Source organism: Lolium rigidum, chromosome 5, assembly GCF_022539505.1.
Source record: "Lolium rigidum isolate FL_2022 chromosome 5, APGP_CSIRO_Lrig_0.1, whole genome shotgun sequence".
Lineage (NCBI taxonomy): Eukaryota > Viridiplantae > Streptophyta > Magnoliopsida > Poales > Poaceae > Lolium > Lolium rigidum.
This window is the reverse complement of record NC_061512.1, coordinates 181,992,167-182,064,255: the sequence shown is the minus strand read 5'-3', so window position 1 is coordinate 182,064,255 and position 72,089 is coordinate 181,992,167. Positions and strand designations below refer to the sequence as shown.

Genomic DNA, 72,089 nt, shown 5'->3' with positions numbered 1-72,089 from the left:
TTGTTTGAAAGTTTTCATGAAGTAGAAGAATCTCCCGCACAACCTATGCCCAGTGAACCACATACATCATCATGTATTTTTCCACTAAGTTAGTTGCCCGTTCAACTCTTGGCCTATGAACGGTATTTCAGTCATTAACTTTTAGAAAAGATTTTGCAAGTGCCAAACGATTCAACAAATCGAATGACTCCAAAAATCCATTTGCATGGAGTTCCTTCATGCGATCCTTTCTAACATGACCTAAATGGCGGTTCCACAAATAAGTGGAATTCAAATCATTTGCCTTATGGCATTTTAGCGTCAGTGTTATGTATGTGTGTTTCACCATTAAGATTTATAATAACTTATCCATCTTACATGGAGTAATGTCATAATTTAAACAACTCATTGTTTTTATTTGACCAGAGCAAAATAACAATTTATTAAGCTCTTTATTATAAATTCTAAGGGCTAGATAGAATGCCAATGACGAACATAATAACACTTTATTTTTGTTCTCGACGTGCATTCCTATCATATTCCTTGTCAGTCACTTAGGCCATTGTATTCTTGTATTGCGTTGTTTTGTATGACACTTCATACCAACCAATATAGTACCCAAGAATTTCATAGTGTGAGTTAACTAGGAATACAACCATAACATGTATATCATTTATATACACCTGAGCTAGACTTTCTAGTCTTCTCTTTTCTTTTGCCAAAATATCTTTTGCGGTTTCTCTTTTAGCTTTCCTCATTATTCAGAAAAACACTTCAACATCATTAACTTCTAGGTTTGTTGGTCAAATACCAATAACCTTGAGGTTCTTACTTTGAAGTTGATCATCATATGACAAGTGTTCCAGATTTCACTATTAGTAACTTTGTAATATGATGAACAATTTCACTCATAATTTTATCCATCAATTCATGATAACTTTCTGAGACCATGTCTGTACATGCTAGGCTCATAAAGTTTAAACCTTAGTATTTGCATATGCAAATCTGGCTTGCACCCGTTGGAAGCACACGTAGAATCTATAACACCCGATCATCACGTGATGCTTCGAAACGACGAGTCTTAGCAACGGTGCATACTAAGGACAATCACTTCATGGATATGCGAATATCGTTAGTGCCCCAATAGTTGGAGGATTGGGACGCCTTGCGTCTTCAACCTTCGTACATTCTCATAAAACTTATGAGTTTATGTAGTCTCACCAAATTTATATTCTATCATCTTGCAATAAGGTCTTAGATATCACATATATCTCGTACCTTGATTATTTCTGAAAACTAAATTTTCAGCTCCTTACTTTTCAAACAGATTTGAACTTCAAGTTTCACGGAGACAAGATAACTTTAGGTACTAATTGAAACCATAGCTCTCGAATCAACAAAATGAGTTTCACTAAAAGTTTGCAATAGGACTTAATCATATCTTGATTCATTAACAATACGGTACCAATCCGTAAAGTTTCTAGTCAGATTTTAACAGTATTTCTATCTCAATAACAAGACTAGCGCATAGTAGTAAACGGATGCCAATACTACAAAATTAATTCAAAATACTACCCAGACTATGTTTATGATAATTAGTTCATGTTTTAATCTAATTACTAATGAACTCCCACTTAATACAACATCCCTCATAGTTGTTAAGTGGTGCACGATCCAGATTCACTACACCAAAAACCGATCATCACGTGAGATGATGTAGCTTCAATGGTGAACATCAACATGTTGATCATATCATCCATATGACTCGTGTTCAACCTTTCGGTTTCCGTTGTCCCGAGGCCATGTCACGTACATGCTAGGCTCGTCAAGCAAACCCAAGTATTCCGCGTGTGCAACATGGCTTACACCCGTTGTATGTCGAGTTTATCACACCCGATCATCACGAGATGCTTCAAAACGTCGAACAATGCAACGGTGCATACGAGGGAAGAACACTTTATTATCTTGATATTAATGTGAGGGATCATCTTATAATGCTACCGTCGCGATCTAAGCAAAATAAGATGCATAAAGGATTAACATCACATGCAATTCATATGTGATATGATATGGCCCTTTAGTCTTTGCGCCTTCGATCTTCAAATCCAAAGCACGGATATGATCTCCATCATCAACGGGCATGATCTCCATCATCGTCGGCGTAGCGTCAAGGTTCATGGCACCGTCTTCATGGTTGTTCACCTCATGTAGCAACTATTACAACTACTTTGAAATACTACTCAACATGAAATTTAAAGACAACCATAAGGCTCCTGCCGGTTGCCACAATACAATAATGATCATCTCATACATATTCATCATCACATTATGGCCATATCACATCACCAAACCCTGCAAAAACAAGTTAGACGCTCTCTAATTTGGTTTGCATATTTTACGTGGTTTAGGGTTTTCGATATAGATCTAATCTACCTACGAACATGAACCACAACGTTGATACTAATGTTGTCAATAGAAGAGTAAATTGAATCTTTACTATAGTAGGAGAGACAGACACCCGCAAAGCCTCTTATGCAATACAAGTTGCATGTCGAACGAGGAACAAGTCTCATGAACGCGGTCATGTAAAGTTAGTCCGAGCCGCTTCATCCCACTATGCCATAAAGATGCAAAGTACTCAACTAAAGATAACAAGAGCATCAACGCCCACAAAACCATTGTGTTCTACTCGTGCAACCATCTATGCATAGACACGGCTCCGATACCACTTGTAGGATAACGTTGCATAGAAAACAAAAAATTTTCCTACCGCGAACACGCAATCCAAGCCAAGATGCAATCTAGAAGACGGTAGCAACGAGGGGGTATCGAGTCTCACCCTTGAAGAGATTCCAAAGCCTACAAGATGAGGCTCTTGTTGCTGCGGTAGACGTTCACTTGCCGCTTGCAAAAGCGCGTAGAAGATCTTGATCACGATCGGTTCCGGCGCCACGAACGGGCAGCACCTCCGTACTCGGTCACACGTTCGGTTGTTGATGAAGACGACGTCCACCTCCCGTTCCGGCGGGCAGCGGAAGTAGTAGCTCCTCTTGAATCCGACAGCACGACGGCGTGGTGTCGGTGGTGGTGGAGAATTCCGGCGGAGCTTCGCTAAGCGTGCGGGAAGTGGAGGAGCGGGGCGGCTAGGGTTTGGGGAGAGGGGGCGCCGGCCACTATTAGGGGTGCGGCCACCTTGGTGGTGTTTGAGGTGGCCGGCCCCCTCCCCTTGGCCCTCATTATATAGGTGGAACCCCAAGAGGTGGTGTCCAAGTCTTCGAATAAGACCCGAACCAAAAACCTTCCATAGGAGGGGGGAAACCTAGCCAAGCTAGGACTCCCACCAAGGTGGGAGTTCCACCTCCCATGTGGGGGGTTGGCCGGCCCCCTAAGGGGGAGTCCACTTGGGACTCCTCCCCCACTAGGGTTGGCCGGCCATGGAGGTGGAGTCCCATGTGGACTCCACCTTCCTTGGTGGTTTCTTCCGGACTTTTCTAGAACCTTCTAGAACCTTCCATAGAACCTTCCGCGACATTTTTATTCACATAAAATGACATCCTATATATGAATCTTATTCTCCGGACCATTCCGGAACTCCTCGTGATGTCCGGGATCACATCCGGGACTTCGAATAAATATTCCAACTCCATTCCATATTCAAGAACTACCATTTCAACATCCAACTTTAAGTGTGTCACCCTACGGTTCGTGAACTATGCGGACATGGTTGAGTACTCACTCCGACCAATAACCAATAGCGGGATCTGGAGATCCATAATGGCTCCCACATATTCAACGATGACTTCGGTGATCGAATGAACCATTCACATACGATACCAATTCCCTTTGTCACGCGATATTTTACTTGTCCGAGGTTTGATCATCGGTATCACTCTATACCTTGTTCAACTTCGTCTCCGACAAGTACTCTTTACTCGTACCGTGGTATGTGGTCTCTTATGAACTTATTCATATGCTTGCAAGACATTAGACGACATTCCACCGAGAGGGCCCGAGTATATCTATCCGTCATCGGGATGGACAAATCCCACTTTGTTGATCCATATGCCTCAACTCATACTTTCCGGATACTTAATCCCACCTTTATAACCACCCATTTACGCAGGTGGCGTTTGATGTAATCAAAGTACCTTTCCGGTATAAGTGATTTACATGATCTCATGGTCATAAGGACTAGGTAACTATGTATTGAAAGCTTATAGCAAATAACTTAATGACGAGATCTTATGCTACGCTTAATTGGGTGTGTCCATTACATCATTCATATAATGATATAACCTTGTTATTAATAACATCCAATGTTCATGATTATGAAACTAATCATCCATTAATCAACAAGCTAGTTTAAGAGGCATACTAGGGACTTCTTGTTGTCTACATATCACACATGTACAAATGTTTCGGTTAATACAATTATAGCATGATATATAAACATTTATCATAAACATAGAGATATAAATAATAACCACTTTATTATTGCCTCTAGGGCATATCTCCTTCAGTTGAATACTTCAGATTTTGCCACTCTCATCTGAGAAGCTTCTTCCCTGGCAGATTTCTTTATAGAGGTCCATCAATAGTTTAGGTCGCTCTTTCATCCTTTTGCGCGATCCCCATTCTGGCACTCTAATGGCTGCACAAAAATCATCAAAGGGAAAGTTGACAACCTTATTGTAGATTTTATAGTGAACCATGGGGTTAGACAAATTCCAACTACATCAAAAATCCTGCACCACAGACATAGTTAGTTTTGCATATTGGCACAAGCCAAAGGTTGAAGAGGTTGAAGAAGGTACTTATGTCGATGATATAGCCAAAAACAACCTTTGGCGTCAGCTGATACGTTGCAAACGTATCTCTAATTTTTGATGCTCCACGCTTGTTTTACACCAGTTGCTATATATTTTGTTTACGCTTCGTGGCACTTTTATGCATTTTCTGGAACTGGCATATTGACAAGATGCCATAGTGCCAGTTCCCTGTTTTCTGTTGTTTTTGTATTTCAGAAAAGTTGTACATGAAAGATTCTCGGAATAGGACGAAACAAAAGCCAAAGTTCCTATTTTCCCGGGATCAAAAACGAAGTCCAGAGGAGAGACAAAAGGGGGCAACAGTGTGGCCAGACCTACCCTAGGCGCGGTCTGGGGCCACTAGGCCTCCACCGACCTCGCCCTTCCGCCTATATAAAGCTCCGGACGCAAAAACCCTAAATATACAAGCCTCCATCCACGAAAAGTTCCGTAGCTCTGCCGCCGTCGCAGACAAGATTCGGGGGACAGAAGTCTCTGTTCTGGCACCCTGCCGGGACGGGGAATTGCCCCCGGAGCCATCTCCATCGACTCCACCGCCATCTCCATCGCCGTTGCGGACTCCTACAATGAGGAGTGAGTAGTTCTCCCTCGGGGCTGAGGGCTCTACCGGTAGCTATGTGGTTTATCTCTCTCTCCCATGGCATGATCTTTATGTGACCATGACCTTTGTAATATAGATGTCTGTATGCTATTCAAGTGGATTTTACTTATGTGATCTCCGGAGACTCCTTGTCCCACATGTGTAAAGGTGACGGTGTGTGCACCGTGTGGGTCTCTTAGGCTATATTTCACAGAATACTTGTTCACTGAATTATGATTTGAGTTGGATGTGTCTATGAAATTGTGGTGTGTTAGTACCTCTTATGAATGCTCAGAGTGACGGAGTGGGGTGATTATTAGTACTTGGGAATACATCTTTAAGGTTTGCTTTTGTAGCCCTGCGCGGTGAATAGTGTTCGTTATCCAACCGGAGAGTAGTTCAGAGTAGCATAGTGAAGTGCTTATATTTATATTTCTTTATGATATCATTGTTGAGAGTGACCACTAGTGAAAGTATGATCCCTAGGCCTTGTTTCCAAGCATCGAATCACCGTTTATTTACTGTTTTAACGCATGTTTATTTGCTGTCATATTTATTTCAGATTGTTATTACCACTCATATTCATCCATATCACTTGCATTTTACTATCTCTTCGCCGAACTAGTGCACCTATACATCTGACAAGTGTATTGCGTGTGTTGGGGACACAAGAGACTTCTTGTATCGTAATTGCAGGGTTGCTTGAGAGTGATATCTTTGACCTCTACATCCCTGAGTTCGATAAACCTTGGGAGATCCACTTAAGGGAAACTTGCTACTGTTCTACAAACCTCTGCAATTGGAGGCCCAACATTTTCTACAAGAATAGAAGCGTGTGTAGACATCATCAGCTCATGGCACATTTCACCCTACCTCCAGAGGAGAATCCCGATACAACCAGAAAGATGGAGGAGAAAGTCAAGGAGTTTTCTCTAAAGAAGATGGCTGAACAATTCAAGAACCACAAGAAAAGATTGTACCGTGACTTTGTCAAGCAAAAAAAGACTTTGAACTTCACTGGAGCGCATGAGAATACAAAAAGATCATTGGCCTGAATTCGTGAAGCTCAAGCTTTCAGATGAATTTAAGAAAAGGTCGGAAACAAATAAGGCAAATGATATGTTGAATAAATATCACCAAGTTACGGGTCCAGGTGGCTACATGGCTAACATGCCTAAGTGGGAGAAAGCTGAGGCGGAATTAATCAACAAAGGGATCGATATAGCGACATCTGATTGGACCGAACGGTCCAAGAAGTGGTTCTACGGGGTTGGGGGCAAGTTGGACCCAGAAATAGGGAAGTGTATTTATAATAAAGAACATCTCAAAAGACCTTGTGAAACCCTTATAGAAACACATAAGGACGTGTGTGTGAGGGAGGTTCCATCCCGAAAGAGAGAACGACGAGCTGACACGTGCCCTTGGGAATAAAGAACACGGTGGATGAACATGAGGCACGATTGGCTCCGTTCCGTGGAAGTATGGCTTTCTCGAGGAAAGTAAGAGATTTCCTGATAAAAGCCATGAGAGGAGAAAGGCAAGGAAAGCAGACCGCATATTGTCCTTAGAGGAATCTGTGAGGGTCCTTAAATCCCAAATTCACGAATTACTTAGCCAGCGATCTCAGGGGTGGCATGAAGATCCTGCATTCGAAGCTATCAACCCGCAACAATCTCAGCACCGAAAAGGCAACGTGGCTTCCACTCAGCTCTATAATAGTTATGATGATCAAGTGATGTTGGCTCCTCGCTACGCCGTGGATGATATCGTAGAGAGTCATCCTTGTGAGCTGCATGTAAAAGTTGTGAACATATCCATAAATGTGGCGGTCGACTATGTCTCACCTACAACAACTTACATTACCGTCTGATTCTAGATCGCTATGCTGTTGCGGGGGTGGATGAAGTGATGGCAGGATATGAGTCGTTGATGCTTGACCATCCTGCAGGTGAAGATGGGGAAATCACTCAACTGGGAGAAGCCATTAGAACCACCTTTCTATGGCGAAAGGAAAACATTGTGCTTCCAGGTTTGAAGCCAAGCAGGCCACCTCCAGCTCATTCTCCGCCGCCTCCGCCTCCGCAGTCTCCTCCGCGTGAGCAGTCTCCTCCGCGTGAGCATACTCCGCCGCCTCCTCCTCGTCAGGAGACTCCACCGACTCTTCCGCATAAGCAGACTCTACAAAAGAGGAAGTGTATCGCGGCATGTACTATAGCTCCGAACAGATCATCAGCTCCGAAGAGGTCTAATCCTCCTGAGTTGTTACCATACGAGGGGACTGATGAGCAAAACGACGAAATCAAAAAAGACCAGATGAAGGCGCATTTTGCACCTGAAAAGCCTCCGCCAAAGATGTTTATAGCACCGAATACAGTGACACACTTTTTCGAGACGAGAGCAAAGCAAGCTGAGTTGGTAACTGATTATGACCGCTCTCTTGGATAGTCCTCTTGAGCGAAAAAAGGGAGAACAATTGCCAGCTGGGACAATAGGAAAATCAATCGCTACCCCCTTGATCGTGCACTCCTATGATGATCCGAAGACGGCAACGATGATCCAATGGAAGGCTAGAGAGCTTGAAGCAGTGGTTCAGTACGAATGTTACTTCCCCATGGCTGAAATCACATACACATACACGCAACCTCTCGTCAGACCTGACCGGCTCCCGCATCTAGGGACTCAGATGTGAAAGTTGCATGAATAGTACATACAAGCCTGTTGGGAGTCGAAGATCGTACTGATAGTGGGAATTAGAGATGATCATTACTTCCGGGAAAACTAGGAGCTAAACATTGAGTTTGAAGAACTATTTCAGTTATTCAATCAAGACGCCCTCGACAAACTCTCATGAGTTGCTACTGTCTGTAAGTGATTTATTTTTGCAATTAAGTCTCTAGCTCAACTCGTTCAGTGCACTAACAATTATCCTCAATATATTCTTTTATACGCTATATATTATGCAGAATGAAGATGCTCGAATGCAGAAGAGGTGGACTCTATAAAATTGGGTTCATTGACCCAAACACCGTTCATGAAGTTACGGTAAACCAGTTCCCCAAAGACACAGAGGATAACATGCTAATGTTTTTACAGAAGCAACAAAACAAATCAGAAATATTCTTCCCTTACAACTTCGAGTGAGTGTTATTGTCTTATACATATTCGATTTCTCTTACTCGATGTTAAGTCTTAACTAATCTTCCGAGTTATGCGTGCGCAGATTTCACTACATTCTCCTAATCATTCAGCTTGAGAAAGGAGTAGTACTTGTCATGGACTCGAAACGTAAAGAGCATCGGCAATGGGCGAACATGGCTGCCCTGCTCCAGAGGTAATTTCAATCAATATCACCATGTATTGACAATTTCTGTTCTCATTTCCTGATATCAAGTAATTAATAACTCATTTACTCATTTCTTCTTTCCCAGGCAGGGCTTGGAAACGTTTCATCAACACTGCTCCGGGTGGATGGAAACCGGAGCTTACATTTCAAGATCGCCCTGTAAGTAGTAATATAGCTATGTTCGCGAATCTCATTGATATTTTGTTTCAGTACCATGCTTGATTATTAGTTTGATCAAACTATTTTTTCGTGAAGTGTTTGAAGCAAGAACCCATGAATAACTTATGTGGATACTACATCTACGAGTTCATTCGCGAGATAGCCTGTCACCGGGAGCCGGAGGCGTCTATATATGCCCTTAGAGTACGTGAACAATATTTCACAATCATATTTTATTACCATCAATTGTATCGAGTTCCATTCATATATATTGATCTCCAGATGGAACGCGTGCGGAACTCTCTCTTAACGGTGGATCACATCCGAGCAATTCAAGAGGAATTTGCGGGATTCTTAGTTAGGGAGGTGAATACCATCGGGAGTTTATATTTGACATTAGGGATTTGAGATAGATATGGTAAAGAGGATCGAGTTTATATTGTAAACATGCATTACGTCTATATATTCATGACGATGTTTGTGGTTTCTTGAATGATGTATGCATTGCAGAATTGAATGAATAACCTAAAACATTGAAACTTTGTCGCGGCGGAGAAACGCTGCTCCACCCTAAACCACTGCAGTGGCAGAGAAACGACCATTTTCTCTGCCGCGGCAGAGACCCTTTAATCCTGGTTCATCTTACGAACCGGGACCAAAGCTCCTTCACCACGAGCCCTCTGGCCGCACCACGTGGAGGATCCTTTAGTCCCGGTTTATATTTGAGCCGGGACTAAAGGTGGAGGCCTTTAATCCCGAATGTGCAGTCCCGGTTGCATAACCTGAACTAAAGGCCCAACGAACCGGGACTATATGCCTGTTTTCCACTAGCGTAAATTACAACTCACGTACTCCTTCCGTCTTTAGACGTCTCAACTTTTTTAGATAGGAATGTATCTTTACCTAAAATACATCTATATATATTCATATCTAGATAAAAGTAAGACATCTACTTTTATACGGATGAAATACTATATCGCCTGATATGCAACGGCCGAGAATTAATAGAACGCACTCGTAGTACGCTGAGCCATCAAAAATATCTCCCGTTTGACTCGGTCTAGTCCAGTTAGGCCATTTTGCAGCGCAAGCAGCCAAGCAGGCTTCAGCTAGGCTGAGAGCGACCATACCCAGTATACGACGACCGCAGCATGCCTGGATGTCCCAGGATCGGACAGCTCCGGACGCGTTGGATCCAGTGCGCGCGAAAAGGAAACTTACGAGAAAAATAGGATCCCATCATGCACGCATGCATGCATGTCCTCCCACGCGCTAAAACCCTCGCCATCCGCCGCCCAACTGCAATCGTATGACCACCTCTCGCGTACACCTGGCACCTGGATTTGGACTTTTATAAAAAAAAAATATAATTCTCAACAAAAACTCAAAAAAAATATAAACATATTCTTGTACCACTTAGCTCTCGAACAAGCCGAAGTCGTATCTTGTCCTTGCCCCTGCCTCACTGAAGCTGGGCAACGCTTGTCATAGTAAATTTTGTTAAAGCAGACAAACGTGAAGTCATTGTACTAAGCCTCTAAGGGACCAACGAAGAACCAAGCTAGGAAATTTTTCATTGGTGTCATTGCTCTAAAATTACTGGTTTCATTTCAATTGTTGAGAGCTTTTCTTCATTTCTAAAGAGGATTTTCGCAAGTTCGCTGGTTTCATTTGACACCAATGGTTCTATGCTAGCTTCCCCCCTCATTAAGAGAAGCATATATTAGAAAGAGCACCAACCAAATCCAGCGAGATCCATCGAAGATAAACCTCCGCACGTCCTCCGGCAACGCTAGATGCACCACCAAGACGGAGGCTAGATGAGAAAGACTTTATTCCATCTTCGAAGGTTTTCCACTGCGCCATGTCATCCTAAACAATCCGAGAAAAAAACATAAAAAACAAAATCCTTCGTGGGCAAGCACCAAAATCTACCGCTATTCCATAACCCTAAAGTTGCATGAGGCAAGGCAGAGCAACGACAACATCGAGGAAAGATGGAGAAGGGGACAAAGGGGTACGTGAGTCTCACCTAGCCCCGGACTTTGGCCACGACCTTTTGTTCCGATAAAGGAAATATATTAATATCACGAATATACCAATTACACCTAGCCTCAACGAATACCCTAATAACAGTATAGATACACACCAACAGAAAAAAAAAAGCTAAAAAGAAAAGTCTCGCTGCGGTGTTTCAGTCGTTGTAGCAGCAGCACAAACACCATTGAGAGAGACAACACATAAAATTCAGGTTCTCCAAAAACTGGACTCTAAAAAAACCATGCAATGCATAAACATTATCTTCGCCTGATAAAAGACCACTACCGTACGTCTATAGATCCTTTAAACATTCGCTTGCACACGAGTATTTTCTTCTAACCAATTAAACCGATTCCATCAGACTCTTGCTGGTCGGAACGGAAGCAAGTAGGTAGTTGCGCGTGGGAGTGAGGCGCCAACGCCAAACCGTATCCTGTTGCTGTCCCCTTGGCCACGTCTGACTGCGACGCCTCCTCTCGCTTGACTGCTTCAACGATCCAAGAACTTGACAAGATCAATCAATCATGCTGCCGTGTGGGCCCGATGCTAATGGCTCCTGCACTGCAGGAGATCCATGACCCTCCTGGACGTATACGTAAACGTTGCTGTCGGAGAAAGCTTGCCGCAATCGGGAAGCAACGCGTGTCGGCGCACATGACACGTAGGCGCGCGGGACTTTGACGCCAGGTTAACGTAAAATAATCTACTGGCGTCCACGTCCCCGAACAGCCAGCGGATTACAACCGATTAACAGCTCTCTTCAGGGAGGTGAAATTTATGGTACTTACCAACTTCTTATAGATTACAAAGCTTTGTACCGCAAGCATACTTTTTTTTTTGAGAGGTGAAGTGCCTCATCTGATTGGAGCATTTTTTTTTAACAAAGTAGATATATTGGACATTACATGCAGGGCCGACTCTGGCCCAGGCCAAGAAGTGTGACGGCCCGGGGCCCAACCAAAATGGGGCCCATTATTTCTAACACGGTGCATATAGTAAAAGGTAGAAGAAGAAAAATTATGCTCATCTATAGCATGCACGTAGCCTAAATTGGGCCCATTTGTAGAGTTCGCCCTGAGGCCCCCCAAATCCTAGAGCCGGCCCTGATTACATGTCATGGTACATCCTTACATGGCTCTTAACATTAGAGCAAGAAAGATAAGTGACTAGATGCCCAACACAATATGATGACGTAAAGTTGTAAACTATCGAAGATCGTGCCGCAGCGTATTGATGTTCATCATGTTCCACCCGATGAAGTTCAGCCAGGTACGACTTTGTTGGGAAACTTGCGAGTCTGGTATCCGTTTGGTCGGAGCTAGGATTATCTCCCAGCCTTTCTCGGCACTAGCTTCTCCAGGACAGTGATCTCTCCAAATTATGGTTGCTAACATCTTCTGGTCTACGTTGACCGCTAGTCCGCTACTGCCTGCTTCAAATGCATGAGAATTTTTCAAGATTTATCCAACGCGAGCTTTGTTACGCAGGAGGCCTAGAGGCGGCATCGAGTTTGCTCATGGCGCGCAGTCGAGGGATGCAGAAGAAAGATGATGCTGATTTTTTTAAAGACTCATGTTTTATTTTATTTATTTTTATAAGGATGTTCTTGCAAGGGCTGGTTTTAGATAATATCCTTATGTCTTTTCCGCAAATAATTAGAACGGAGGAAGTATTGTTGGCTTGTTGCTGGCGAGCTTGCTGCAACGGATTAATAAAGTCCACGGTTTGGTTGCTGCAAAAAGAAACAGCTTGGCAACTAGTCGCGCGCAACTTTCCCATCACGTATGCGACGGAGAGGAGTTGGAGCACGAATCTCCAAGCTGAGGTGGAGGCCAGCGGGAGAGCCAGCTAGCTAGCGTGCGTCGCTGCCTCGCGGTCGCGGGTAAAACTTCTATGTCGGCCGGGCCGGCTCCACCGTCCCTCGCATCCATTCCCGTGGCGAAGGAGGTGCATGCGTCGCACGCGACACAGTCGTTGACACGTGTCCATGCAGGCTTACGATCTCCATGACAGTACGATGAGAGTCGATTAGTCATGCGGCAAGAAATACGACTCAGTCCCTCGGAGGTGCTCATAGGGGTAGGGTGTGCGTGCGTGCGTTCATAGGGGTGTTTGTACGTGCGTGTTTGTGAGCGTCTGCGTTATACTGTGTTCTCAAAAAAAAAAAAAAAAGAAATGCGACCGTGCCATCTTTTCCTTGCGCTACGTCACCTGCGCAGACCAAATCAGATTTGCGCGGCCGACCAAAACCACTACGCGCGCCCACGCTATTTCGGGTTGCTTCACACCCTGCTCTGTACTTGTAACCAACATCGATCGATCAAAGAAAATATCTTCTTTGTTCGTCCGAACCTCAAGATTGCGCACCTTGTACGTAGTCCATGATGGCTCGCATACATCGTACATGGTCGCACTCGCTAAGAGCATCGATCTTCAAGGGAAGACCTCATTTTTTGTCCCTCTTTTCTTTTTTATTTTCTAGCAACAGCGTTTGGAGGTCCCCAACGGCCTATCCCAGCTTGCTAGTAAAACAACTTTGATGTTGTTGTTAATGTTGTTGTAGCCCGATTTTGTCTATTTCTTGCCTATTTCTCATCAAGAAGCACATAAATAAAATAAATACAAATTAATCTATCAACACTACATATTTGATAGACATACTTCACACTGTAATTTAAATTACAAATTTAAAAAGCGGCAACTTAAAGGCATGGTTCACTCGGTCACATGGGCCTATTGGTTTCCTTTGTGGTTTCACATGTGCTGAATCAAATCAACTTGGAGTTGTTCATGAGAAGCACGGTGACGAATATCGCGGTGCGCCTGGAGGTATGCTTCAAATTTTTTGTGCTGCATGCTTGACACAATCAAAGGCCCCTGAAAGTTGCACCCTCCAAGTTGATTGCGGGCGCGTCCCTCGCGCTCATTCTCTACAATCATGATGTGCATGATCAAACAAGCAGTCACCACTTCCCACATTGTGTTCAAACTCTATATTCTTACCAGGTGCCGATGAATAGTCTAGCGAGGTTGAAGGACAGCAAATGCGTGCTCCACATCCTTCCTACAAGCTTGTTACTCTACTGCGTGACAAACTTCTTTCTTATTCTAGGGTTCACATATTACGTTCACAAACGTGGACCATACAACATAGGTACTATATGCAAGGAAGTGCCCTTTTATGTAGGTGTGGTCGTTGCTCTCAAAGTTGCACTCCAATGTCTGACTGGAGAAAACCAGAGAGCGTTGCAACATATACATAGTAACATTTTAAAACCTACTGTACATAAGAAAAGTGACAGATCTAGAAATCTTGAGATGTCACTACTTCAAGAATGACTGAGAAATCGTTACATACCCTTGCCAAGCAAAAAAAACCACTCCTCCCATTTTCAGTGCGCGCTCAATGCTTCCAAGCATCACATGAAAGCCCTTTGAATTACCGGTAGCCATGAGCGAGTTGTTTTCTCAGTATTTGGTCCTCTCAAGTAGTGCTTGCCAGACATGGCCACCACCGCTTTGTAAAACTTGTGCATTACTTCAAGACAAGTGATTTACCCATGCAAACATGTTCATCAACAGGCTCGCCGACAAATCTCATATTCAAGCACCCGAACTGCAAGCAAAGTATATTTGAATGGAAGAAAACCAAAGCGTGCCGGTGGCATGCATCTCCCTTCGTAATGAAATATCATTGTAGGCTTTCACACAAATCTGTAACAGGAGAATGAAAATCAATACCGTCGCAAACAAAAACGCGCATAGCATCTAGGTGCATGATGGAGGAGTTTTAGTCGAAGCTGCCACGCTACTTCTTCCGTCCCTATCCAGCATCCACTATCGCGGCACCCGCTAAGACGACAAGTTATGCTCTAATCGGCCTCCACGTGTCGACACCGTCCACGCGTCGGCATCCTAGGCCATTGCTATGCTCCCTCTGTCGCAACACGTGTTCGGCCTCCTCTATATATATGCGCCTGTCCGTCTCTCACTACGAATTTACTTACAGCAGCTTCTAATCCTATGCGCCCAGCAGGCCAGCACGTACTACTACTTCCTGGATCTCGCGCGCCACTTCTACGATGCAGCCGCCGCCGCGGAACCAGCCCAAACGCCGCCGGCTGCTCGCTCTCCCGGCGGTGTGCCCGTGCGAGGGCATCGCGCCGGAGCCCCTGCTCGCCTCCCTCGTCTCCCTCGCGGCCGACGTGGCCAGCCGCAGGGCCAGCGACGCCCCGGTGCTACGCCGCGCAGTCCGCCATGCGGTGCGCCTCGCGGGCCTCCTGCTCGCGTTCCTCGAGGAGGTTCGGGACGCGGACACGTCCACGCTGCCCTTCTCCGCCGTGCTCGGCCTCACGGAGCTGCACGTGTCCATGCAGAAGATGAGGTTCCTCCTCACGGACTGCGCGAGGCGGGGCGCGCGGTTGTGGGTGCTCGTCAACGCCGGACAGATAGCGTCCGAGCTCAGGCTGTGTCTCGGGTCCGTCGCCGCGGCCATGGACGTCCTGCCGAGGAGCGTCGTGGACGTGTCCGTGGAGGCAGGGGAGCTCGGGCGCTTGGTCGCAGATCAGGCGGGGCGCGCGGTGCTGCGGCCAGACGCCGGTGATAGGCTAGCCCTGCGGAGCGTACGGTCGATCATGGATCAGTTCAAGAAAGGCGTCGCGCCAGACTCCGAGGATGTGATGCGGGTGCTCCGCCGGATCGGGGTCGAGACCTGGTCCCAGTGCTCCGAGGAGGTCGCGTTCTTGGACAGCGAGCTGGCCGCACGGTCCGACGCCGGCGACGACAGCAGCAGCGAAGTCGTGCTCATCAACGGCTTAATGGCGTTCCTGGTGTACTGCCGCGTGGTGCTGTTCGATCGCATTGACTCGAAGCAGGCGGATGCGGTGCGGCCGGCGACGTGCCCGGAGTGGATCAGACCGGAGGCGCTGCAGTGCCCGATCACGCTGGAGCTCATGACCGACCCGGTGACGGTGTCCACGGGCCAGACGTACGACCGCGCGTCCATCAGCCGGTGGATGAAGGCCGGGTGCCGCACGTGCCCGGTCACCGGCGAGAGGCTCCGCAACGCCGACCTCGTCCCGAACGCCGCGCTGTGCGGGATCATCGAGGCGATGCTGCTCAGCAACGGCGTCTCGCTTCCTGAGCCGAGCTCCACCAGGCATCACCACGGCGACGTTGGCAGCTCGGCGGCGCCATTCAGCGCCGCCGCCGCTGGCGCCGCGCGGCTCGCCGTCGCTCACATCGTCGCGAAGTTCTCGACGGGGTCCACGGAGGAGCGGCGGAAGGCGACTTGCGAGGCCCGCAAGCTCTCTAAGCACAGCCTGTTCTACCGCGCGCGCTTCGTCGAGGCCAACGCCGTGCCGTGGCTGCTGTGCCTCCTGTCCATCATGGACGCGTCCGTGCAGGACAATGCCGTGGCGTCCCTCCTCAGCCTCTCCAAGCACCCCGGCGGCCGGGCGGCGCTCGTCGAGGCCGGAGGCATCGGCCTCGTGGTCGACGTCGTCAACGTCGGCGCCAAGGCCGAGACGCAGCAGAACGCCGTGGCCATACTGTTCTACCTCTCGTCCAACGCCGAGTACGCCGAGGAGATCGGCCGCTTCCCGGAGGCCATACCGACGCTCGTGCGGCTCATCCGGGAGGGCGCGCAGCGCGGCCGGAAGAACGCCATGGTCAGCCTCTACGGGCTGCTCCAGTCCCCGAGCAACCACGCGAAGGCCGTCGCCGCGGGCGCCGTGGCTGCGCTCGCGGGCCTCCTGTGCAGCGACCGCGACGGCGACCTCGCCAGCGACACCGTCTCGGTGCTGGCCAGGATCGCCGAGCAGCCGGCGGGCGCGCTGGCCGTGCTCTCGAGCCCGGGGCTAGTGGCGCGCCTCGTCGAGTTCCTCGCCGCGTCCGCGTCTCGGTCCGGGAAGGACCACTGCGTAGGGCTGCTCGTCTTGCTGTGCCGGCACGGCGGCGAAAAGGTTGTCGCGCTGCTGGGAGGGATGCGGGGGCTGATGGGGTCGCTGCACTCGCTCGTCGCCGACGGCAGCCCGACCACGAGCAAGAAGGCGCGGTCGCTGATCAACGTCATCCACCGGCATTACGAAATGAGCAGGCCGTCGTCATTGCCGGCGCCGGTGCCGGACGCCGGCCGTGAACGGATCGTTCGCGTTGTGCTATAGCGCGCGACGAGACCTCTCCTAGGTAAGCGAACTACATAGTACAGCGTGATGGATACGTGACCATTTTTTTGCCTCTATCTTAGCTCGAGTTTTAGAAGAGCTGAGACTGAATTTTGCTCCACTTTCCCCCATTCCTTTTGTTATACGCCGCTATTGCTATCCACGTGCATACACAGATTGGAGTTGCTGTTTTGTAACGCAGTTGTTGTACATATCTGTGACACATCGGCTTGTCGATCTATTCACTGTGATGATTTGAATGGGTGAAACGTGATGGGTTGATGGATGAAGATATATACTTGTGGCAAAAAAAAGAAAAGAGAGGTTTTTTTGGACATTGGAGCATAGCCTCTGCATCAATATATTATACGCTAACAGTAAAAATTTCGATCATGGATAGACAAAATTGATGCATGAATCAACCAAAGAAAGACTAGGCACATAAATATATTATATTAATGTGCCGCCATATTATACCTGAAAATAGCAGTCTTGTGTAACCATCAGCAACCAGTTGCATTCAATAACCATCTTCTCCCGCTGATCCTCTCGAAGGAGAAAGGCCCATAGCTGAATACAATGTGTAGCCCGACAAATAACCTGCAAAAAGTTAATTCCCTTCTATTCGTCAAAAATAATATTCTTTCGTCATCACCAAATAGACCAACAAACAGCGGAAACTTCAATACGAATTCTATCTTTATGTTCCTTCCGCACCCCATTTAACCAGATATATTAGTAACATTAGAAGTGGGTTGGATGTTGTGTGCAAAATAGACCATGAACCACTTATTTTAGCAAAAGGCCATGCAAAAGAACAATTGCTGGATGGTTTCACTAGAGTAAACAAACACTTTTGACATCCATTTCACTTACGCTTAGCCAAATTATCCTTAGTTAGAAGCACCTTATTATTTAGAAAGGACATAAAAAAATTTATTTTCAAGGGGATTTTCATCTTCCATAGATATTTACGGAGAAACCTAGTATGTCCATTCATGTAGTTCATATACATAGATTTAACCGTAAAAAAACTGTGGTGACCCTGCATACCACTGCATGTTGTAGTATGCCAGTCGTTGATATAACATTCACGAAGAACCATTCCGCAAAATATTGAATTTTGTTCCCTTTTCCCCCATTCCTTCCTTTTGTTATACGCCGCTATTGCTATCCACGTGCATACACAGATTGGAGTTGCTGTTTTGTAATGCAGTTGTTGTACATATCTGTGACACATCGGCTTATCTATTCACTGTGATGATTTCAATGGGTGAAATGTGATGTATGGGTTGATGGATGAAGATATAGTTGTGGCAAAAAGAAAGAAAAGAAAAGATAGGTGATGGGGTACACCACTAGAAAAGACAATACGAGCCTGAAATGTTTCTGCATAGAGATTGGCCTCGTCGGTGATGGCATCAGATTTTCTTTGCTGCGTAGCTCAAAATTTTGGTCAGAAATTGGCAAATTCTGTCCAATTGAAATTCAAAGTTTTGTTGAAAATCCATTTCTAGCGGCACCATGGCCTTCCCGAAATGGATCGACAGTCATTGTCCATTCGTGCAAGAACTGTCCATCATTAGTACGTTGAGGAGCGGTGAGTCACCCACCGTGGCGGCGCCCTGTCCTATGTGATCTGGAGGAGCTTTGTGTGTCTTCGAAATAGTTCAGCTGGTGTGAACTACACGAGTAGGGCGGGTTCATAGATTTTGGGAGCCCTAGGGTGAAACAACACCAAGGTCTCCTTGTTCACAATGGCGAAGCTTCGCTAGGGCAGGGGGGCCATGGCCCCCTACTCTAGGAAATTCGATAAAGGTATCTATGTATGCTATTCTTTAAAATATTACTTAAAGTTTAGTCATGATTGGTGTTCTGACCCCTTAATAATCTTATCAAGCTTCGTCACTTGGTCACACACAAAATTCTTAAAAAGTATTAGTATTCCGCACAAGAAGTATTAAGGTAATGTAATAACAAATGAAATAATAATTACATTTGAAAGATCCATGGTCTTGGAAATTTCGGTGAAGACATTTAATACTATTTATTTCTATTGACCGATCGAACTATGTATCATGATTCTTATTTCTAACGATAGCTACTTGTGTACACATGTATATACTTATGTATCTTTGGAATTAATCACACAAAAAAATCATGAAAGTCTATGGTGTTATGCATATTTGGGAAGGCCAAAGAGAAATCATGCTATCGGGAAAATATTAAAGAACTTAGTTTTATTATTTTTTAATTATTACATTCAGCCTCTACATAGCTAAAATGCACACAGTCATTCAAGATAGCAACGACCGAAACTTGGAACAAAACGACCACTAAAATTACTTAAAAGACCACAGGAGTCTGAAATGTTTCTGCATAGAGATTGGCCTCGTCGGTAATAGCATCAGATTTGGAATTTTGTGAATTATGTCCAATTTAAATTCAAAGTTAGTTGAAAATGTTTCATTTCTAGCTGCATCGTGGCCTCTCGGACATGAATCAACCGTCATTGCCCCTTGTGATTCGTCCAAAGCTTCTCGTGATATATGGCGTATCTTGACATTTATACAAAACTGTAAAAAAATCTTGTAAAACTACCGTTAACATTTATATGAAACCATAATAAGTCTTGTAGAACTTTTGTATGAGCCAAGTTTAAATGTTATTTGATTGGAAAACAATTGAAACAACCGAAGTTGTGTCAGATCTCTGCAGAATGTTTCTATAACAAGATTTTGTCGCAGTTTAATTTAAATCAAAATATGAAGTTATTAGTTTAACGATATGTCATATTGATATAAAAGATGCATAATTGGATGGTTCATCCATAACCCGGGCCACGGTGCCATTAGAAGAACCGCGTTGAACTTTATAATCAAAATTTTGGTCATTCTGGTTGGGATCGCCTTATTATGTTTTTGAAACCATAATAAAATCTTGAAAAACTTTTTTATGAACTATAGTTGATTGGCAAACAATTGAAACAATTAGAATTGTGTGAGATCTATAAAGATGTTTCTAAAATAGCAACAATTTGTTACGAATTAATTTAAGTCAAATATGGATTATTTATTTTTGCCAAAAGTCCATCGATCTTTTCATAATAATCTTCAATAGCAGCATCAGAAAACCTAAAATTAATAAAAATTAAGAAAAGGTTTTTGGACCACCTAGCGAAAACAAATATCACTCGAACGAGCCAAATGCGCACCGCCATTCTTGTCCCTCCCTTGTTGGAACTGAGCAAAGCTTATCCTAGTAGAGCTTGTTGTAGTAGACAGACTGAAAATTCTCGTACTAATGCCTAAAAGGACCAACACAAGAGAGAAAACCGTTGTTCCGATAAAGAGAAGAGTAGATCAGAAGAAACACATACCAAATCCGACGAGATCTGCCATAGACAAACCTCCACGCGCTGTCCGACGAAGCTTAGAGGCATCACCGAAACGGAGGCTAGACATTCCATCTTCATAAAGTCGAGTAGAACACAAACATTAAACAGACTCTGAAGATAACAAAAAAAAAGCCTTCCCATCGATAAGAACCGAGATCCACCACGGCTCAATGGTTCTAAATCATCATGGGGCAAGGAAAAACGCATCTGCACTAACTGGAGCCAGGGAAACCCTAATACCTATGTGTCTTGCAGTACACGAAAGCACTTTGTTATATTCCATTTGACTTTCTTATTTTATGTTTTACTTGCAAAAAATATGGCTGTGGGGCTTTCGTGTATATTAAACAGGCAAAATATGACATGTTTTTTTTGAAGTAAACACATATATATTAAGCCAGCAAGTCGCCTTATTAAAAATCTTTCCGTCTCCTTAGGTACCCTGTAAGGAAAAGAGTGCATCTAAAACTTGCTGCTGACAATCATTGTATGGTTACATCTTTAGAAGCCTATCAAGGAGGAAGCTAGGGGATCATCGTCCCAGGTACAAGAGATCTTATTGGAATAACTATATTTAGCTAACTCATGGGTGTAGATTCAAATAAGAGTTAGCTAAGTATAGTTATTTGTAACTTTGTCTATAGAATCAAGGAGGAAGCTAGAGCAGAACTTGAAGGAGATATCACAAATATTTGTAACTTTGTCTATAGAATCCGCATAGATTGCCGTTTATTCACCTTTGTTCTCCGGTGAAAGCTTCAATTGTATCACTTGAGTCCGATTCCGCAATTATCCGGTTACATCCTATTCTCTCAACCAATGCTAGTCCTTCTTTCATAGCGTGTGCTTCCGACATTGCCATTGAGGAAACATGTGGGAGAATGATGACCCACAAGTATAGGGGATCGCAACAGTCTTCGAGGGAAGTAAAACCCAATTTATTGATTCGACACAAGGGGAGACAAAGAACACTTGGAAGCCTTAACAGCGGAGTTGTCAATTCAGCTGCACCTGGAAACAGACTTGCTCGCAAGAGTTTATCAAGTAGTAACAGTTTTATAGCAGTAGCAGTAGTGAAATAACAGCAACAGAGTAACAGAGACAGCAGTAGTGATTATAGTAAACAGCAGGATTAAAATACTGTAGGCACGGGGACGGATGAACGTGCGTTGCATGGATGAGAGAAACTCATGTAACAATCATAGCAGGGTATTTGCAGATAATAATAAAACGGTGTCCAAGTACAAAGCAATCAATAGACATGTGTTCCATATATAGTCGTGCGTGCTCGCAATGAGAAACTTGCACAACATCTTTTGTCCTACCAGCCGGTGGCAGCCGGGCCTCAAGGGAAACTACTGGATATTAAGGTACTCCTTTTAATAGAGTACCGGAGCAAAGCATTAACACTCCGTGAACACATGTGATCCTCACATCGCTACCATCCCCTCCGGTTGTCCCAATTCCTGTCACTTCGGGGCCATTGGTTCCGGACAGCGACATGTGTATACAACTTGCAGGTAAGATCAATAAACAATGAATATCATGATGAAACAATAACATGTTCAGATCTGAGATCATGGCACTCGGGCCCTAGTGACAAGCATTAAGCATAACAAGTTGCAACAATATCATCAAAGTACCAATTACGGACACTAGGCACTATGCCCTAACAATCTTATGCTATTACATGACCAATCTCATCCAATCCCTACCATCCCCTTCGGCCTACAGCGGGGGAATTACTCACACATGGATGGGGGAAACATGGCTGGTTGATGTAGAGGCGTTGGCGGTGATGGCGGCGATGATCTCCTCCAATTCCCCGTCCCGGCGTGAGTGCCAGAACGGAGACTTCTGGCTCCCGCGACGGAGTTTCGCGATGTGGCGGCGTTCTGGAGGGTTTCTGGCGACTTCGACTTCTCCCTGTGCGTTTTTAGGCCGAGGCCGATAAATAGTCCGAAGGAGGGCGTCGGAGGCCGGCCGAGGGGGCCACACCACATGGCCGCGCGGGCCCCCCCTGGGCCGCGCCGCCTTATGGTGTGGGGCCCTCGGGCCTCCACCTGGGTTGTCCTTCTGGCTCCGTCAGTATTCTTGGAAAATAGGGCCTTCTGCATAAATTCCGAGGATTTTCCCGAAAGTTGGATTTCTGCACAAAAACGAGACACCGGAGCGGCTTCTGCTGAAAACAGCGTTAGTCCGTGTTAGTTGCATCCAAAATACACAAATTAGAGGCAAAACAATAGCAAAAGTGTTCGGGAAAGTAGATACGTTTTGGACGTATCAACTCCCCCAAGCTTAGCTTATTGCTTGTCCTCAAGCAATTCGATTAACAACTGAGCGATAAAAGAACTTTCACGAACACATTCGCTCATATGATGTATATATTCTCATGCTATGGCTAATACTTAAGCAGTTCATAATGAGATACGTGCAAATAAGATCATCTAACAGCTATGTCAATCATGGAGAGGTACCAACAATTAATAATAAGCATCATGAATCATGTATATAAGCAGGATTGCAATGTTCATAAGAGAGTATGATAAAGTGGTATCTCGCTTGCCTCGTATTTGATTGGCAAAACATAAATGCCCGAGCACCTCCGGAGTTCAGAGAAAGACTAGAAGTAGTGATTGTCAAAGATAAAAGCATCGAAGTTATACCACAATCAATCATATTTTGAGACAAGCATATTATACTAAGAATGACAGTTGTGCTCTCAAGATAGTGCTCAAAGAAATAATGGAGACACAACATAAAAGTAAAAGATTGACCCTTCGCAGAGGGAAGCAGGGATTAACATGCGCTAGAGCTTTTCATTTTTATAAAGACAGGAGTAAATTATTTTGAGAGGTGTTTGTTGTTGTCAACGAATGGTAATGGGTACACTAACTACCTCGCCAACCGGACTCTCAAGAGCAGCTCCCATGAATTATTTGCATGTTTATGTGGCACTCCTTCCAACCTTTCTTACACAAACCATGGCTAACCGAATCCTCGGGTGCCTGCCAACAATTTCATACCATGAAGGAGTGCCCTTTTATTTTAGTTTTATTATGATGATGACACTCCCCCCAACCTTTGCTTACACAAGCCATGGCTAACCGAATCCTTCGGGTGTCTTCCAACAATCACATACCATGGAGGAGTGTCTATTTAAGTTAATTAATTTGGGACTGGGAATCCCATTGCCAGCTCTTTTTGCAAAGTTATTGGATAAGCGGATGTGCCACTAGTCCATATGAGAGTCCGTCAAAAGTAAATGACAAGGTTGAAAGCTAAACACCACATACTTCCTCATGAGCTATGAAACATAAACACAAATTGAGAAGCATTTTGAAGGTTTTTAAAGGTAGCATATGAGAATTTACTTGGAATGGTTTGAAATGCCATGCATAGGTATCTATGGTGGACACTTTTGGAACAACTTGGTTTTCAGGTGTTTGGAAGCACGAGCAGCGTTCCCGCTCAGTACAAGTGAAGGCTAGCAATAGACTAGGGAGCGACAAATCAAGAGAGCAAGAATCGTCACAATCATGCTTGCGGCAAAATAAATTAACTGAGGCATAAAAGTGATACAAGAACTCTGAAGCAATATAAATCATCAAGGCTTAATTGACTTTTTGTTCAGTCATATGCATGCGTGAGCATGTGCCAAGTCGATATAAATGAATTATTCAGAGGAGGATACCACAATGCCATACTTACTTATGAATAAAAAAATGCAAGCAAACATCCATGACATGCTACTCATATTAATAGATTGGAGCTAAACATGAGAGATCATAAACTACTAGACTTTCTCAAATAACATATACCTCACATGAACTAACTAAGCATGCTCACATGGATGAGTATATGTACAAAAATGAAAACAAATAGAGTTCATACCAGCCTCTCACCGCAATCAGATTGTCGTAGATCGTCATTATTGCCTTTCACTTGTGACCTTGGACAATATGAAATGAAAACCACGCTCCAGCCACCGAAGACCATTGAACTCATAATGAACTTTACAAACCAAAGAAGAACAGCAAATATTTTTGGTGTTTTCGAATTTGAGAACAAGAACAAAAGGAAACAAGCAAACAAAGCAAAATCTTTTTGGGTTTTCTTATAGCAAACTAGCAATAGCAAATAAAGCGAAACAAATGCAAGAAACCAAAGCAAACAAATTATGAAGAGAAACAACAGAAATATTTTTGGTCTTTTTGTGTTTTGGAAAGGAAACAAAGCAAAAACAAGAAAATGAAAACTAAAAGAAACACGAGAAAGCGAGATGGCGGAAATCTGCCAAAACCTGACAAGCATACAGAAATCGGTTTTTACAAAAATTTACGTTGCTCAGCTCGAAAAGTGTTCAACTAATGAAAGTTAGATAACAACCTGGGGAACCTGCAAAAAAATTGGCAGCTCAAAATAACGTTCACGGCTGTGCGCACGAATTTTTCTAGTAACAGCTCAGAATCTGTTTTCAGGCAGCACTTCCCCAAATATCATCTCCCTCTCATTAGAAAACCACTCAAAGAGACTAAACAAGTATGTGCAAGTATCCAGCAATCATAATATGCAAAGAATGAGTGATGCCGGTATACCTCCCCCAAGCTTAGGCTTTTGGCCTAAGTGGAGTTCAACCCCAACGAGGATCGTTGTTCCTCGCCGGTGGATAATTCATGGCGTAGTCATAGTAAAGTTCCTGTGCAGAAGAAAAGCGTGGAGGCTCCACATGTCCAACATGTTGATGCGAGGAACTTGCTGCATCGGATGATGAGTCGAGGTGCTCCTCGACCTCCGTGTCGTCTCTTGCATGATGGCCTCCTCCCTCTATGTGTGCATCCAGTGCACCTTCTGTGACCGACCAATCTCCCCTGGAATCAAGGTTAGACAGAACAGGCGCAGGCAATCTTACTAGTTTCTCAGTTTTCTTAGTTATTCTCCAGACTTTCTTATAAAATGTCATCTTGTAAAACAGGTTACCCAAGTTGGAGGAATCAGAAACGAATTCATGTTTAATCATAGAAGCTATGTCAAGTTTTTCTATGGAGAATGGAATATCAAAATGATGAGGTTCTACATTATGAAAAGCTAGTAAACGAGAGGCGATGAGACCTCCACAAATTCCACCTTTCTCACGGTTAGTAGCGAGTCTATAAGATATCAATGCCCCCAAATTATAAGTCCTACTACCTTGCAGTGCCGCAGCTAGAAAAGCTAAATCCGGGATAGAAAGTTTACCACCAATCTTTCTAGCAAGAACGCATTTAGTAATGAAATAGGCAAAGTAGCGGATAGCCGGGAGCTGAATGCTAGTGATTTTACCAATATCCTCTGAGGAACTCCTTCCATAGCAAATCATCTTGAAGAGGCTTAAGAGTTCTTGCGGCGATCCCCTTATCTTCTCTCATGATCCCCATTGCGGTACTCTAATTGCTGCACAAAAATCACTGAATGGCAAGTTGACAGCTTTATTGTAAATTTTATACTGAACCGTGGGGTTAGATCGCGACCAATTGAACTTAAAGTCCTGCACAAAAGACATAGTTAATTTTGCATATTGTCTTGGCTCTCCTTCAACAAAATCACTCAGCCCTGCACGAGAGATTAGAGTTTGAACATCTTGTAAAATCCCCGCACTTCTCATAAAGTCCACGCATGGGTAGTAAGAGGGGTATACTCCCTCTTCACGATTCACTCTCATAACTTGTTGGACCTCCAATTCTTGTTGGTTAAGTTGATATCTACTCCACTCCATTTTCTGAAATTTTCAACAAACAATATAAAATTTGATTTGGTGACATATAATTGAGGGAAACTACTATAGGAACTTGCTAGAGTGCTAATCATGCATCAAAACTAGTTTCTACCACTTAGAACAAGCATGCAAGCTCACTAAACATGTTACCTACAGCAGCAAAATATTCAAGATATACTCAACCAAACAAAATTCTACTTGGATAGGCGGAGGAGTCACATACCGGAGAGCAAATGTGCCAAATTTCAGACAGAAATCTGGGCTGAGCAAAGAGATTGAAAAATCCTGAGCTCTTGAGCAAAAATGCGAGTGAGAGGAAGCTGGTTCGAGTTTTTCTGGGAGAGAGAAGATGCTGGGAGAAAGAGATGAAGTAGTGGGGCAAGGAGGGGCCCACACCACAGGATGGCGCGCCCCTCCTTGGCCGCGCTGGCCTGTGGTGTGGCACCCTGGGGTGCCCCACAGGTCATCCTCTGGTGCTCCCAGGTGCCTCTTCGAAAAATAGGACCAACGGTATAATTTTTGTGAATTTTTGAAAACTTTGAAAAATGCACATTTACGGGTATTTAGTTTATTATTACGGCCGGGGAAATTTTTTGAAATCTCTAATTAACTAAGGAACTTTGCAAATTAAAAGTGCTACGGCAACTAGAGCAAGTGGAGGAAGAAAGAGATGTTGTTTACCTCCTCTATGCATATAAAAAGTATTCGTTAACAAGGTTGATCAAGTCTTGCCACCAAATAAATTTTACATAGCATAAGAAGAAATAAACCTCAAATCAATCATGTTACCTTGAATTGTATTGATATGGATCCAATCACGAGAGTTTGATATTCTTCTTTAGGCTCATATATAGGACAATCAATAGTTCCCACTTTGATAGTTCTCACATTAAAAATAGTATTGACTCCACATACTTTATCAATCTTCTTGGGGAAATAGACGGTATGCTCTTTATCATCAACATTGAAAGTAACCTTTCCTTTATTGCAATCAATAACAGCCTCTGCGGTGTTAAGAAAGGGTCTCCCAAGAATAATAGACATATTATCATCTTCGAGCATTTCCAACACAACAAAATCGGTTAATATCAAGCGGTTAGTAGTAACTTGAACAGGAACATCCTCGCATATACCAACAGGAATAGCGGTAGATTTATCGACCATTTGCAAAGATATATCAGTAGGTATCAACTTATCTAAGTAAAGTCTCTTATAAAGAGAAAAAGGCATAACACTAACACCGGCTCCCAAGTCACATAGAGCGAGTTTTAACATAATTATTCTTAATAGAACAAGGAATAGTAGGTATACCGGGTCGCCCAACTTCTTTGGCACTTTGCCATTGAAAGAGTAATTAGCAAGCATAGTGGAAATTTCCTCATTGGGGATTTTCCTTTTGTTAGTAACAATATCTTTCATATACTTTGAATAAGGAGGCAATTTAATAGCATCGATCAAAGGGATTTGCAAGAATAAAGGTTTCATCCAATCACAAAATTTATTATAGTGTTCTTCTTCCTTTGATTTTAGTTTCTTAGCAGGAAAAGGCATTTGCTTTTGAACCCAAGGTTCTCTTTCATTACCATGTTTCTCAGCAATAAAATCTTCTTTAGTGTACTTTTTATTTTTAGCATGCTTTTCAGGTTCATCTTCTACCTCTTCTTTATCAGGAGTATCATTCTTATCATTATCATTACCATTATCATGTTCATTTCCACTTTCAGTTTCAACATCGGAAATAGAAATACTATTAGGATCATTAGCAGGTTCAGAGGATTCTACAACATTCTTATGTTTCTTTTTCTTTTTCTTAGATGGAGCACTAGTTTTAGTTCGTTGAGAATCTTGTTCAACTCTTTTGGGATGTCCCTCGGGATATAAAGGATCCCGAGTAGAAACACCGCCTCTAGTTGTTACTTCATAAGCATGTTTTTCTTTAGAATTATTTCCCAACAAGTCATTTTGCACTTTAGTGAGTTGATCAATTTGAGTTTGAACCATATGAAAATGTTTAACAAGCATCTTAACATCATTGGAGGTTCTCTCTACAATATCATGCAATTCACTAATAGCTCGAGAATTTTCCATTAAATGATTCTCTACTCTCATATTAAAATTTTCTTGCTTAACAATGTAATTATCAAACTCATCTAAGCATTGTGCAGGAGGTTTCGAATACGGAATATCTTCCCTAGTAAAACGTTGAAGGGAGTTTACCTCAATCATGGATGAAGGGGGAATTATCTCACATATATCTTCTATGGGAGGAAGATTCTTCACATCTTCAGATTTAATACTTTTCTCCTTGAGAGACTTCTTGGCTTCCCTCATATCTTCATCATTTAATTTAATCATACCCCTCTTCTTTAATATTGGCGTTGGAGTTGGTTCAGGCGTAGTCCAATCATCATGATTCCGGCCTATTTTAGCCAATAATTCTTCAGCGTCGTCTGGAGTTCTTTTCCTGAAAACACAACCAGCACAACTATCCAGGTATGTCCTAGACTCAATGGTTAGTCCACTATAAAATATATCAAGTAAATCATGCTTTTCCAAATCATGGTCGAGCCGAGCTCTAATAAGAGAGCAAAATCTCGCCCAAGCCTCGAGCAATTTCTCTCCATCTCCTCGGTCAAAATTATAGATTCTCTGCAAAGCAATATGTTGAGCACTAGCAAGAAAGTATTTACGGAAGAAAACATCAAGCAATTCTTTTGGAATTTTAATAGAATTAGGTGGCAAACTATTATACCAAGTTTTAGCGTCATCCTTTAATGAGAATGGAAAGATTTTAGCAATAAAGTAAGTACGCATCTTGACATCATCAGAAAACAAGCTACTTAGAGTAGATAACTCAATCATGTGTTCAACGAGCACTTTCTTTTTCAGTACCACAAAAGGGTGTTTTCTCAACAATAGCTATATGAGATAGATCAAGAGAAAAATCATAATTTTTATCCTTAATGTTTATAGGAGATGTGGCAAATTTAGGATCGGGAGACGAGTTTATATCTAACGAACATGTTCTGCAAGCAACTTTTTAATTTTTCTTGCATCAGTAGTAGCATTGCATTTTTCAATAAAATCATCATTAAGCTCCACATAATCTTCATCGGGATCATCACTAGAATAATCAAGTTCGGGTGAATTAACGGATGTAGTAGCATTAGGAGTTTCAGTATTTTCAATTTGTCTAGACCTAGCAATCGTAGCATCTAGAAAAGATCCCAATGAACCACTATCATCAAGCACGAAGCACAAATATTATCAATATTATGAGAGTTTTCAGATTCAGCAGAAGTACCCGCATGTGAAGCATGTGGCGGTGAAACAAGTTTATCAATCACGGATGGTGAATCAAGAGCAACGAGAGGTACTCGAGTTGTACCTTTTCTTGTAGTGGATGGTAATATGGCGACCTTAGTATCGCGAGGTTTACCCATGATGGAGAATTTGCAGCGAACAATATCAATCCAAGTGAACTTCCAAATAAAGCTATGCTCCCCGGCAACGGCGCCGGAAAATAGTCTTGATGACCCACAAGTATAGGGGATCGCAACGAGTCTTCGAGGGAAGTAAAACCCAATTTATTGATTCGACACAAGGGGAGACAAAGAACACTTGGAAGCCTTAACAAGCGGAGTTGTCAATTCAGCTGCACCTGGAAACGAGACTTGCTCACAAGAGTTTATCGGTAGTAACGAGTTTTATAGCGATAGCAGTGAGTGAAATAACGACAACGGAGTAACGAGAGACAGCGAGTAGTGATTATAGTAAACAAGCAGGATTAAAATACCGTAGGCACGGGGACGGATGAACGGGCGTTGCATGGATGAGAGAAACTCATGTAACAATCATAGCAGGGCATTTGCGGATAATAATAAAACGGTGTCCAAGTACAAAGCAATCAATAGGCATGTGTTCCATATATAGTCGTGCGTGCTCGCAATGAGAAACTTGCACAACATCTTTTGTCCTACCAGCCGGTGGCAGCCGGGCCTCAAGGGAAACTACTCGGATATTAAGGTACTCCTTTTAATAGAGTACCGGAGCAAAGCATTAACACTCCGTGAACACATGTGATCCTCACATCGCTACCATCCCCTCCGGTTGTCCCAATTCCTGTCACTTCGGGGCCATTGGTTCCGGACAGACGACATGTGTATACAACTTGCAGGTAAGATCAATAAACAATGAATATCATGATGAAACAATAACATGTTCAGATCTGAGATCATGGCACTCGGGCCCTAGTGACAAGCATTAAGCATAACAAGTTGCAACAATATCATCAAAGTACCAATTACGGACACTAGGCACTATGCCCTAACAATCTTATGCTATTACATGACCAATCTCATCCAATCCCTACCATCCCCTTCGGCCTACGAGCGGGGGAATTACTCACACATGGATGGGGGAAACATGGCTGGTTGATGTAGAGGCGTTGGCGGTGATGGCGGCGATGATCTCCTCCAATTCCCGTCCCGCGGAGTGCCGAACCGGAGACTTCCGGCTCCCGCGACGGAGTTTCGCGATGTGGCGGCGTTCTGGAGGGTTTCTGGCGACGTCGACTTCTCCCTGTGCGTTTTTAGGTCGAGGCCGATAAATAGTCCGAAGGAGGGTGTCGGAGGCCGGCCGAGGGGGCCACACCACATGGCCACGCGGGCCCCCCCTGGGCCGCGCCGCCTTATGGTGTGGGGCCCTCGGGCCTCCACCTGAGTTGTCCTTCTGGGTCCGTCAGTATTCTTGGAAAATAGGGCCTTCTGCATAAATTCCGAGGATTTTCCCGAAAGTTGGATTTCTGCACAAAAACGAGACACCAGAGCAGTTCTGCTGAAAACAGCGTTAGTCCGTGTTAGTTGCATCCAAAATACACAAATTAGAGGCAAAATAATAGCAAAAGTGTTCAGGAAAGTAGATACGTTTTGGACGTATCAGAGAAGCACACAACATGATGCAACCAGGCGACCCACAAAGTCTCTAAGCACAGCTCCAGCCGAGCCAGCACCATCATCCACTTAAAATGAAGCGTCCACGTTTAACTTAGGAACATGAGGTTCCGGCCTAGTCCAGCGTTCATCCTGTAAGTCGCGGGTTTATTTTTGTTTCCTTGCATTGGCCGCAATAGTCAGAATAGACAACTTGCATTTGTAAATAGGTGGTACATCTTCATTGTGTGTTCTCCTCCTTCTGATCTACCATAGATACCATGTAGCCACCACAATTGTTTCCTTCAGCTTTACTACTTGGAGGCTGGGTACGCATTATCAGGGAGACGCAAAAGATGTTCGAGAACATCAGAACCATCCCTGTCGACCCCTTGTGCTTCCTCCATGACTTGACACAGCCCGAGTTGTCTCCATATTTCATGTGACGTTTCACAAGTGAATAAGAGGTGGTGAATATCTTCTGCTCCAATGTGACATACTGAGCATTCTCCACTTGTTCCAACATGTCTATTTGCTAAGATACTTTTTAATGGAAGAATCCCATGGAGTTCTCTCCAAATAATTTTTTTGACTTTACCTAGGATGTCCAACTTCCAGAGAATTCGACGGACCGGGTTCAATGCTGATGCCCCTGGCAATGCTAATCATGCAGCATTGTGGCCAAATTGATGGTGCCACTGTCTGTGATAAGCCGACCGTACAGTGAAACATCTGTGCTTAGTACGAGATGAAATCATTGAAACCATTTGTTTATTCAAAGGAATTTGGCAAATTTAGTTTGCATCCACAACATTGAATATTGAGTTGATCAATTCAGTATCAGAAGTGTGTTACCCCGTTGTGGTGTCACCTTCATATTTGGATTGGAGGATATCCAGGGATCACTCCAGATTTTTATATCTTCTCCATTCTCAACCCTCCAAATAAATCGTCTCTTAAAAGTGGCTAAGCCAGCTAATATATTTTGCCAAGTAAAAGATGATCCTGCATTTGGTCTTGCATGTAGAATATTGCCTTGTGGATAGTACTTTGCTTGTAGAACTCTCGCACATACCGAATTCGACTCATCAATTAATCTCCATACCTGTTTGGCCAACATAGCTAGATTAAAGCTCTGGAAATCTCGAAATCCCATACCCCCTTCATTCTTTGGGTAGCATAGTTTCCACCATGCAAACAAATGCATTTTGTTGCTGTTCTCATTATCTCCCCACCAGAACTTAGCTATTGCATCCATCATGCTCTTACATACCCCTTTCGGAATCAGAAAAAACTGATATTGCATATACTGGTATAGCTTGAGCAATGGCTTTCAATAAAATTTCTTTTCCTTTAATCGATAGTTGTTTTTCCTTCCAACCATTTATTCTTTCGATAATCCTTTCCACAAAGTGCTTGAAGCAATCACTTCTATCCGCTCCCACCAAGGTAGGGAGGCCTAGATACTTGTCTGAAAGGGCTTCTGTGGCTATATGCATCACTTCACAAATTTCAGATCTCAACAAAACATTTGTGTTAGGAGAGAAGAAAATGCTAGACTTTGCCAAACTCACCATCTGTCCCGGGTTAACACAGTAGGTATCTGATGGCGTGTATTTCACACGTTCGTTGGGCAACCCCAAGAGGAAGGTATGATGCGCACAGCAGCAAGTTTTCCCTCAGAAAGAAACCAAGGTTTATCGAACCAGGAGGAGCCAAGAAGCACGTTGAAGGTTGATGGCGGCGGGATGTAGTGCGGCGCAACACCGGGGATTCCGGCGCCAACGTGGAACCTGCACAACACAACCAAAGTACTTTGCCCCAACGAAACGAGTGAGGTTGTCAATCTCACCGGCTTGCTCGTAACAAAGGATTAACCGTATTGTGTGGAAGATGATTGTTTGCGAGAAAACGAGTAGAACAAGTATTGCAAGTAGATTGTATTTCAGTAAAGAGAATTGGACCGGGGTCCACAGCTCACTAGAGGTGTCTCTCCCATAAGACGAACAGCATGTTGGGTGAACAAATTACAGTTGGGCAATTGACAAATAAAGAGAGCATGACAATGCACATACATATCATGATGAGTATAGTGAGATTTAATTGGGCATTACGACAAAGTACATAGACCGCCATCCGACTGCATCTATGCCTAAAAAGTCCACCTTCAGGTTATCATCCGAACCCCTCCAGGTATTAAGTTGCTAACAACGGACAATTGCATTAAGTATTGCGCGTAATGTAACTAGTGACTACATCCTTGAACATAGCACTAATGTTTTATCCCTAGTGGCAACAGCACATCCATAACCTTAGTGGTTCTTGTCACTCCTCCAGATTCACGGAGGCATGAACCCACTATCGAGCATAAATACTCCCTCTTGGAGTTACTAGCATCAACTTGGCCAAAGCATCTACTAATAACGGAGAGCATGCAAGATCATAAACAACACATAGACATAGTCTTGATAATCAACATAACAAGTATTCTCTATTCATCGGATGACAAGGGATTAACTTATCAATGCCTATGGATTGTAGGCTAGGGTTTAGTTAGAAGTAGAGGGCAAGTAGATCTCGAAGGTTTCAGCCGAAAAGTACTCGACGAATATGAAAACTAGGGTTCGCAAACAATGATTCGATGATCTTCTCGTCCCTCGACCCCCCTTTATATAGGTGGAGCCGAGGGATTCGTGCTATACAAGGATTACGAGTCCGGGACGGTTTCTAACTCATCCCGCCGGATTACAAATAACACTTCCTATTACAACTCTATCTTTTCCTTAAATACATCTTGGGCTCTCGAGTCTTCTTATTCTTCGGGTAGTGGGCCTTCAATAAACCCCGGGTACTATATTCGGCGAGGCTCATTTGGGATGCCTATGTCGAGTAGCCCCGAGATTTTGCTTGAATCATAGAGTCGTGGAAAATCTCTACTCGTTTATTTTTACTCGAAAGCTCAAACTTTCATACTTCTTCTCATAAAATTCTATATTGTACAGGGATATTGGTAGTTGGGGCTAGTTCATCCGACGGATCGTGTACTAGTTAACCGCTCTAGTGGCAATCCGCAAAAACCTACTTCAAAATCACGTCCCCGGACATGATTTCGGGATACTGGTGTAAACTTCGACGAGTGCCGCTTAAGGTCTTACCATTCCGTCGAGTCCCGGTCAAATTTATTGAGTACCTAACGCGTCCGTTAGGATTTTTCTTCGTATCCGTTGATACGGATAAAAGTAGCAGAAGCGCAGTCTTTGGCGATGCCACGCCCAGCGAGAATAGATCCGGGGTCTTACCTTCGCAAATTTGCGGCATTCGGAAATTGATCGCAACTTTGGCGTTCGAGAATATATTGTCGAGTGCTTTTCCGGCTGTTGGAATGGCACATTTTATTGAGTCAAATATGACTTATATTGCTCTCCCGATGGGAGTATATGTAGAGTTAATTATAACTCGAAATATACTCTCTTGCTCGTTCTATTTTTCCTTTATTAGTTTCATCGGGCACGCGAACGGCGTTCCCGATGGGAGTAGCTCCCGAGGCTACAGCCAAGAACTTGTGCTTGGTTGTAGGCTCAACATTTTAGTCCACCTTGTCACTATTTTGCCATTATCTCTCAATATGATCTCATTTCTCTTTTTTTTTTTTTTTTTTTTTTATCTCTCGGGTGCGCGAACAGCGCTCCCGATGGGAGTAGCCCCCGAGGCTACAGCCAAGAACTTGCGCTTGACTGTAGGCTCAACATTTCTATATTGTCATACTCGAGATTTTACTATCTTGTCAAAGTAGCCCCCGAGCATTTGGGCAAAAACTTGTTTCTGACCAAAGGTTCCCGATGCATTCAAATAACTTATCCTGTCGCCATTCTCCTTTTTCTTGTCGACATATTTTCCCTTGTCAAATTTTCTTCAACTCTATCAATGGTCGAAATTTTTCTGCTTTGTGGGTCCATCGTTCCCACCATGTTGACACGTCGTGCAAGTGGGGGACACACGTCCTCCGCTTTTTCTGGCGCACGTACGATAACGCCTATCTCAGTAAAAATACTTTTTTGCCCTTGAATCTAGAAGATCCATTCTCACCACACGATTTTCTCATCCAACGGTACACTGCGACCCCTAATTCTTATATAAACCTATCTTCAACCTCCGTTCATCCCCTTGCTTGCGCCGCTCACCTGTGTCTCTTCGCAAATCTTCCCCTGCGCCCAATTCTCGCCGATTTCCCGCACTCGCATACATTGCTCAATCCGCTGCCGTGGATGCCACCGCGTGCGCGTTTGACTCGCCACAGCACTCCACAGTCCAAGATGGCCGCCGAAGATCTTGAGTGGGAGAGATCCAAAATCTCCAATCAAGACGTCAATATGCTGAAAAGGCTCGGCCTGATGAAGAAGGAAGACGCCATCCGCTTTCCCAGTGAAGAAAGCTATCCCAAACCTCTAATGGAGTATCGGGTTAGTTTTGTTGATCATCTTATCCGCGGCCTCTCTACCCCAATCCATGATTTCCTCCGCGGTCTTCTCTTTGTCTATGGGATTCAGCTGCACCAGCTGACCCCCAATTCCATTCTTCACATTTCTATTTTTATCACACTTTGCGAATGCTTTCTTGGAGTTGCTCCCAATTGGGCTCTCTGGAAACGCATTTTCTGCCTTCGCCGTAATGGCGCTCACAACGCCACCTACAACATAGGTGGCGTAGTTATCCGTGTCCGCCCCGATGTCGATTATTTCGACGTCAAATTTCCCGCCTCCGTCCAAGGATGGCGCAAGAGGTGGCTCTACATACACGAAGAAAGCGCCAATTCCGTGGAACACAACATAGTTCCCTTTGACGGAAACGCGAAGATTCAACGCCGCCACTCCTGGGACGCCGAAGCTTCCGAAGAAGAGAGAAAGGCGAAGAAGCTCTTATGACTCGTATTCATCAGCTCCAAAATACTCGAGGCAAAGAGTTGTCTGGTGTCCAAATCACAGCCTATTTTCTTAGGATTAGAGTGCAGCCTCTTCAGGCTCGCAAAAATCCCCTTTGGACGTATTCTGGTGCCAATGACGCCAACAGGCTCTCCAATGATCTTTCTGTGAAGGACTTGGAGAAGCTTATTCGAAGAATTACCTCGCTGAGTAAGAGGGATCCTATTCCTTCCTCTTGTCGCGTGGAACCCTACAGACTCCACTAATCCTCTCCCCAAGGTATTTTGCCTTCTCGAATTTTTATCTTTGTTCCGAATTGTTCCTGCATTTCATTGTATTAATGTCTCGCTATTTTTCCCTTTGTCGCTATTTTTTTATAGGATCACCCTACTATGGCTTCCCTTCCTCCTCTTCCTGAGGATGGAGAAGTCGAAGAAATGGGTATAGTTGCCGAAGATGTTCAAGGCTCTTCTGTTCCTGAAAGTGAAGTTGCGGGTTCTCACAAATATGCGGCTTCTCATGAGAAAGAAGCTGAGTCTGAGGCCAGTGAATCGACTGAATCCCTTCCTCCTGCTGTTTCTCCAAAGAACAAAAGGAAAAGGACTGAGGCCGAGGATTCTGGTATTTCTAAGGCTGAAGAAGTTGTTCCCTCTCATCCGAAGGCAGCTTATGATCCTTATGTTGAGTCCCTCATCAGCTCGTAAGTCAACTTTATCTCTCCTCCCCTTTTTTATGTGCTCGAAAGATTTAACTTGTCTTGCTTTTTGTACTGTCGATTTTTGCTCACTAGTGATGAGGAAGAAGAAGTACCAGTTACTGACGTAGCTCCTCGGACCAGCACGTCACGTACTGTGCTTGTTTCAGACACGTTAGTTGAAGGAGATGAAACATCGCCTCCCCAGCAAAACGTCGTCACCACTACTCCACCATCGAGCCCCCTTGTCCCTTCGCCAAAAAGGGCAAGGGTTGAAATGATCGTTGAGCCTCCTCCTCAACCGAGCAGCTATTCGTCGCAGCTCTTGGATGACGTAAGTTTATCGAGATCCATCTTTCCTCTTTTTTGCTTTTATGGAACCTTACTTTTTGTAATGCCGAAGTTTTTCCCCTTCTTTTCTTCTTCTTTGACAGCCTATGATCAAGGATCTTATCCGCATCGGGTCCCAATTTATTGGGTACCGCGAGTATGCCAGCAGAGCCGAAGGTAACGACTTTTATACTCGCTTTTTTTTTTTCCTGGTTTTTTACTTATGCTGCCTGTCGCTATTTTTGATCTTTCTTTTCCACATCTCAACAGAAAAACTTGCGGAGGCTAACCAACGTGCCGAGACACTTGCTCGAAAACTCGAGCAAAGTAATACGGCTCGTAAGAAGGCTGAGCTTGCCGCTAGCGAAGCTAGAGCTGAAGCTGATGATGCTAAAGCAAAGGCCGCTAGTGTCGAAGAATTGCAGCAAAGGCTCAAAGATGCTGAATCTGCCTTACACGAGCGTAAAACTGCACAGGCTGCACGTGAGCAAGGGGTCATCAAGCGTTTGAAGTCGCAATGTCGACGTACGCTGAGTAATATCCTCAATTTCTTCTATTTTGTTGCATTTTCTGTGTCTTGGTTTTCGACTAATATGTTGTCTCGTGTGTCAGCCCAAACAGGCCAAGATTATGATCTGGAGAATCCCGTCAATGACCCTCTCCTTGACGCACTTTCTCTTTGGAGCTCCATGGACGCGAAATTCGTGAAGGCGTGGCCAATGCTAGTGGGGCTTTGTCGGCGTTGTTCCCCTACTTCTTCCCGAAGAAAGAGGAACCTTCGACTTTCCTTGACCTTGCCAAGCTTTTCAATACATCAGAAGATCTTGGGCTGAAGATGCGCCATGAGAATATGAAGGTGGCAGTTGAAAATACTGTTGCTCTGGTTGCTGACAGTCAGCAGACTCTCGACTGGACGAAGGTTGGCGACACCGATCAGATAGAGCAGTCGAGGTGGAAGTCACTGATGAAGGCGGCCAAGCCCAATACGAAGAAAATCTTGGCGTATCTCGGGATTAAACCAACTTCGACTCCCAGCTCCTCGAGGCCGGAGGTCTAGTAGCATGCCTCCTTGTTTCCTTTTCCGTTTCTTTTGGTCTTGTCGCCATTTTAGCTTTGGCGACAATTACTCACTTAGTCTTCCTGGAGAACTTTCTTTTGTAATACCCATGTAAACATTCTAGCAATGAAATGAAATTTTCCCTCGTGCTTTTCATTGATCCTGGGCCTTTCTTTTCCAGTTAATATTTGATAACTACTCGACTCCTCCTTGCTCTGCCGCTGCTTCACCTGCATCTTCTTTGGCCATGATGGAGCAATCTCGAAAAGCCTCTGAAGGAGAAAAACTTGCGCTTCATCAAGTCGAAGAAGCTGTGGCTGCTAGGGATGCTGCTGTACTGGAAGCAAAGGGAGCCACAACCCGAGAAAATAGTATGCTTGAACTGATGCTGGAGGCTAGCACAGATATGCTAGGTACGTTTTTGCCTTCTTTTGATGCCTCTTCTTTATCTTGTCGTGCCTTTCTTCCAATTTCTTGCCCTCGTTGCTTTTAACAGGCTCAGTTCTTGATTCTGCTGCCGAAGATCAGAGGGTGAATGAGAGAACAAATCTTCTTGTTAACCTCTCCCTTAATCATGGGTGTTTGTTCTGGGCCACTCCTGAACGAACCCAACAAATTGTTAGATTCCAAGATCGTGCTTGCCAGGTGCGCGATTTTCTCAGCTTTTGCACGTCGACATTAACCCTTGTCTATAGGAATCTGTTTCCGCGAAACGAGGTTCCGAAAACTCTTCCCGAATTATTGGAGGTATTCAGAGATGCTCCTCGCATCCATAACTTTGTGCGAGCTCAACTCACTGCTGGAGCGAGATTTGCCATGATTATGATAAACATTTGTTACCCAAAGTTGGACCTGACGAAGATTGTTGCTGGTTGCCTGGCCAAGAAAACTCGTCGGAAGAATGATATTGACTCAATCGATGCCATGGTAGCTCCTGTGGCCGAGTCGATGATAGATGAACTTCTTCGGATGGACTCAGAGTTCTTTACCAAGGGTTCTTATGCTGAACATAAGACAACCAGGGGCTTGTCGGTAGATACTATCTTGGGATTTAATTGACTTGTATTATGTTAGAAACCTTGTATCTCATATTTTCGAAGGAACTCATTGTATGTTGCTGAGGTCCTCTATGTTGTTGAAGCCCCCGAGCTTAACTAGGCGAAGATTGCACTATTTTTCCTTCCTTGAAATCTATTTTTTCTGCTGGAATAAGACGTCTTTGTTTGTCCTTATGGGTAGATTGCCCATTGTTGAGTATCTTTGATGTCGAGGTTCTATATTTGTATGGCGAGGTTTTGTAAACCAAGGCACTTATGTTTTTTGATGTATACACTATATTTATTTGGCGAGGTATTAATGTACCAAGGCGAAATATTTCAGTGAATCTATATTGTATGTATTTTGAGATTTGGGCGTTTGAGCCCCCGAGCGTGTCGAAAAATAAGAAGTATATCTCCACTATCTTTATTATATTGTAGCACCACGAGCCCGCCTCATTAAAAACCTTTCCCGGCCCCACTCGGTGCCCCGAAAAGGAAAAGAGTGCGTCCGAAAACTCGTGGGCGTTTCGAGTACATTGAAGTTTTACTAGGACTATATTTCAACTCTAGGCGTAGAACCGCCCGAGTTGCGCCACGTTCCGGGGTTTGGCTCCTCCACCCTGTCTTCTTGTCCTTTATCCTGTATGCTCCTCCTCCGATTACTTCCGTGACGATGTAAGGGCCAAGCCATGGTGACTCGAGTTTTTCGTGACTTTTTTGCGTGAGCCGAAGAACTAGGTCGCCCACCTGAAAAGATCTTGGCCGCAGACGTCGACTGTGGTAATTCTTCAAGTCCTGTTGATATTTGGTTACGCGAGATAGTACTTCGTCTCGAGCTTCGTCGAGTGCGTCCACATCGTCTTCCAATGCTATCTTTGAAGCTTCTTCATCATATGCTGTGACTCTAGGGGAGTCGTGCTCTATCTCTATTGGAAGTACTGCCTCCGCGCCATGGACCAGAAAAAACGGGGTTTCTTGTGTCGCCGTATTTGGTGTTGTTCGGATGCTCCACAACACACTTGGTAATTCTTCAGGCCAGGTATGTCGAGCTTTTTCTAAAGGTCCCAACAGACGTTTCTTGATGCCATTGCAGATGATGCCATTGGCTTTTTCGACTTGCCCATTGGTTTGAGGATGTGCAACTGACGCAAAGTTCAGCTTGATACCCACCTCTTTGCAGTAGTCTTTGAATTCATTGGATGTGAAGTTGCTGCCGTTGTCTGTGACGATGCTGTGGGGCACTCCAAACCTGAAGACGAGGCCTTGTATGAATTTTACTGCAGATGCTCCATCTGGTGAATTTATCGGCTTCGCTTCTATCCACTTTGTAAATTTGTCAACAGCTACTAGCATGTACTCCTTTCCTCCTGGCCATGATTTGTGTAACTTGCCCACCATATCGAGTCCCCATTGTGCAAAGGGCCACGACAAAGGTATTGGGGCTAGCTCTGCTGCTGGAGAGTGCGGTTTTGCGGCAAACCTTTGACATGCGTCGCAAGTTCGTACTATGTCCTTAGCGTCCTCAATTGCTGTCGCCGCCGTAGAATCCTGCCCGAAAAACCTTGGCTGCGATAGCTCGACTACTTGCGTGGTGGCCACATATTCCTTCGTGCACATCCTTCAGAATTATTCTTCCTTCTTCGGGTGTAACGCACCTTTGCAAGACGCCTGAAATACTTCGCTTATATAGTTCTCCCTTAACCACTGTGAAAGCTTTGGAGCGTCGAATTACTCGCCTTGCTTCGACTGGATCGTCGGGTATTTCTTTCCTGAGGATATATGATATATACGGCTGCATCCATGGTATCTGTATTACCATGACCAGGTCTTGCTCTTCTTCTTCCTCCTCTTGCTTCTCCTTGGTAGCCCCCGAGGGTTTCTTTTCCTTCTTTTTTGATTTTGTTGACTCAGTAGATCTCTCTGTTATCTCCTCCCAAAATACACCTGGTGGGACTGCAAGGCACTGCGACCCGATGTTTGCAAGAACGTCGGCTTCGTCGTTGCTCAATCTACTAATATGATTTACCTCGCATCCATCAAACAACTTCTCGAGCTCATTGTACACCTCCTTGTATGCCATCATGCTATCATTAACGGCATCACATTGGTTCATAACTTGCTGAGCTACCAATTGTGAATCGCCGAAGATTTTTAATCGAGTTGCTCCGTAGTGCTTTCGCCATCTTCATCCCATGTATGAGAGCCTCATATTCTCGCTTCGTTGTTGGATGCGTTAGGGAACGTCATCCGAAGGATGTACTTCAACTTGTCGCCTTCGGGTGATATGAGTACTACTCCTGCGCCAGCCCCTTCTAGTCTTTTGGACCCATCAAAGTTCATAGTCCGGGTTCTCGATAAATCCGGAGGTCCTGTATTTTGCAACTCCATCCACTCGCGATGAAGTCCGGCAGTATTTGCGACTTTATTGCTTTTCTTTTTCGTACGTGATGTCCCGAGGGGAAAGTTCTATTCCCCAAAGGGAGACACGACCCGTAGCTTCTGGGTTGTTCAGTATATTTGACAAGGGAGCTTCATTGACCACTATGATCGGATGTGCCGAAAAATAGTGGCGCAGTTTTCGTGCTGTAGTGAATACTCCATATGCTAGCTTTTGGTACTGAGGGTACCTTTGTTTTGAGGGTGACAAGACTTCGCTCACGAAGTATACTGGCCGCTGTACTCCATGGATTTTCCCTTCTTCTTCTCTTTCGACAACTAACACCGTGCTAACCACTTGGGGTGTGGCTGCAATATACAGCAGGAGAGGTTCCTTTTCCTTTGGAGCCACCAGGATTGGTGGTGTCGAGATTTTTCGCTTCAGATCCTCGAAAGCTCTATCGGCTTCTTCGTTCCACTGGAATTTATCTCCTTGTTTGATCAGCGCGTAAAATGGTAGCGCTTTTTCTCCTAACCTGGCGACGAATCTGCTCAAAGCTGCGACTCGCCCGCTTAGTCTGCCGTATTTCTTTCAACTTCGTTGGCTTCCTCATTGTTACTATGGCTTGTATTTTGTCGGGGTTTGCTTCAATCCCTCTTGCTGAAACTAGAAACCCCAGAAGTTCTCCTGCTGGGACGCCAAAGGAACACTTCGTCGGGTTCAGCTTGAGGCAGAATTTGTCGAGGTTGTCAAAAGTTTCTTTGAGATCCTCGATCAGCGTTGCCCCCTTTTTTGATGTTATGACGACATCGTCGATGTATACTTGCACGTTTTTCCCGATCTGTGTTGCTAAACACTTCTGCATCATCCTCTGATATGTTGCTCCCGCGTTTTTTAGACCGAAGGGCATTGTCTTGTAGCAGAACACGCCGTAAGGTGTAATAAACGCTGTCTTGGCTTCATCGTCTTCTTTTAATCTGATCTGGTTATAACCAGAGTATGCATCCAAAAAGGAAAGACGTTCACAACCTGCCGTGGAGTCGATAATTTGATCGATCCTTGGGAGGGGAAAGTGATCCTTAGGGCAATGTTTGTTGAGACACGTGAAGTCGACGCACATGCGAAGGACTGTCGTGTTTTTCTTCGGCACCATCACCGGGTTAGCTACCCATGTGGCTTCGTAGATATCTCTCCGATAAAACCAGCTTCCTCTAGTCGATTTATTTCTGATAGCATAGATTTGCGGTTTGGTTCCGAAAAACGCCGCAAAGGTTGTCCGATTGGTTTCGCTTGTTGGATCCAAATTTAGGTGGTGCTCGGCAAGTTCCCCGGGTACTCCCGGCATGTCAGCTGGACACCATGCGAAGATTTTCCAGTTCTCACGGAGGAACTCGACGAGCGCGCTTTCCTATGCGATATCCATGTTGTTTGCAATGGATGTCGTCTTTTTTGGATCTGTCGGGTGAATCTGCACCTCCTTAGAATTTTTCTCTGTGTTGAAAGTTGATTCTTTGTTTGGCCTTCCGACGTCTGGTAGTACGTCGTAATCAGTCATGCTTTTTGATGCCAAGTATTCAGCTTGCATCCCGAAGGTTTCTGATAACCGATGGAAATCCTTGTCGCACTTATCAGCTAGGGCGAAACTCCCTCTGACCGTGATTGGTCCCTTGGGTCCAGGCAATCTCCATAACAGGTATGTATAGTGTGGTACTGCCATAAATCTAGCATATGCTGGTCGTCCCAACAAAGCGTGGTACTCGCGATGGAAAATCCACGACTTCAAACTCTAGTCTCTCGATTCTATAATTTTCTCGGGTTCCAAACTGAACGTCGAGGTTGATCTTTCCCAATGGGTAACTTGGTTTGTCTGGTGTGATGCCGTGGAACCTTGTGTCTGTTGACTTCAGGTTTGCTAAGGATATGTTCATCTTCCTCAATGTATCTGCATACATAAGGTTTAAGCTGCTGCCACCATCTATGAACACTCGAGAAACATCAAAACCCGCAATAACTGCTGGTAAAATAAGTGCTGACTGCCCCGGTCGAGGAACTTGCTTGCGGATGATCCGCTATTGTGAAGCCTATATCTTGTCCCGACCAATTAAGGTACTCAACCGTTGGTGGAGGCATTTTCTCCGCCATAACCACTCGTCGTGAGATTACTTTTTGAGCTCTATTGGACGGCCTACCCTTCGAATCATCGACACTGCTCCGTTGGAGTTAGGATCAACATAGGGTGGTGGTGCGAGTGCTTGCCGCTATTCCGAGCTGGTGTCGATTGTCCTCTCGTAATCGCGGGAGGTGGCGGTAGATGAACTTCACTCCTAGGCTCCCGAGGGTTTCTCTCGTGCTGCTCGTGCGTGAGCGTTTTCCGCACATCCGAACATTGCTTGAAAATTTCGACAATCCTTCCGGAGGTGTCCCGACTCGTCTTTTCCCATTGCTATCGAGGAAAAAATGCATCTGGCACGGTCCATTTAACATTTCTTCGGGAGACACAAAAGGTCTTGGAAACCTTGGCCCACTATTTTGCCTGTTGCGGGAGTCGTCCCTATTATCGCTTCGCTGCTCATTGCTTCTCTGATAATCGTCTCTCGTTGCTTCCTCCCGTATTTGCTCGAAATCCTGCCGAAATTTGCCCTGGGGCGTCATAACTTGGATACTGCCGAGGAAATCGTCGCCTCGACTGATAATTTCGACCACGGTCTTCTTCTGGCGACCTGTGTCGTTTATTGTGGACAGCGTCTTCTCCGTCTGCCCATCTATTTGCTATTTCCATCAACGCGGATACTCGTTTTTGGATTGGTCCTTCCCAAGTCCTCGACAAAGTCTCCGCGCTCGATTCCCGCGACAAACGCATCTATTGCTCTCTCGTCGGATATATTTTTCGCCGAGTTTTTTATGATGTTCCACCTTTGGATGTATTTTCTCATTGACTCATCTGGCTTTTGTCGACACGCCCTCAGCTCTTCTAACGACGCAGGCTTCTTGCATGTGGACCTGAAGTTCTTGACGAATACGTCCTCAAAATTTTCCCAGCTGTCGATGGATCCTGGCGGAAGTTTTTTGATCCAGGATCGTGCGGCTCCACTTAAATGTACCTGAATACTTTGCATGGCTGTTGCTCTAGTTCCTCCAGTTAGCTTCACCGTCTCGAGGTAATCAATTAGCCAGTCCTCCGGATCTTGAAGGCCGTCGAACTTTTTGAAGTGATCGGGTAACTTGAATCCTGAGGGTACTCGAGTTTTTCGGACTCTTCTCGTGAAGCATGGTAGACCGCACATATCCTCGTCATTAAGCTCCGGGGACTGCCGATGATCCCTTCCGCTTTGCCTTGCTCTATCGACCCTTGCTTGTACTCCTCGTGTCTCTTGCTCCACTCGGTCCTTCGAGAACCGCCGCCGTTGCCGCCGCAGGTCGTGGACTATTTTGCCTTGGCGTTCCTTCGGGAGGCGTTGCTACGAATGCTCGTCCCCATAGCTCCAACTCCTGCCGGTGCCATGTTGTATAATGTCTCCCTTGGATCTCCCGGGGGTGGTTTGGATGCGAGGATGTAGGCTTGTGTCGCCATATACCCAGCTTCCGGTGTTTTAGGGATAATATTTCCTCTTGTATCTATCGTCATAAAGGACATGTCGAGGTTTTGAACCAAGTATTCTCTTTCTGCCTCAGGTATATGTTGTAACCTTGATCTTCCTCTGTTCCGATCTTCCCGGTGGCTATCACCCGAAACTCTAGATTGTCTACTTAAATCTGCCCTTCTCCTGCTGGATGCAGAAGCTGCCTCCTTTCTCCTGTTCAACTCAGCTGTCTGTTTTTCTATTTCTCGGGCAGTTCGTGCGAGCCTATATTGATAAGCTTGCAGTTCTTGAGCTGTAGCTGTCGTCGTCATTGGTTCCGAACCATCTAAGGCTTTTGCCGCTCTATCCCAAGCTGCTTGTGGAAGTTGAACTCTGACGCGTGGTGTGGGCCCGTCATATTTAGTGCCCATACCTCTCCTTAGATCTGAGGGATCGACAAAAGGATTTCCCAACTCGTCGAAAGCCTCCGATGTTTCCTCTTGATTTTCGATAGCATAAATCTGATGATATTTTGTACTCAGATCTATGTTGGGTTCGGTGACATCATTGTTGAGATTGATGAAGACCTTGCCCACTGTGAGAGATTTGTCGATGAAGTTGTAATTGTCGACATCGCTTGAGCCATCGCTTATATATGAGTCCGCAGATGACTCAGACGATGCGTTGCTGAAGATCTTGGCGAGTTTCTCTCTTGCTCTGATGCTAACGTAATGTGTTGCCGAAGTTTCTCCTTCTGACTCAGTTGACGATGCATAGCTTGAAAAATCAGAATCAACCGCCGACGATCCCGACGAAATCGGAATTTCGACACGATACGATCCTTCCTTCTCAACGCGAAAGTGGAACCTTCCGAACGTCATCTCCAAGGGCTCCACCAGATACGCATATGCATCCAAACGGGAGGGTGGGTGAGGAACAAAATCGACAAGACCAGTAGCGATCTGTTTACCTTGATCCATAGTGTTGCTTCCGGTTGACGATGTCGAAGATCTTGAACGTGCCATCGAGATCAGATCCTTACGCCTCTAATTCCCACAGACGGCGCCAATTGACAAGGGATTAACTTATCAATGCCTATGGATTGTAGGCTAGGGTTTAGTTAGAAGTAGAGGGCAAGTAGATCTCGAAGGTTTCAGCCGAAAAGTACTCGACGAATATGAAAACTAGGGTTCGCAAACAATGATTCGATGATCTTCTCGTCCCTCGACCCCCCTTTATATAGGTGGAGCCGAGGGATTCGTGCTATACAAGGATTACAGAGTCCGGGACGGTTTCTAACTCATCCCGCCAGATTACAAATAACACTTCCTATTACAACTCTATCTTTTCCTTAAATACATCTTGGGCTCTCGAGTCTTCTTATTCTTCGGGTAGTGGGCCTTCAATAAACCCCGGGTACTATATTCGGCAGGCTCATTTGGGATGCCTATGTCATCGGATCCCAACAAACGCAACATATAGAATTACAGATAGATGATCTTGATCATGTTAGGCAGCTCACAAGATCCGACAATGATAGCACAATGGGGAGAAGACAACCATCTAGCTACTGCTATGGACCCATAGTCCAGGGGTAGACTACTCACACATCACACCGGAGGCGACCATGGCGGCGTAGAGTCCTCCGGGAGATGATTCCCCTCTCCGGCAGGGTGCCGGAGGCGATCTCCCTGGATCCCCCGAGATGGGATCGGCGTTGGCGGCGTCTCTGGAAGGTTTTCCGTATCGTGGTTCTCGGTACTGGGGGTTTCGTCACGGAGGCTATTTGTAGGCGGAAGGGCAGGTCAAGAGGCGGCACGGGGGCCCCACACCACAGGCCGGCGCGGCCAAGGGGGGGCCGCGCCGCCCTATAGTGTGGCCCCTCCGTGGCCCCTCTTCGTCTCTCCTTCGGACTTCTGGAAGCTTCGTGAGAAAATAGGCCCCTGGGCTTTGATTTCGTCCAATTCCGAGAATATTTCCTTACTAGGATTTCTGAAACCAAAAACAAGCTAGAAAACAAGAATCGGCACTTCGGCATCTTGTTAATAGGTTAGTTCCGTAAAATGCACGAATATGACATAAAGTGTGCATAAAACATGTAGATAACATCAATAATGTGGCATGGAACATAAGAAATTATCGATACGTCGGAGACGTATCAGCATCCCCAAGCTTAGTTCCGCTCGTCCCGAGCAGGTAAAACGATAACACGGATAATTTCGGAGTGACATGCCATCATAATCTTGATCATACTATTTGTAAAGCATATGTAGTGAATGCAGCGATCAAAACAATGTATATGACATGAGTAAACAAGTGAATCATATAGCAAAGACTTTTCATGAATAGCACTTCAAGACAAGCATCAATAAGTCTTGCATAAGAGTTAACTCATAAAGCAATAATTCAAAGTAAAGGTATTGAAGCAACACAAAAGAAGATTAAGTTTCAGCGGTTGCTTTCAACTTGTAACATGTATATCTCATGGATATTGTCAACATAGAGTAATATAATAAGTGCAATAAGCAAGTATGTAGGAATCAATGCACAGTTCACACAAGTGTTTGCTTCTTGAGGTGGAGAGAAATAGGTGAACTCGACTCAATATTGAAAGTAAAAGAATGGTCCTCATAGAGGAAAAGCATCGATTGCTATATTTGTGCTAGAGCTTTGATTTTGAAAACATGAAACAATTTTGTCAACGGTAGTAATAAAGCATATGCATCATGTAAATTATATCTTATAAGTTGCAAGCCTCATGCATAGTGTACCAATAGTGCCCGCACCTTGTCCTAATTAGCTTGGACTACCTGGATTATCACCGCAATACATATGCTTTAACCAAGTTTCACAAAGGGGTACCTCTATGCCGCCTGTACAAAGGTCTAAGGAGAAAGCTCGCATTTGGATTTCTCGCTTTTGATTATTCTCAACTTAGACATCCATACCGGGACAACATAGACAACGGATAATGGACTCCTCTTTTAATGCTTTAAGCATTCAACAACAATTAATTCTTTTCTCATTAGAGATTTGAGGATGTTTGTCCAAAACTGAAACTTCCACCATGGAACATGGCTTTAGTTAGCGGCCCAATGTTCTTCTCTCACAATATGCATGCTCAAACCATTCAACTCAGTGTAGATCGCCCTTACTTCGGACAAGACGAACATGCATAGCAACTCACATGAAATTCAACAATGAATAGTTGATGGCGTCCCCGAGAAACATGGTTATCGCACAACAAGCAACTTAATAAGAGATAAAGTGCATAATTACATATTCAATACCACAATAGTTTTTAAGCTATTTGTCCCATGAGCTATATATTGCAAAGGTGAATGATGGAATTTTAAAGGTAGCACTCAAGCAATTTACTTTGGAATGGCGGAAAATACCATGTAGTAGGTAGGTATGTGGACACAAATGGCATAGTGGTTGGCTCAAGTATTTTGGATGCATGAGAAGTATTCCCTCTCAATACAAGGTTTAGGCTAGCAAGGCTTATTAGAAACAAACACAAGGATGAACCGGTGCAGCAAAACTCACATAAAAGACATATTGAAAACATTATAAGACTCTACACCATCTTCCTTGTTTTTCAAACTCAATACTAGAAATTATCTAGACCTTAGAGAAACCAAATATGCAAACCAAATTTTAGCATGCTCTATGTATTTCTTCATTAATGGGTGCAAAGCATATGATGCAAGAGCTTAAACATGAGCACAACAATTGCCAAGTATCACATTACCCAAGACATTTATAGCAATTACTACATGTATCATTTTCCAATTCCAACCATATAACAATTTAACGAAGGAGAAACTTCGCCATGAATACTATGAGTAGAAACCAAGGGCATACTTGTCCATATGCTACAGCGGAGCGTGTCTCTCTCCCATAAAGTGAATGCTAGGATCCATTTTATTCAAACAAAACAAAAAACAAAAACAAACCGACGCTCCAAGAAAAAGCACATAAGATGTGATGGAATAAAAATATAGTTTCAGTGGAGGAACCTGATAATGTTGTCGATGAAGAAGGGGATGCCTTGGGCATCCCCAAGCTTAGACGCTTGAGTCTTCTTGATATATGCAGGGGTGAACCACCGGGTGCATCCCCAAGCTTAGAGCTTTTACTCTCCTTGATCATGTTGCATCATACTCCTCTCTTGATCCTTGAAAACTTCCTCCACACCAAACTCGAAACAACTCATTAGAGGGTTAGTGCACAATATAAATTGACATATTCAGAGGTGACACAATCATTCTTAACACTTCTGGACATTGCATAATGCTACTGGACATTAGTGGATCAAAGAAATTCATCCAACATAACGAAAGAGGCAATGCGAAATAAAAGGCAGAATCTGTCAAAACAGAACAGTTCGTATTGACGAATTTTAAAATGGCACCAGACTTGCTCAAATGAAAATGCTCAAATTGAATGAAAGTTGCATACATATCTGAGGATCATGCACGTAAATTGGCATAATTTTCTGAGTTACCTACAGGGAGGTGGACCCAGATTCGTGACAGCAAAGAAATCTGGAACTGTGCAGTAATCCAAATCTAGTACTTACTTTTCTATCAACGGCTTAACTTGGCACAACAAAACAAAAAACTAAGATAAGGAGAGGTTGCTACAGTAGTAAACAACTTCCAAGACACAAAATAAAAACAAAGTACTGTAGGTAAAAACATGGGTTGTCTCCCATAAGCGCTTTTCTTTAACGCCTTTCAGCTAGGCGCATAAAGTGTGTATCAAGTATTATCAAGAGACGAAGTGTCAACATCATAATTTGTTCTCATAATAGAATCAAAAGGGTACTTCATTCTCTTTCTAGGGAAGTGTTCCATACCTTTCTTGAGAGGAAATTGATATTTTATATTACCTTCCTTCATATCAATGGTAGCACCAACAGTTCGAAGAAAAGGTCTTCCCAATATAATGGGACAAGATGCATTGCATTCAATATCCAAGACAACAAAATCAACGGGAACAAGATTATTGTTAACGGTAATGCGAACATTATCAACTTTACCCAAAGGTTTCTTTGTAGAATGATCAGCAAGATTAACATCCAAATAACAATTTTTCAGCGGTGGCAAGTCAAGTATATTATAAATTTTCTTAGGCATAACAGAAATACTTGCACCAAGATCACATAAAGCATTGCAATCAAAATCTTTAACCTTCATCTTAATGATGGGCTCCCAACCATCCTCTAGCTTTTTAGGAATAGAGGCTTCGCGCTCTAATTTCTCTTCTCTAGCTTTTATGAGAGCATTTGTAATATGATGCGTGAAAGCCAAATTTATAGCACTAGCATTAGGACTTTTAGCAAGTTTTTGCAAGAACTTTATAACTTCAGAGATGTGGCAATCATCAAAATTCAAACCATTATAATCTAAAGCAATGGGATCATCATCCCCAATGTTGGAAAAAATTTCAGCGAGCTTTATCACGAGCAGTTTCAGCAGTTTTAGCAGTTTCAAGCAGTTTTTCGCGCTTTGCATTAGAAGTGGAAACATTGCTAACACCAATTCTTTTATTAGTATTAGTAGGAGGTGCAGCAACATGTGTAGCATTAGCATTACTAGTGGTGGTAATAGTCCAAACTTTAGCTACATTCTTCTCTTTAGCTAGTTTTTCATTTTCTTCTCTATCCCACCTAGCACGCAGTTCAGCCATTAATCTTATATTCTCATTAATTCTAACTTGAATGGCATTTGCTGTAGTAGTAATTTTATTATGATGATTCTCATTAGGCAAAACTTTCGATTTCAAAAGATCAACATCAGCAGCAGCAAGACTATCGACTTTAGAAGCAAGTATATCAATTTTCCCAAGCTTTTCTTCAACAGATTTGTTAAAAGCAGTTTGTGTACTAATAAATTCTTTAAGCATGGCTTCAAGTCCAGGGGGTGAATTCATATTATTGTTGTAAGAATTCCCATAAGAATTACCATAGCCGTTGCCATTATTATAAGGATATGGCCTATAGTTGTTACTAGAATTGTTCCGGTAAGCATTGTTGTTGAAATTATTATTTTTAATGAAGTTTACATCAACATGTTCTTCTTGTGCAACCAATGAAGCTAATGGAACATTATTAGGATCAATATTAGTCCTATCATTCACAAGCATAGACATAATAGCATCAATCTTATCACTCAAGGAAGAGGTTTCTTCGACGAATTTACCTTCTTACCTTGTGGAGCTCTTTCCGTGTGCCATTCAGAGTAGTTGATCATCATATTATCAAGAAGCTTTGTTGCTTCACCAAGAGTGATGGACATAAAGGTACCTCCAGCAGCTGAATCCAATAAATTCCGTGAAGAAAAATTTAGTCCCGCATAGAAGGTTTGGATGATCATCCAAGTAGTCGATCCATGGGTTGGGCAATTTTTAACCGGAGATTTCATTCTTTCCCAAGCTTGAGCAACATGTTCAGTATCTAATTGTTTAAAATTCATTATGCTACTCCTCAAAGATATAATTTTAGCAGGGGGATAATATCTACCAATAAAAGCATCCTTGCATTTAGTCCATGAATCAATACTATTCTTAGGCAGAGATAGCAACCAATCTTTAGCTCTTCCTCTTAATGAGAAAGGGAACAATTTTAGTTTAATAATATCACCATCTACATCTTTATATTTTTGCATTTCACATAATTCAACAAAATTATTAAGATGGGCAGCAGCATCATCAGAACTAACTCCAGAAAATTGATCTCGCATAACAAGATTCAGTAAAGCAGGTTTAATTTCAAAGAATTCTGCTGTAGTAGCATGTGGAGCAATAGGTGTGCATAAGAAATCATTATTATTTGTGGTTGTGAAGTCACACAACTTAGTATTTTCAGCGTTGGCCATTTTAGCAACAGTAAATAAAGCAAACTAGATAAAGTAAATGCAAGTAAACTTAGTTTTTTGTGTTTTTGATATAGCAAACAAGATAGCAAATAAAGTAAAACTAGCAACTAATTTTTTTGTATTTTGATTTAGTGCAGCAAAGAAAGTAGTAAATAAAACTAAGCAAGACAAAAACAAAGTAAAGAGATTGAGAAGTGGAGACTCCCCTTGCAGCGTGTCTTGATCTCCCCGGCAACGGCGCCGTAAAAATGTGCTTGATGGCATGTATTTCACACGTTCGTTGGGCAACCCCAAGAGGAAGGTATGATGCGCACAGCAGCAAGTTTTCCCTCGTAAAGAAACCAAGGTTTATCGAACCAGGAGGAGCCAAGAAGCACGTTGAAGGTTGATGGCGGCGGGATGTAGTGCGGCGCAACACCAGGGATTCCGGCGCCAACGTGGAACCTGCACAACACAACCAAAGTACTTTGCCCCAACGAAACAGCTGAGGTTGTCAATCTCACCGGCTTGCTGTAACAAAGGATTAACCGTATTGTGTGGAAGATGATTGTTTGCGTAAAACAAGTAGAACAAGTATTGCAGTAGATTGTATTTCAGTAAAGAGAATTGGACCGGGGTCCACAGCTCACTAGAGGTGTCTCTCCCATAAGACGAACAAGATGTTGGGTGAACAAATTACAGCTTGGGCAATTGACAAATAAAGAGAGCATGACAATGCACATACATATCATGATGAGTATAGTGAGATTTAATTGGGCATTACGACAAAGTACATAGACCGCCATCCAAGCATGCATCTATGCCTAAAAAGTCCACCTTCAGGTTATCATCCGAACCCCTCCGCATTAAGTTGCTAACAACGTGACAATTGCATTAAGTATTGCGCGTAATGTAACTAGTGACTACATCCTTGAACATAGCACTAATGTTTTATCCCTAGTGGCAACAAGACATCCATAACCTTAGTGGTTCTTGTCACTCCTCCGCATTCACGGAGGCATGAACCCACTATCGAGCATAAATACTCCCTCTTGGAGTTACTAGCATCAACTTGGCCAAAGCATCTACTAATAACGGAGAGCATGCAAGATCATAAACAACACATAGACATAGTCTTGATAATCAACATAACAAGTATTCTCTATTCATCGGATCCCAACAAACGCAACATATAGAATTACAGATAGATGATCTTGATCATGTTAGGCAGCTCACAAGATCCGACAATGATAGCACAATGGGGAGAAGACAACCATCTAGCTACCGCTATGGACCCATAGTCCAGGGGTAGACTACTCACACATCACACCGGAGGCGACCATGGCGGCGTAGAGTCCTCCCGGGAGATGATTCCCCTCTCCGGCAGGGTGCCGGAGGCGATCTCCCGGATCCCCCGAGATGGGATCGGCGTTGGCGGCGTCTCCGGAAGGTTTTCCGTATCGTGGCTCTCGGATGCGGGGGTTTCGTCACGGAGGCTATTTGTAGGCGGAAGGTCAGGTCAAGAGGGGGCACGGGGGCCCCACACCACGGGCCGGCGCGGCCAAGGGGGGGCCGCGCCGCCCTATAGTGTGGCCCCTCCGTGGCCCCTCTTCGTCTCTCCTTCGGACTTCTGGAAGCTTCGTGAGAAAATAGGCCCATGGGCTTTGATTTCGTCCAATTCCGAGAATATTTCCTTACTAGGATTTCTGAAACCAAAAACAGCGTAAAACAAGCAATCGGCACTTCGGCATCTTGTTAATAGGTTAGTTCCAGAAAATGCACGAATATGACATAAAGTGTGCATAAAACATGTAGATAACATCAATAATGTGGCATGGAACATAAGAAATTATCGATACGTCGGAGACGTATCAGTATCAAGAACTTGTTGCAAGAAAGTTGCATTCATCATGTCCGCTCTCTTGAGAATTAAGGAATCATCAGCAAATAACAGGTGTGAAACCACGGTGCATTTCTGCACACTCTTATCCCATCAATGCCACCAACTTCTTCTTCATACAACAACAAACTTGATAATCCTTCAGCGCACAACAAGAACAAATATGGAGAAAGAGGATCCTCCTGATGGAGCCCTCTGGTAGGTGTAAACATATCAATCTCTTCTGAATTAAACCGCACTTGATATCTGACAGACCTAACACAAGCCATCGTCATATTGATCTAGGCTTCATCAAACCCCAGTTTTCTCATCGTATTTTCCAAGAAAATCCACTCCACTCTGTCATAAGCTTTATGCATATCTAATTTTACTGCACAAGAACCAACATCACCGTTTCTCTTATTTTTGATAGCATGAATACTCTTATAAGCAACTAACACATTATCATTAATCAGCCTTCCAGGTACAAAAGCACTTTGCATCGGGGAAATAATATCTGGAAGAATTTCTTTCAGTCTCATAGTAATCACCTTTGAGATAATCTTATATATAGCATTACACAGGCTAATAGGGCGAAACTGGGTAATTAACTTAGGGTCATCAGTTTTGGTTATAAGAACCACCATCGTATCATTCCAACCCTCCGGTATTGTACCTGAATTAGGTGCTTGCAAAACTTCAGAGGTAATATCTTCACCAAACACATCCCAAAAGCGTTTATAGAAGACCGCATGGAACCGATCGGCCCTGGAGCTTTGAAATCACCAATACTAAAAGCAGCCTTTTTAACCTCCTCAGCAGAATATGGAGCTTTTAGTTTTTCGTTCATCTCTACAGTCACTCTTGGATGGATTTTCTCAAGAAGAACCGGATCGGTGGCCTGGACTTCAGAAGAAAAGAGGTTAGAAAAATAGTCAAACACAATTGGTTTCAGCCCCTCGGTACCTTGTACTCATTGATTTGCTTCGTTTTTTAGTCTTTTTATGAAGTTCTTCTTTCGTGTGGCCGAGGCGAAACTATGAAAAAAAGACGTGTTCATGTCACCCTGATTCAGCCAATTAGCTCGAGCTCGTTGAAGGCACAATATGACGGTTCATCCATTTGCCAATACTTAGTATATTATTTTAAAGATGTTTCATATCGATATTAAACAGGCAAAATATTGCCATATCATGTCTTTGAAAATTTATTACCTTGCATTTGCACTGCTCCACATGTTTAAATAGGCTTATTACTGGGCTAATCTTCGGCCTTCACAGTTCACACGGCATTTGATGTGATTGGAACAGCTCAATGGGTGAAAGCAAAAGCTTTGTGTGTGCGTGTGATTGGAACAGTTCAGCTGGTGTGAACTATACGACTGTACTGATGACCCATACAGTAACTTATGCTATCTGGAGGAAAAGGCCTGTAATTTAAAATTTACCAAGCAGGCCCGTCTAGCTCAGTTGGTAGAGCGCAAGGCTCTTAACCTTGTGGTCGTGGGTTCGAGCCCCACGGTGGGCGCTTCTTATTTTTGTTTTATCAGCTCAGCATGTTCGTCCTACGATTTTTTTTTTGAGCTGTGATCATATGGATTTGACTACTAAGCAAGCTGCAAGCTAGTCAAATGATAGTTTAATCTCTGATGGAATCAGCAGCAGTGGAGCCATCAACATCAAGACACGCTCGTTCGTTCAGCGTGCAAACAGAGCACAGCGGATTCAGCGGACTGGGAGAAGCAACCACAGTTCACGTCAAGAGCGCAAAGTTCGCTGGCTGCATTGATTAGTTACATCTGCGCGTACACTAGTTAATAGTGGTACTAGAGCATCACCACCAGACAGAGATGATACTAATCGTTTGTTTTTCGGAAGGAGGTTACGAATTGTTTATCACAAGCGAGGTTTATGCGTCTCGTGATGTGGGATCAGGAGCGGAATGCGCATAACAAAATGGTGTGGACGGTGGAGAACCTTCTTTCTTTTATGCAGTCGACTGCTTGATCCAAGGCAGCTGTTTCGTTTTAAACTGAAGCAAGTGTGTCATTAGCAGCTCATGTGCTGGCTGACACCCAACTGTCCAGTCTCCCAGGGAGACATTTTCCCAGTACTATTTATAGAATACAGGAAACCACATTGTTCAGATCATCCAAGCAAAAACAAAGAGCAACAACTAGAGTTTTAAATGGAAACTAACACCCACAGGAGGGGCACCATGACACTGAACTTAAACCAACAGCTCAGCGCCTCAAAAGCACGCCAGAACCTAGCAACTATCTAGAATACCACCAGAAACCATTACATTACACCAGAATTTTAGGACTTCCAAGAACTCCAAACGACGAGCTCGGCTAGTCCAGCACGACATGGATCGAAAATTCCTCCTCATGGTGCTCCTTCAGGCATGCCAGAGAGGCTCTTCCACCATGTGCAAGCTTTGAAGCCGGAGCCCAGGAAAAAATCCAGTCGAAACTGGTGCACTTCAGCTCGATAGCATCTGTGTGCCAGAGGTGACTTGAGGAGGGTCAGTGTTTCTGCAAACAAGTCCACCTCCCTCTAGGTTTGATCTTTGAAAGGAACCTTCTAGTTCCTTAGGTAGGACAAGATCAACCACCACACCCGTTTCATATCCATCCAAGTCAATCTATTAAACGCTAAGCTATTTTTGGAATTCCAAATCCTACACAGTAGCATAAGAAATTAAATTGTAAGAACTTCTTATTGCATAACCATCTACTTGGTGCATCTACAAATTTACCAATCCTACACTTAAAACAATTCTTTACCAACTGTCAGAGACTTTTGGCTATTATGTAGTCAAAGAACAGATGGTGGACACATTCAAACTCTTTACAGAAGGGGAATTCAAGAGGTTTTGGAACCCCTCTCTATCTTAGATTATCTCTAGTCATAACTTTGTTTTGAGATAACAACCATAAAAAGACCTGGACCCTGGGAGGAATTTTTAGGTCCCAAACTGTAGATAATTAAGTACACATGTGTAACGCCTCTAAAATTAACCAAAGCATACATGAATTTGGAGGAGTAAATGCCATTTATTTTATAGGAACAAATAAGCTGGTCATATTTTTCTATTAGACTATTCCTGCCACTATGTCATCATTTCATAAGAGAAAGTTCTCCTAAAATCACATCTCAAATTTGTTCCATCCCATACCTTCCAAACAGTTTTGTTGTTGATTAGAAACAAAATATATGTCCCAAAACTATGTAGCTAGATTAGTATTACCAAACCAATCCTCCTAGAATCTAACCCTTCTACCATTTCCAATTTTTCACTTATAACAAAAACTCACTGCCTCAGCTGCTCCCATCACTTCTTTCCAGAAGGTATATGGATGAGTATCATGGAAGCAAATAATGTTTGGATTTCTAGTATTATATTTACTATCTATCACTTTCCTCCACATAGTACCTTCACCTTGAATGTATCTTTTAACCCAAGAACCCAACAAACAAATATTAAGGTCATGAAGGTTGGGAATACCCATTCCTCCAAAATCTTTCCTCATATAGACAGAGGGCCAGTTAGCCAGATAAATCTTATGATTCCCTTCTTCATCATTCCACAAACAATTAGCTAACAGGGTATTAATGAGCTTCAAAGCCCGATATATAGGAATGCTAGAAAGTATAGATCTAACTAATTCTCTCTTAGCTGCAGAAGACAATAGTTTTTCTCTCCACCCAGTCATTCTACCAAGTAGAGCATTAATCAGAGGCTCCAAATCTTCCCTTTCAACTTATCATGGTGTAAAGAAATACCAATATATTTAATAGGGAAAGAAGCTAAGACACAGCCAAAAATATCAACAAAAGGGATACACTCTTCTATATCCACATTAATAGGAATCAACCTCACTTTTATGGTAATTAGTTCAAATACCAGATATTTGTTTAAAATAAATTAAAACCCACTTCATGATAGTAGCACTTCTAGTGTCTTTCTCTAGAAAAAATAAAGTAGCATCAGCATATTGAAGGCAAACTACTCCTCCAGGAACAAGGCCCATTAGGCAGTTTATCTGGCTTTGCCGTGGGCTGTGTGACCTTTGGGCCTGCTTTGCGGCCAGGATTTGAATCGGGTTCATGCCAAGAAATCAGAAAGTGTTTCTTGGATTCTCAGAAACAAAAAAAAAAGGTTGGATCAGGCTGCGGGGCCCGTGCTTCCAGGGAGGCTACGTGGCAGCGAGATAGAGAGGGCGAAACGGCGGTTACGGGAGAGGTGGGGCCCGTGGGAGCTAAGATTTAGGAGCGTTTTAACCGCTGCAGAGTATCCAAGACAAGAATTACCGGAAAAATCGATGGGAAAAAAAGGAAGGAAAATGGCTTTGCTCGGCAGCAACCGCTTCAGGGTATCCAAGACGAGAATTGCCGGGAAAAAGAATGGGAAAAAAGGAGGGAAAGTAGCTTTTCTTCCTCGTTTGCGATACAGTATGTGCCTTCATTTTTCTCTGGGTTTGTTCTAGACATTGCGCGGTTGCATTTTTGTCGAGCAATAACTGTTTCAGTTCAGACCATTTTTTAGCAATAACAGTATGCTGTAATGGCTGCATATTGGCACAGTTAAATTGTAATTATCGCATCATTCAGTACGCTGCGACAAGGCCACCGTAAATGCAATGCAAGCAGGAGTAAGTACAATAAAAATTAGGACGTGGCTACAGAGTCCCGTAAGCACCGGTTTGTCTTTCGCAGTGCCCCCTCCCAAAATGGAAAACTTTCCGAAAATAGTAACTGGTCCGTGCAGCGACGGCGACCTATATCCTAAAATAGAAACCTGAACCGCGTTCAGCATATTCAGACCATTCACGCTTTCCCAAAATAGAAAAACTCTAACCCCGCACTTATATTCCCCACTCTAGCTCGCACTTATTTCCCCCAGTCGAACTCATAAGCAAATGGAGCGTCCAGCCCTGTTTTATAAATGTAGTTACGAGTGTAGAATAAAACACACAAAAATGGTGTTTGTATTTCAAAATTCTATCCAGTGGTTAGTTGCGAAACTATATCTCAGGGAGAAAATCCATACCATAAACTTACATCCTCGTATGGAAGAAACGATCATACTAGTACTGTTTTATATACAGTGAACTTGGGAATATACTGGATGTATAAAAATGATAAAAATACATGCAGTTGCAATAAATTACATCTAGAATTGGGGGAATAAATGTAGATCTTCCACCATTCGGGATGTAAAAAAATAGGTAAAAATACATATAGTTGGAAAAAGTTACATATAGAGTTTGTAGAATATTTCTATTGTAACATACTCCACAATTTTGGATGTAGAAAATTAATCTTCCTACATCATTCCACAAATTCTATATGTATAAAACTACTACTGTTACATCCTCCATATTTCTGGATGTGGGAAGATTGGCTATCTACTGTATTTGTCACAGAAATTGGGAGTCCACACAGCTACTAGGGCGAAGCGAAAATCTCACTGTCGTGGAGGTTCTCGGAGTGGAACGATGGAGCCGCCTGAACTGCCTCGCAAGGCCGGACGCGAGCTACATCTCGCCGGCGCCGGCGTTGAGGTCTGCCCCGCGCGGCCGGGATCCACATGGACGCGCGAGCTGCATCTCGCAGGCGCCGGCGTCGAGGCCCGCCCCACGCGGCCGGGGCGCGTGCTTCATCTCGCTCGCGCCGGCGTGGAGGTCCGCCCCACTCGGCCGGGGCGCGTGCAGCATCTCGATGGCGCCGGCGTCGAGGTCCGCCCCACGCGGCCGGGACGCGTGCTGAATCTCGATGGCGCCGGAGTCGAGGTCCGCTCTGCCCCCCGCAAGATCTCTTTTCCGCCGCCGCAACAGGAGGTAGCTCGCCGTGGGCGAACACCACCGCCGTGCGACCTGCTCCTGCTAGTCCTCGCATCGCTCCGCTTTGGCTGATTTGCAGTTTGTCCGTGGGATTGGGAGAAAAAGAAAAGTAGGAGTAGATAGAGGTGGGGAAATGAGGTCACGAGGTTTCTGGATTTCACCATGTGGAAGGAATCTGGACTAGGCAGGACTCTTCACGTGAATGTGTCCCCACACGGTGCCAGGTTGGTCCCGCACCGACTCGTGTCCGCGTATGTCCACACAAACCAGATCGGACGGTAGCGACGAGTGAGCACTCCCTAACATCAGAGCGTGCGCAGGCAAGAAATAGATTTAGCGTAAAAATTATATATTTTTATAAATGAAACTTAGTAAAAAGAAGAAGAAAAGAGAGTGAGATAACCGCGGGAGATAATGGCATGGCGCATGGCGGTTAATGAGGAGCGAGTGGGCCGTGGCGCCGTCCCCATTTTCGCGGGACGGTTACCGCGCCAAGCAGCAATCCTTCCTTAAGAGTTAAGACCACCACCAATCACTGCGCTTGCCTCTACCCAGCAAAGCTAGAGTTCAGGTTCTGCCGCCGCAAGCCTCCGTCTCCACCGCCTTTGACTCTCTGCCCCACCACCCAAGGCGGTTGCGCTCTGCGCCGAGACACCTGCCACCGCGCAGCATCAGCAAGCGAGCGATCGCGAGCAACCACGCCCCGATGTCCATGGCCGCGCTAAGCTTCCACACGACACCCACCGCGCCCACGCTCTTCTTCAACCACGACTACAGGGACGTCAGCTTCCTGCAGGACCTCCACCCCGACGTCGGCGACGCGCTGCTCGGCTTCGTCTACGACCCGCTCGACCCCGCCGTCAATGCCGGCCTCGACGCCTTCCTCAACATCCCCCTCCTCTCCGACGACCCCGCCGACGACGACGACGACAAGCAGCCCTGCGCCAAGAAGCCTCGCGCCGGGGGTGTCGAGGAGGACGACTGCTGGTTCGACTTCGCGGCCGCCGACTGCACCCTCGGTGCCCGGCACGTGCCACCGCCGCCGGCGCTCACGGAGTTCCCTGCAGCGGACTTCCTGCTGCCGCACCCGCTGCCGTACCCGCCGTTCGCGCGCGGGGCGGACGCGAACGCGACGCGGCCCGGTAACAGCGGGTCCTCGCAGAGCGCCGCGGCCAGGGAGCGGCGCCGGCGGATCAGCGAGAAGACGGCGGAGCTGTCGCGGATCGTCCCCGGCGGACACAGGCTCAACACCGCCGAGATGCTGCAGGAGGCCGCGCGCCACGTCAAGCTCCTCCAGGCGCAGGTCGGCATGCTCGCGCTCCTGCAAAACCTACAGGTACATACAGCCTCGATCAGTTCTTCCCCGTTACAACCTTGATCACTTCTCTCTCAAGTTTGTTAAATTAATTTCATTGGTATTCCAGGAGGAGGAGGAGAAGGTGCCCGCCGCCATGGCGCAGGAGAAGATGCACGACCTGCTCGTCCGCGGCGGCGTGCAGGAGCGGCTGGCCGCCGAGGGCAAGTGCCTGGTGCCGAGGGCGCTGGTGGACGCCCTCGCCCAGGACACCGCCGTCAGGTCCGACGCACTCCTGAACAGAGACCTCACCCGGTTCATGGACTCGCTGCCCTCGGAGCAGTAGCTCGCCGGGCGCGCGCGAAGTCGCCGATCATGGCTGCGGTGCGCCCGCCATCCGCGTGTCGGCGTCCTTTTTTGAGAACGCCGCCGTGCATGCATGCGCGCGCTGCCGCTGCTGCTGTTGTTGTCGTCGCGTGTACCTGCTGACCCTGACGACGACGGCGGCGACGACGACGACGACGACGCATGTCTATAACTAATCTGACCGAGATTAGGCGTAGGCAACCTGCATGATTTGATTTAGAAAGACCACGTTCTTTAGTTTCACTTACTCTAGCATAATTTCATTTGTTTCGTAGGGCACGTGTGCAGTGACACTGACAGTGTGTTCCACACAGCTGAATTTTGTAATTCCCTTCACTGATGTTGTGATTCTTGGTACATTGGTGACTGCTAGTTGAAATCATTTATTTACTCGATAATAAAAGAGCTTTGAAGGAATAGAATGTGTCCTATGATTTTTACTGCATCCTCGTGTCACAATCAGGTTTCAGGTGTGCACAGATGCAGGACCTGATCCTTAATGCCTTCTGAGCAGAATTTTCTAACTTCTCATCATAAAAATCTTGAAAACAACTTTAGCAAATGATCACAAATAACCCGCCAAAAATTCTGCCGGAAACCCATGGGGGCGGGAGCTTTATTATGTTCCATCTCAAAAACTGCTATTTTAATTTTCTCTAAGGTAAAAGGCTCAATTAATTTCCTATTGTCTTCATCAGATAGACATTCAGGTAAGTTTTAAGGCATGGTGACAGGTACCAAGTTAACAAAGTTTGTCACATACTGTAAGATGTCATCCTCCCCAGTAGTAATTAAACTTTCATCTTGGATTAATCTAAAAATATTATTCCTACATTTACAATCATTAGCTTTACTAGCAAAAGTGCCCGTGCGTTGCATCGGAATAAATAAATATTCAAATGCTCATGTAAACTATTTGTGTTGACACTTGTCTTCTGGATTACCATCATAATCAATTCTAAAAGTTCATCAGTGATAGGCCGGTGTGGCACATTGCATATGTTTTTCTTGGTACAAGTTTCTCGCATTAATCAACCACATGCAGTTAGGTGTGCCTTCACCGGCTCATCTACCCGTCGATTCGATCACGCTACACGCAGTGCCACATCAATATGTGTTGGTGTTAAGAAAAAAAAAGAATAAAAATAAATCGTTGGTTGCTATTACCTTATTCTAGTAGGGTGGTTAAATTAATTCCATTTAGTTATATTACAAAAGTTGTTCCCAAATAAACTCTAATTTGCATGCTACTATCTCCGTCCCGGTTTATAGGTCTTGCACGTATCCCTAGATCGCTAATTTATCTAACGTAGCATAATATATATACTACAAAATATATATTATTAGAAAGTTCGGATGTTGTACTTTTGTATAATTTTTATACCATAAAATTTATATTATATTGATTAAATTAATGATTTTGGGCCGTGACGGAGGGAGTACCAAGATATAAAACTACATTTATTGCCATCCATTTAGTTGTGAAAATAAACACTCACGACAGCCACTTATTTTCTTCTTATACCCTAAGCAGGCCGTGCAAGCACAGGGTGCTCAAAGCTCCTTTTGTTTGGTCGCCTGACTTCCAGTCTACTCCCATCCGATTTAGCATTGCTGCTTGCACAGTCCGCCGCCAATCTGTGGCAGCTCGGTGCTCCCCCTTCCATCCAATCTCTCCCTGGCGGGCGCCCATATCTTTCTTCCTCTCCACCTCCGTATTTGCTTTCCTCAGATTTCCTTCCATCCTCCGTCTTTAATTTGTTTTGTTTCCTTTCTCATTGCCACCAGCACTTGCAATTCCTCTTTTAAATCCGCCCCGACTGCTGGTAATGGCTTGTTACAATTCAGAAAACGTATACGAATATAAACGGGTGGAATTTCTTATACGGGAGCGAGGTGGGACTATACGTATTGATAATTTGTTGCGTGCTAGTAAATCGTCCTGATTGTTCTTTTGATCGTTAATTGGGCCGTTCGGTCCGCAGCCTTACCGAAGAACAGCGCCCGCCGCCCCGATGCGCATCCTTCCCCCAACGATTTCCCTGCAACCCGGTATAAACATCTACGGAGTACTTCCCAATCTTTCCCATTCCCATTTGTTGCATGCCGGGGGTGGCCGCGTCCCGTTCCTGCCGCCTGTGCATGAGGTGTGCGATGCGGCCGCGCGCTCGCCATCCTCCTGTCCTTCTGCTGCCACACGCGCCCTGTCCTTCGCCTGCGCCGCCGAGTTTACCCAGGCCCGACCTCCGTCGCACGCTACGTCCTTCGCTGAGGGAGCTAGGCCGCACGCCCTGTGCCGACAACCAGCGCGTGCACTCAGTCGCTGCTGCTGAGACAAGAGCCCGCCGATTTCCGCCGCCGCGCGGAGGGAGGTCGTCCGCGCGCCCGATGTGCTGGGTCGTCTGCGTGTACCACGCGCTGACTGGGAAGCGCTCCGAATTCCGCCATGCCGAGTGAGGTCGTCCTCGCGCGTGCACGCCGCTGCCGCCGCTGCCGGGTAGTCTGCGTGTATGTGCATGCGCTGGAGCCTGGACGACTGGTGCAAGGGGCGGTGGCCATTGTGTCCGCACCGTGGCGGCCGAATCGATCTATGTTCGCCGCCTCTTAATTAGTCCCAGGCCAGGGCTGAGGCACCGTTGAGGGGAAGGCCGCGTCGGGAGCCTCGCCGGCCTTCCCGAGCAGGCTGAGCTCAGCTCGCGGGCGACACGCGCCTTGAACTCCCCTGCCGCCTGGACCGACGGGTTCCCCTGCCGAAACAGTGTACTGTGGCAATTGTCTGTAGCCTCGCTGGCGGCGGGAGACCCCTGCGGCGCTGGTGGTCGGCGAGGGCATGGCCGGCTTCGGGATACACGCAGCAGGGGCGCTGGCGGCGGGGGCCTGGCCGGAGGGGCGTCGGTGGGATGCGCGCGGCTTGCATAGGTTGCAGCAGACCAGGTCTCTGCTCAGCTATTGGAGCCAAAAAGAAGAAAACGAACCGATATAAGGGTATTTTGCTGTATTATGTGTTTTGGTGGGAGGGCAAAACCGTTCAAAAAAAGTTGGACGAAAATTTTGGCAGAAACCTTAGCTCCTTTATTATTAGGTATAGAAGCATAAAGTATTTCGTATTATGTTCGCCTTCCAGCAAATCCTTTCCTTTGATCTTTGCCTCCACTTGATATCCTCTTCACTCAAAATCCTATTCAACTTGTCAAAAAAATTGGAACCGTATCTAGCTGGAACTTGTATTTTTGAAAGTTTAATTTGGATACGACAAATTAATTGGATTGTTCGGCTGACGCCTTGCTATTATGATAGCACAGCTCATTCGTTCGCAATTTTTTTTACCAACTACGTATACCACTATCTGCAATTATCTGGAAGAACCATTGTCAAGTTAGAATATATGCAGAGTGACCACTCTCTCATAAGGGAAGAAAGCACTTAATTCACGTCACATAGATTTAGCTTCGCAAACATGTCACATTCTACTCTTAGTTTCAGTATCAGACATGTCATATTATCGACAGAGAAATAGCGAAATCATCTTTCCATAACCGATATATACTCCATATGATAACTCCTCATGTTTTTATTCTGACCGATTGGTTCTGGAGGGAGCGGCGCGAAGCTCTTTTTCTATGTTGACATCAAGTGACTATGGATCCATGATGAAAGTCGGAAAAAGAGAATTTCATGAAGGCCGGAGGGGAGGACTAGCTAAGGGAGGTTCAAGTCTCTGCGCTGTTGAGGGACTTGCTTGGTGTTCCGGGCTTCAAAACAGCGGTATGAAAGTGGGGGCGACAACACAGGTGAAGTGCAGAGTCCTACCTTTCAGGGTGAAAACCCAAGGTTTGGCCTTAATTGGTTGTGCCTGACAATGACCTTGGTGGAGGCATTGTTTTGAGAGCGGGGACTATCTCAGGGTGAAAACCTAAGATATTTGATCGGGCGACGACGGTGTTTGAGCACTGTTCCCTTCTTGGAGGCGTCGTTTTTGGAGAGTCTAATTCAGGTGTTGTCTTGGCGGTGGATGTATTGCTGTTGTTAGGCCCGAGATACTGTAGCGGGACTTTTGTTTCTTAGTTTTCTTTTCTTGTTTTTCGGCTGTGTGCATCTGTAGTGCCATTAGGGTGGTGCGTCGTTGCAGAGGCTGGATGTAATTGGTATCTTCTTGATATTAATAAATTCCCTTTATCAAAAAAATATGATAACTCCTCTACGTCCACAACGGGAGGCTGTCTAAGTAGATACTCGTAAAATCTCCTTGTAAGCGATATCAACAGGATTGTTCAGTTTGGGTGGTCACTGGTCTAGCATGAAGATGAGTGACTACGTATGGTTAAAGGCGCCGCGCTGGACTCCTGGCAAGTTACTGCTGTTGTGGAGGCTCCTTAGGCTTCATCAAACTGGAATTGTAGGCCACGATCTTCAAGTTGCCGATATTCTCTGCGATCTCCTCGTTCCTGAACGTCGCATCTCGCAGGATGAAAGTCCAGACGTTGTCGCAATACCTGTACGTGTGCAGATTGCCCTTCCAAGACAAGAAATAATAATGTAAATGCAAGCGATGGATGGATGGAAAGATGATTACATTCTGCAACATATGTAAGCTTAGTAAATGTGGTAAACACAAAAGCAAACTAGCTGAAACATTGTGCAGCTGGGAGATGAGGCTTGAGATGCTAGTGTATTCTGAACTTTGACTGGAATACTAGGGAGAAGAATTTGAGTGCAGCTATTGCCATGCAGAAGTCTTATTTTCAGCAATAAACAACATAATCTAGATGCATGTCAGCCATACGAAAATAAGAGTGTTGCTTGCAGAATTTATTCCAGGTTTGATACAGAAAATGAGTTCTTCGACTTCAGTCAGTAATGCGAATTATCATTATCCATGACATCAAGACAGTGGAACACAAGTATGTTCTCCAAAAGTTAGCAAAATTTTCAAATAGTATTTGGAACTGATTGCACAAGACTGTTGTTAGCAAAATAAATTTTAACTGATCACTAGGTTTAAATATAAGTTAGGAGAAATCCACATAACCTAGACAGACAATTTACCCCAAGCAATAAAACGGTGTATTTCCACAATAGTATTTCTGGGCGACGTGTGTATTCACCACTGCTGAATCTGGAACTTGGTTTTTATTTGCAAAAAATTGACTGTATTTGCGAAAATCTGCTTCTAAAGTAATATGCCAAGTACACAGAAAAATAATCAGTAGCCGTAACAAAAACCTAATAGGCATCAGAATTACTACATTGACGGGCCAACTGACAAGAATACATCTCAGCATTCCCTTCAAACATCTACAGTTTATCAAATCATCAGCAACAACAGAAGAAATAGGCATATACTGGAAAAACCTTTTCATCGGAATTATTTCCTGATTTCAGCACAGAAAAGGAGCTATTCTACTTCAGTTAGCAAGGATAAAGGAATATGTCAGGCCACATGATATTAATACAGTGGAAAACACTAGTATGTTCTCCAAAATCTAGGAAAAGTATCAAATAGTACATGGAAATGATTGCGCAAAATTACCATATGTTAAGATAGCAAGAAAAAATATATCCATATAGGTCCAAATATTAGTTAGGAACAGCCGAACAGGACAGTCCACATGCTGATCATGCTGCAGACAGTTTATATTTGATACTAAGTAATCAACATCAGCACACAGATACATTTTTTTTCAGGAAAAGCAAACAAATCCTCCAAAAGAAATACACAATGGTATTTCCGTGTCTTGTCGACAGATGACACTGAAGTTTTAACCAACTGCCAAATTTGGCTATTAAGCAAGTTCAGGTTTCTTTTTCCAGCGAAGGATGAGAAATCTGCTCCTAAAAGACCAATGCAACTGTGGTTACTTGGAGAATCGCATGCCAAGTATTTTACCACTTCATAAGTAGACAAGTACTGTTTGGATCAGTACAGCTGCACTGGCAGATAGTAACAAACATGGTATCTAAGCATTCCCCTATAACATCTACAGTGATAATAAGTAAGACTGTAAGAGGTATATGTTGCTAAACATAGATGGCATACCGTACCTTGAAGAAGGCCACTTCTCCAGCAAGGCGCTCATGGACTAAAACAAGACCATGGATGCAAGGTCAATACACCCAGCGACTCGTCACAGTTTAGCAGTACCTGTGTGTCAGTTAGCGTTCACGGTCGAACCTGGTCGAACTGCAGTTGGACCCGGACGGCGAGTTCGGGGCTGAGCCTGCCGCTGAAGACCATCTCGTCCAGCGTCGCCGTGAGGTTTACGCCGATGGTGGTCATCCGGTAGAGCTCCAAGGCGGCCATCCGGTAGAGCTCCAAGGCGGCCATCCCTCCCTCCCTCCCTGGTCCCTTTCCTGCCACGGCAAAGCCCATCCACAGTGTCAGGATTCAGAACATCACAGACAGTTTCAGTAAGACCTCACGCTGGAACTCACAGATTTTCCCCAGCTGTTATCAACTCGAGATGCAAATTCAGATTCCCAATTAGATAGCCAACAAAGCTGCGTCACGCAGTACCAGGATTCAGAACACCGAACACACGGATTTCGCAAGTATCTCTCGACTCGCGCGGCAAATTAGACAACCAATTTATTTTTCATCAGGCAGCATAAGCCCACTCCGCGCATCATCCTTACCTGAAACAATCAATCCACCATCCGCACGGTTCCCAAACGAAACCCTAGATGTTCGCCCGCGGCGTCGACCGTCGCCGGCGCGGCCGAAGCACCTCGCGCCTCCCAGCAACCAAAAGCCCTCCCTGAAAACTGACGGCACGCGAAACGAATCGAATCGAACCGCGGAGGGGCAGGCTCTTATACGCTCGCGCGTCCCGCCACCAACGCGGCGGGCAAACTACGCCCGGTTTCTCCCCGGCTTCACTCCCGCAGGCCGCAGCAACCAAAAGAGCACGCGAATCGAACAGCGGGGAGGAAGGCGGGCTCTTACCGCGCGCGCGCCGGCGGCAAGCTAGGCTCCCTTCGCTACGGGCCGGTCGGTGCGCTGGTCGGAGGGCGAGGTGCTTCTGATCTGAGACGGCGAGCGAGCGAAGCCTCGGAGGTTCGGGAAAGGGGAGGGAAGCGAGAGCACAGAGGGGAGGAGCCGAGATCCGAAATTGGGCGGAAAGTGCTTTTGTTCATTAGTTCCAGTGCACTCTTCATTTTGAAAAATTAGAAGGCATTTTCACACGTTACTAAAAAGTTTGAAAATAATTCTGAAGATTGTAAGTGGTCGTCATGCAAAATCTCGGCCCGAAATTCTTTTTTGCTTTATGCTAAACAAAAATGATAAAATCTGATGTTGCTTTAGACTGCTTATAGTGGGAGTAATATAGCTAGTAACATCACACATCTCAACGCATTTTGGTGACATGACATGCTAATAAATGAAGAAAAAGAGAGTGAGGTGGTAACCAAGGAAAAAATAGCGCGCTATAATAAAATAGTGTGCGTCTAAAAATACGCTATTAGCATACTATAACGTGCTATTAACGTGAATAGCGCGCTATAGCGCCAAAATAGCGTAGCGTCGGCTCTTCAGATATGCTATAGCGTGCTATTAGCGTTGGGATAGCGCGCTATTTTTTTCCATGGTGGTAACTAGCTATGTTACCATAAAATCACACACCTCAAGGCAAGATGAGTCTACAACATAATAAATGATACAATGCACGATACCACATATAAGTTACTACTCACTATGAAGGTAGTAACCTAAACTAGTAACATATCATATGTTACTAGTCTAAATTACTCCCCGCTATAACCAGCCTTAGAGATACGAAAATGTACTACTCACATCTACACTTTCTGTCATTCTTGTGTAGCTCAGAATATAAAGTACTTTGTATTTGAAATTGATATTTTGCATGTTTGTGGGATACATCATTAACTGTATGCGGTTTTTTTCAGAATTTTTGAAATTCGAAAATAAGATTCTTTTAAACAACGAGATCACTAGTGCCAATGTGCACCAAATCTTCTCCGTGGCGCTCTTGTTGGTAAGAGCATCTCCACCAGCGGGCCTCAAATAGACGCCGGCAAGGGCGCCTGCACAGCATCCTCAATTTGGGGAACTACTCCCACACCGGCGCCCCTATACGACAACCCCGATAGATGATTTGAATTAAAAACTCAAATAAAAGCATATAAATTCGAATAAGTTTTCGAATTTAAAGTTTGGGCCAACACACGGCCACCAAATTCGAATAGGTTTTCGAATATGAAGTTTGGGCCAACATATGGCCACCGATCCATCGTCTAGTTCGGCTGCAAAAAACAACTTTGGCTTCAAGGCCAAATGATCAGATGAACGGAGTCATGGGCGGCTCAACCTCGACGACGTCCTTGGCGAGCCCCGGTGGTAGCTCCATCGCTGCAACAAGATCCACGGTCGTCGCGAGGGGGGGCATGAACATCGACGATGCTGGCGGAGACATGAACGTCGACGGTGCCGGGGGAGACGCCGACGCAAGGTCACGCCGCCAACACCTCTTGGCCGATGCACTCGCGGTACATCCCGTGCTACACCCTCGCCAACGAGCGACGCAAGTCAGACGACGAGTTCAGGTCCACGCCCAAGCGAAAGGCGTTGCTGCCCCTCGGCGCCGAATCCGGCGAGAACAGCGCATTGGGGTCGAAGGTCATGTCGTTGTCGGCGCACTCGGGGGAGTAGTGGGCGCGGCCATCCATCTGCGACAGCCGCATCTGCGAGAGGGACGGCCCCTCCGCGTAGTACAGCGACAACGACGGTGAACTCGAGAAGTTGCGGCCGGTAGGCTGCTGGCTCCCTTCGGGCTGGCTGTCGCCCAAGCTGAGGCACACTTCCGCAGTAGACCCCGCTTTCGCGGCTTCAAGAGCTGCGAGGCGGCGACTCCTGCGGTCGGACGTCGCAAAGGAGCAGCAGCGTTTCTCGTCCTCCCACGCCTCATGCGACATGTTCGCCGGCTTCCCCTTCGACGCGACATTGTGCGGCTTCGTCGGCGCCTTCGCTGCCTTCGCCGGAGCCTTTCTCTTCGGTGGCATGGCGGCGGCGAGGGTTTTTCGGGTTGGAGGCTAGATGGAAGATGGAGCGGCGGGCGGGAGAAATGAGCGGCAAAGGGGACGGGGTTTTGGTGGAAAAGATGTATACTTTGGGATGTGTGGCTGACAGGCGGCTCCCACGCCTAAAAAAATCCGTCTCGTGAGGAGCCGGCGCGCCGATTCGCGCCCTTCGCGAAGGGGCCGACACGGGGTTGCTGGCGCTTCTACTGGGCTCAAAAAAGCGCCGACGCTTTTTGGGGTGCGCAGGTGTGAGCCCATTTTCGTTGCCGGTCCCCAAAACGCTACCGGGGCCGCTATGGGGCGCCCCCGTGGAGATGCTCTAAGCGGCTATGAACTCGACGCCTCCTTCCACGCCTCAGCCTTCTGTTGGATTCTTCATGGGTTTTGCATAGTCCTTCACGGATCCGCACCAGGTATAGTAATGTCGAGTACCCAATATGGTATATCCCATGTCAGTTAGGTCGACGAACACGGAATCTCCCATGGCTAGTTGGGCGCCGACGCGTCCATGGTGATCACCGGCGCAGGAGGAGGAGCGGCCACGGCAGGCGTGACCGCGGGCGGTGGGGCTGAGGCCTCCATGGCCATCATGACTGCCTCGTCCCCAGAGACGCCTAGCGGCATTACCGCGTTGGTGTAGCTGGGTTGTGGATGCGGCGGCTCCGGTTGTTGGGACACGTGGATTGCGAGCCTCATGGCCTCCTCGTCGTGATGTCGTCCGGCTAGGCTGGGAGCTATTCCACAGTTCCCTCCTCCTTAGCCACCTTGGCCAGGTAGGCGAGGTGCCCCAGGTAGTTTCCTCGCCCAAGATATCCTCGCTGGAGAAGAGCTCCCTCTCGGGCTGGCAGCTCCTCCGTGGACACAGGGACGTGGCTTGACACGCGTGGCTTCTTTGGCTTGGACGAGGAAGCCCCGACCTCGTCGTCCTTCTTCGGCTTCCTCCATGAAAACGTCCTTTTTCCCGCGACGTCTTGTAGAAGTTGCACGTCATCTAGATATAACAATAAAACATGATATACAGTGTGTTATTTTTTGCTCTTATCTCTTGTAACCAGACATACTAAATATGTCATGTGAAAGATTGTGCTAAGAGATTGATGTCTACGGGAGCTTCTATTCTTGTAGACAGTGTTGGGCCTCCAAGAGCGGAGGTTTGTAGAACAGCAGCAAGTTTCCCTTAAGTGGATTACCCAAGGTTTATCGAACTCAGGGAGGAAGAGGTCAAAGATATCCCTCTCATGCAACCCCGCAACCACAAAGCAAGAAGTCTCTTGTGTCCCCAACACACCTAATAGGTGCACTAGTTCGGCGAAGAGATAGTGAAATACAGGTGGTATGAATAAGCAGTAGCAACGGCAATGACACCGTAAAAGTGCTTTGCCCAGGACAAGAAACAAGCAAAGAGTAATGTAGCAGATAGTAACGCAGTGGAAACAAGAATAAGCAGTATTTAGGAACAAGGCCTAGGGATTACACTTTCACTAGTGGACACTCTCAACATTGATCACATAACTGTAACGTATAAATGCATACTCTACACTTTTGTTGGATGATGAACACATTGCGTAGGATTACACGAACCTCAATACCGGAGTTAACAAGCTCCACAATAATGCTCATGTTTTAGTAACCTTAAGTGTAAGATAGAT

General features: G+C 45.0%; 1 protein-coding gene and 1 non-coding gene across 2 annotated transcripts; both read left to right on the top strand.

The window, feature by feature from the left end:
* Positions 1 to 15,012: 15,012 nt before the first annotated feature.
* On the top strand, positions 15,013 to 55,485 carry LOC124656792 (U-box domain-containing protein 19-like). Its single transcript, XM_047195475.1, has 3 exons — positions 15,013 to 16,024; positions 16,169 to 16,734; positions 55,348 to 55,485. Exons 1-3 carry the CDS (start codon positions 15,013 to 15,015, stop codon positions 55,483 to 55,485), a joined length of 1,716 nt encoding a protein of 571 aa, XP_047051431.1.
* On the top strand, positions 55,351 to 55,423 carry TRNAK-CUU. The gene has a single exon. It is a non-coding gene; the product is annotated as a tRNA-Lys (tRNA).
* Positions 55,486 to 72,089: the final 16,604 nt, after the last annotated feature.

What these genes read in the sequence shown, in the direction of transcription:
- LOC124656792 (XM_047195475.1), top strand. Translation starts at nt 15,013, where the DNA reads ATGCAGCCGCCGCCGCGGAACCAGCCCAAACGCCGCCGGCTGCTCGCT. An exon ending in CGTCCCGAACGCCGCGCTGT is followed by an intron (nt 16,025 to 16,168) that starts GCGGGATCATCG and finishes TCGCCGTCGCTC; the next exon opens with ACATCGTCGCGAAGTTCTCG. An exon ending in GCGACACCGTCTCGGTGCTG is followed by an intron (nt 16,735 to 55,347) that starts GCCAGGATCGCC and finishes AAATTTACCAAG; the next exon opens with CAGGCCCGTCTAGCTCAGTT.